Consider the following 71,192-nt stretch of genomic DNA (forward strand, 5'->3'; position numbering starts at 1 on the left):
AAGAGGCCATTCGGCCCATCGTGCCTGTGCCGGCTCTTTGAACGAGCTCTCCAGTTAGTCCCACTCCCCCCTGCTCTTTCCCCACAGCCCTGTGAATTTCTCCTTTTCAAGTATTTATCCAATTCCCTTTGAAAGTTATTGAATCTGCTCCCACCGCCCTTTCAGGCAGCGCGTTCCAGATCACAACAACTCGCTGCGTAAAAACATTCTCCTCATCTCCCCTCTGGTCCTTTTGTCAATGACCTTCAATCTGTGTCCTCTGGTTACCGACCCCCATTTATACACACACACATAAACACATGTACATGCGCATACATGAAAAACAAACACACGTTCGCACGCACACGGCTATGCATGTACACACATGCACCGGCGACAGGAATCCCCTTCCCTCACTCCCTGCTCTAGAGCAGGGGTTCTGAGGCCAACTGTTGTGGTCCCACCACCACCCGGCTGGGAACAGCCTGCTAATGAATGTATCGAGCTCTGGTATTTGTCGTCGGTTCCGGTTTAACGGAGGCTTCTCGTTTCCTGCTCCAGTTTCAACGGCACTCTGCAGTTCCTGTTCTGGACCATGTTTGGAATGGAGGAGCCCACATCAGTGGACCTCTCGGAGTTTGTGGTGGCTGAGTCTGTGGGACGCATCCTGTACGGGATTTTCACCATCATCATGGTCATAGTACTCCTCAACATGTTGGTCGCTATGATCACCAACTCTTTCCAGAAGATTGAGGTGAGTTTAAGCCAGTGTCTGGGGCTGCGAGCTTTACTCTGTATCTAACCCGTGCTGAACCTGCCCTGGGAGTGTTTGATGGGACAGTGTAGAGGGAGCTTTACTCTGTATCTAACCCGTGCTGAACCTGCCCTGGGAGTGTTTGATGGGACAGTGTAGAGAAACATAGAAGATAGGAGCAGGAGTAGGCCATTCGGCCCCTCGAGCCTGCTCCGCCATTCAATGCGATCATGGCTGATCATCCAAATTCAGTACCCGGTCCCCACTTTCTCCCCATACCCCTTGATCCCCTTAGCCTTAAGAAATATATCCAACTCCTTCTTGAATATATTTAATGAATTGGCCTCTACTGCCTTGTGTGGTAGAGAATTCCACAGGTTCACCACTCTCTGAGTGAAGAAATTCCTCCTAATTTCTGTCCTAAATGGCTTACCCCTTATCCTTAGACTGTGACCCCTGGTTCTGGACTCCCCGGCCATCGGGAACATCCTTCCTGCATCCAGTCTGTCCAGTCCTGTCAGAATTTTATAAGTTTCAATGAGATCCCCTCTCATTCTTCTAAACTCCAGTGAGTATAAGCCCAATCGACCCAATCTCTCCTCATACGTCATTCCTGCCATCCCAGGTATCAGCCTGGTGAATCTCCGCTGAACTCCTTCCATGGCAAGAACATTCTTCCTCAGATAAGGCGACCAAAACTGCACACAATACTCAAGATGTAGTCTCACCAAGGCCCTGTACAACTGCAGCAAGACATCCTTGTTCCTGTACTCAAACCCTCTCGCTATGAAGGCCAACATATCATTTGCCTTCTTAACCGCCTGCTGCACCTGCATGCTTACCTTCAGCGACTGGTGCACAAGGGCACCCAGGTCTCGTTGCACTTCCCCTTCTCCCAATCTATTGCCATTCAGATAATAATCTGCCTTCCTGTTTTTGCCACCAAAGTGGATAACCTCACATTTATCCACGTTATATTGCATCTGCCATGCTTCTGCCCAATCACCCAACCTGTCCAAATCATCCTGGAGTTTCTCGGCATCCTCCTCACAGCACACACGCCCACCCAGCTTTGTGTCGTCTGCAAATTTGGAGATATTACATCTAGTTCCCTTGTCTAGATCATTCATATATATTGTGAAGAGCTGGGGTCCTAGGACCGATCCTTGCGGTACCCCACTAGTCACTGCCTGCCACTCGGAAAAAGACCCGTTTATTCCAACTCTTTGCTTTCTGTCTGCCAACCAGTTTTCTATCCAAGTCAATACCTTGCCCCCAATCCCATGTGCCTTAACTTTACACGCTAATCTCTTATGCGGGACCTTATCAAAAGCCTTCTGAAAGTCCAAATATATCACATCCACTGGTTCTCCCTTATCTATTTCACCAGTTACATCCTCAAAAAATTCCAGTAGATTAGTCAAGCACGATTTACCTTTTGTAAATCCATGTTGACTTTGTCTGATCCTGTCATTGTTTTACAAGTGCTCTGCTATTACATCTTTTATAATGGACTCTAGCATTTTCCCCACTACCGATGTCAGGCTTACCAGTCTGTAATTCCCCGTTTTCTCTCTACCACCTTTTTTGAATAGTGGGGTAATATTAGCTACCCTCCAATCCATGGGTACTGTTCCAGATTCCATCGAATGTTGGAAGATGATTAGCAATGCATCTACTATTTCTAGGGCCACTTCCTTAAGTACCCTAGGATGTAGATTATCAGGCCCTGGGGATTTATCGGCCTTCAGTCCCATCAATTTCCTTAACACCATTTCCTTACAAATACTGATTTCTTTCAGTTCCTCCCCTTCATCAGACCCTATGTTCCCCGACATCTCTGGGAGGTTATTTGTGTCCTCCTTTGTGAAGACAGAACCAAAATATGTATTTAATTGGTCTGCCATTTCTTTGTTCCCCATTATAAATTCCCCTGATTCTGACTGCAAGGGACCTACGCTTGACTTCACCAATCTTTTTCTCTTCACATATCTATAAATCTTTTACAGTCAGTTTGTATGTTCCCTGAAAGCTTACTCTCATATTCTATTTTCCCTTTCTTAATTAATCCCTTTGTCCTCCTTTGTTGAATCCTAAACTGCTCCCAATCCTCAGGTTTACTGCTTTTTCTGGCCAATTTATATGTCCTCTCCTTGGATCTTATGCTATCCCTAATTTCCCTTGTTAGCCACGGTTGAGTCACCTTTTTTGTTTTATTTTTATGCCAAACTGGGATGAACAAATTCTGTAGTTCATCCATGTGGTTTTTGAATGTTTGCCATTGCCTATCCACCGTCAACCCTTTGAGTGACATTCCCCAATCAATCCTACCCAACTCGCGCCTCAGACCATCATAGTTTCCTTTATTTAAATTGAGGACCCTTGTCTCTGAGTCAACTACTTCATTCTCCATCTTAATGAAGAATTCGATCATATTATGATCGCTCTGACCCAAGGGACCTCGTACAACAAGATTGCTAATTAATCCTTTCTCATTACATAATACCCAGTCTAAGATGGCCTGATCTCTGGTTGGTTCCTCGACATATTGGCCAGGAAACCATCCCGTGTACACTCCAGGAATTCCTGCTCCACAGTATTGTTACTAATTTGGTTAGCCCAATCTATATGTAGATTAAAGTCACCCATGATGACTGCTGTGCCCTTATTGCATGCTTCTCTAATTTCCCTTTTAATGCCATCCCCAACCTCCACATTACTGTTCGGAGGTCGATATACCACTCCCACTAACGTTTTCTGCCCTTTGGTATTTCTCAGTTCTACCCATACAGATTCCACATCATCAGAGCTAATATCCTTCCTTACAATTGTGTTAATCCCTTCTTTAACCAGCAATGCCGCCACACCTCCCTTTCCTTTTTGCCTATCTTTCCTGAATATTGAATACCCCTGGATGTTGAGTTCCCAGCCTTGGCCACCTTATTCCGAATGCTCCTCGCATTAAGACAAGTCTTCAGGCTTGTTTTTTTAACACTCTTAGACCTATTAGAATTATTATTTACTGTGGCCATGTTTGATTTAAATCGTTGATTTCTCTGACTGCCACTTTTGTTTTTCTCCTTCCTATCTTTTGCTTTTATCCTTGTTTCCCTTTCCTCTGTCCCCATGTTCAGGTTCCCAACCCCCTGCCATTTTAGTTTAAACCCTCCCCCAGAGCACTAGCAAACACTCCGCTTACGACATCGGTCCCGGCCCTGCCCAGGAGCAAACCTTCCGGTTGGAACTGGTCTCACCTCCCCCAGAACCGGTTCCAATGTCCCAGGAATTTGAATCCCTCCCCCTTGCACCATTCTTTACTCTGTATCTAACCCCTACAGTACCTGCCCTGGGAGTGTTTGATGGGAAAGTGTAGAGGGAGCTTTACTCTGTATCTAACCCGTGCTGTACCTGCCCTGGGAGTGTTTGATGGGACAGTGTAGAGGGAGCTTTACTCTGTATCTAACCTGTGCTGTACCTGCCCTGGGAGTGTTTGATGGGAAAGTGTAGAGGGAGCTTTACTCTGTATCTAACCCGTGCTGTACCTGCCCTGGGAGTGTTTGATGGGACAGTGTAGAGGGAGCTTTACCCTGTATCAAACCGGTGCTGTACCTGCCCTGGGAGTGCTTGATGGGACAGTGTAGAGGGAGCTTTACTCTGTAGCTAACCCGTGCTGTACATGCCCTGTGAGTCATTGACGGGACAGGGTAGAGGGAGCTTTACTCTATCTAACCCGTGCTGTACCTGCCCTGGGAGTGTTTGATGGGTCAGTGTAGAGGGAGCTTTACTCTGTATCTAACCCATGCTGTCACTGCCCTGGGAGTGTTTAATGGGACAGTGTAGAGGGAGCTTTACTCTGTATCTAACCCGTGTTGTACCTGCCCTGGGAGTGTTTGATGGGCCAGTGTAGAGGGAGCTTTACTCTGCATCTAACCCGTGCTGTACCTGCCCTGGGAGTGTTTGATGGGTCAGTGTAGAGGGAGCTTTACTCTGTATCTAACCCATGCTGTCACTGCCCTGGGAGTGTTTGATGGGACAGTGTAGAGGGAGCTTTACTCTGTATCTAACCCGTGTTGTACCTGCCCTGGGAGTGTTTGATGGGCCAGTGTAGAGGGAGCTTTACTCTGTATCTAACCCGTGCTGTACCTGCGCTGGGAGTGTTTGATGGGACAGTGTAGAGGGAGCTTTACTCTGCATCTAACCCGTGCTGTACCTGCCCTGGGAGTGTTTGATGGGACAGTGTAGCAGGAGCTTTACTCTGTATCTAACCTATGCTGTACCTGCCCTGGGAGTGTTTGATGGGACAGTGTAGCGGGAGCTTTACTCTGTATCTAACCCGTGATGTACCTGCTCTGGGAGTGTTTGATGGGTCAGTGTAGACAGAGCTTTACTCTGTATCTAACCCGTGCTGTACCTGCCCTGGGAGTGGTTGATGGGACAGTGTAGAGGGAGCTTTACTCTGTATCTAACCCGTGCAGTACCTGCCCTGGGAGTGTTTGATGGGACAGTGTAGAGGGAGCTTTACTCTGTATCTAACCCGTGCAGTACCTGCCCTGGGAGTGTTTGATGGGGACAGTGCAGATGGAGCTTTATCTGTATCTAACCCCTGCAGTACCTGCCCTGGGAGTGTTTGATGGGACAGTGTAGAGGGAGCCTCATGCTGTATCTAACCCGTGCTGTACCTGCCCTGGGAGTGTTTGATGGGACAGTGTAGAGGGAGCTTTTCCCTGTATCTAACCCGTGCAGTACCTGCCCTGGCAGTCTTTGATGGGAAAGTGTAGAGGGAGCTTTACTCTGTATCTAACCAATGCTGTACCCGCCCTGGGAGTGTTTGATGGGACAGTGTAGAGGGAGCATTATCCTGTATCAAACCCATGCTGTACCTGCCCTGGGAGGATTTAATGGGCCAGTGTAGAGGGAGCTTTACTCTGTAGCTAACACGTGCTGTACCTGCCGTGTGAGTCATTGATGGGACAGTGTAGAGGGAGCTTTACACTGTATCTAACCTGTGCTGTACCTGCCCTGGGAGTGATTGATGGGACAGTGTAGAGGGAGCTTTACTCTGTAGCTAACCCATGCTGTACCTGCGCTGGGAGTGTTTGATGGGACAGTGTAGAGGGAGCTTTACTCTGTATCTAACCCGTGTTGTACCTGCCCTGGGAGGATTTAATGGGCCAGTGTAGAGGGAGCTTTACTCGATATCTAACCCGTGCTGTACCTGCCCTGGGAGTGTTTGATGGGACAGTGTAGCAGGAGCTTTACTCTGTATCTAATCTATGCTGCACCTGCCCTGGGAGTGTTTGATGGGACAGTGTAGCGGAAGCTTTACTCTGTATCTAACCCGTGATGTACCTGCTTTGGGAGTGTTTGATGGGTCAGCGTAGACAGAGCTTTACTCTGTATCTAACCCGTGCTGTACCTGCCCTGGGAGTGGTGGATGGGACAGTGTACAGGGAGCTTTACTCTGTATCTAACCCGTGCTGTACCTGCCCTGGGAGTGCTTGATGGGACAGTGTCGAAGGAGCTTTACTTTGTAGCTAACCCGTGCTGTACCTGCCCTGTGAGTCATTGACGGGACAGTGTAGAGGGAGCTTTACTCTGTATCTAACCCGTGCTGTACCTGCCCTGGGAGTGTTTGATGGGTCAGTGTAGAGGGAGCTTTACTCTGTATCTAACCCATGCTGTCACTGCCCTGGGAGTGTTTGATGGGACAGTGTAGAGGGAACATTGCTCTGTATCTAACCCGTGTTGTACCTGCCCTGGGAGTGTTTGATGGGCCAGTGTAGAGGGAACTTTACTCTGTATCTAACCCGTGCTGTACCTGCCCTGGGAGTGTTTGATGGGACAGTGTAGACAGGGCTTTACTCTGTATCTAACCCGTGCTGTACCTGCCCTGGGAGTGGTTGATGGGACAGTGTAGAGGGAGCTTTAATCTGTATCTAACCCGTGCAGTACCTGCCCTGGGAGTGTTTGATGGGACAGCGTAGAGGGAGCTTTACTCTGTATCTAATCTATGCTGCACCTGCCCTGGGAGTGTTTGATGGGACAGTGTAGCGGAAGCTTTACTCTGTATTTAACCCGTGATGTACCTGCTCTGGGAGTGTTTGATGGGTCAGTGCAGACAGAGCTTTACTCTGTATCTAACCCGTGCTGTACCTGCCCTGGGAGTGGTTGATGGGACAGTGTACAGGGAGCTTTACTCTGTATCTAACCCGTGCTGTACCTGCCCTGGGAGTGCTTGATGGGACAGTGTGGAGGGAGCTTTACTCTGTATCTAACCCATGCTGTCACTGCCCTGGGAGTGTTTGATGGGACAGTGTAGAGGGAGCTTTACTCTGTATCTAACCCGTGTTGTACCTGCCCTGGGAGGGTTTAATGGGCCAGTGTAGAGGGAGTTTTGCTTTGTATCTAACCCGTGCTGTACCTGCCCTGGGAGTGTTTGATGGGACAGTGTAGAGGGAGCTTTACTCTGTATCTAACCCGTGCTGTACCTGCCCTGGGAGTGTTTGATGGGACAGTGTAGCAGGAGCTTTACTCTGTATCTAATCTATGCTGCACCTGCCCTGGGAGTGTTTGATGGGGCAGTGTAGCGGAAGCTTTACTCTGTATTTAACCCGTGATGTACCTGCTCTGGGAGTGTTTGATGGGTCAGTGTAGACAGAGCTTTACTCTGTATCTAACCCGTGCTGTACCTGCCCTGGGAGTGGTTGATGGGACAGTGTACAGGGAGCTTTACTCTGTATCTAACCCGTGCTGTACCTGCCCTGGGAGTGCTTGATGGGACAGTGTGGAGGGAGCTTTACTCTGTATCTAACCCATGCTGTACCTGCCCTGGGAGTGTTTGATGGGACAGTGTAGACGGATCTTTACTCTGTATCTAACCCGTGTTGTACCTGCCCTGGGAGTGTTTGATGGGCCAATGTAGAGGGAGCTTTACTCTGTATCTAACCCGTGCTGTACCTGCGCTGGGAGTGTTTGATGGGACAGTGTAGAGGGAGCTTTACTCTGCATCTAACCCGTGCTGTACCTGCCCTGGGAGTGTTTGATGGGAGAGTGTAGCAGGAGCTTTACTCTGTATCTAACCTATGCTGTACCTGCCCTGGGAGTGTTTGATGGGACAGTGTAGCGGGAGCTTTACTCTGTATCTAACCCGTGATGTACCTGCTCTGGGAGTGTTTGATTGGTCAGTGTAGACAGAGCTTTACTCTGTACCTAACCCGTGCTTGACCTGCCCTGGGAGTGGTTGATGGAACAGTGTAGAGGGAGCTTTACTCTGTATCTAACCCGTGCAGTACCTGCCCTGGGAGTGTTTGATGGGACAGTGTAGAGGGAGCTTTACTCTGTATCTAACCCGTGCTGTACCTGCCTTGGGAGTGTTTGACGGGACAGTGTAGAGGGAGCTTTTCCCTGTATCTAACCCGTGCAGTACCTGCCCTGGCAGTGTTTCATGGGAAAGTGAAGCGGGAGCTTTACTCTGTATCTAACCCATGCTGTAGCTGCCCTAGGAGTGTTTGATGGGACAGTGTAGATTGAGCTTTACTCTGTATCTAACCTGTGCTGTACCTGCCCTGGGAGTGTTTGATGGGGACAGTGCAGATGGAGCTTTATCTGTATCTAACCCCTGCAATACCTGCCCTGGGAGTGTTTGATGGGACAGTGTGGAGGGAGATTTATGCTGTATCTAACCCGTGCTGTACCTGCCCTGGGAGTGTTTGATGGGACAGTGTAGAGGGAGCTTTTCCCTGTATCTAACCCGTGCAGTACCTGCCCTGGCAGTGTTTGATGGGAAAGTGTAGAGGGAGCTTTACTCTGTATCTAACCCATGCTGTAGCTGCCCTGGGAGTGTTTGATGGGACAGTGTAGAGGGAGCATTACCCTGTATCAAACCCATGCTGTACCTGCCCTGGGAGTGTTTGATGGGACAGTGTAGAGGGAGCTTTACTCTGTATCTAACCTGTGCTGTACCTGCCCCGGGAGTGTTTGATGGGACAGTGTAGAGGGAGCTTTACTCTGTATCTAACCCGTGCTGTACCTGCCCTGGGAGTGTTTGATGGGACAGTGCAGCGGAAGCTTTACTCCGTATCTAACCCGTGATGTACCTGCTCTGGGAGTTTTTGATGGGTCAAGTGTAGACAGAGCTTTACTCTGTATCTAACCCGTGCTGTATCTGCCCTGGGAGTGGTTGATGGGGCAGCGTAGAGGGAGCTTTACTCTGTATCTAACCCGTGCTGTACCTGCCCTGGGAGTGTTTGATGGGACAGTGTAGAGGGAGCTTTACTCTGCATCTAACCCGTGGTGTACCTGCCCTGGGAGTGTTTGATGGGTCAGTGTAGAGGGAGCTTTACTCTCCTATCTGACCCATTCTGTCACAGCCCTGGGAGTGTTTGATGGGACAGTGTAGAGGGATCTTTACTCTGTATCTAACCCATGTTGTACCTGCCCTGGGAGTGTTTGATGGGCCAGTGTAGAGGGAGATTTACTCTGCATCTAACCCGTGCTGTACCTGCCCTGGGAGTGTTTGATGGGACAGTGTAGCAGGAGCTTTACTCTGTATCTAACCCGTGCTGTACCTGCCCTGGGAGTGTTTGATGGGACAGTGTAGCGGGAGCTTTACTCTGTATCTAACCCGTGCTGTACCTGCCCTGGGAGTGGTTGATGGGACAGTGTAGAGGGAGATTTACTCTGTATCTAACCCGTGCAGTACCTGCCCTGGGAGTGTTTGATGGGACAGTGTAGAGGGAGCTTTAATCTGTATCTAACCCGTGCTGTACCTGCCCTGGGAGTGTTTGATGGGACAGTGTAGAGGGAGCTTTTCCCTGTATCTAACACGTGCAGTCCCTGCCCTGGCAGTGTTTGATGGGAAGGTGTAGAGGGAGCTTGACTATGTATCTAACCCATGCTGTAGCTGCCCTGGGAGTGTTTGATGGGACAGTGGAGAGGGAGCTTTACACTGTATCAAACCCATGCTGTACCTGCCCTGGGAGTGCTTGATGGGACAGCGTAGAGGGAGCTTTACTCTGTAGCTAACACGTGCTGTACCTGCCCTGTGAGTCATTGACGGGACAGTGTAGAGGGAGCTTTACTCTGCATCTAACCCGTGCTGTACCTGCCCTGGGAGTGTTTGATGGGGACAGTGCAGATGGAGCTTTATCTGTATCTAAACTCTGCAGTACCTGCCCTGGGAGTGATTGATGGGATAGTGTAGAGGGAGCTTTATGCTGTATCTAACTCGTGCTGTACCTGCCCTGGGAGTGTTTGACGGGACAGTGTAGAGGGAGCTTTACTCTGCATCCAATCCGTGCGGTACATGCTCTGGGAGTGTTTGATGGGACAGTGTAGAGGGAGCATTACTCTGTATCTAACCTATGCTGTACCTGCCCTGGGAGTGTTTGATACGACAGTGCAGAGGGAGCTTTACTCTGTATCTAACCCCGTGCTGTACCTGCTCTGGGCGTGTTTGATGGGTCAGTGCAGAGGGAGCTTTATTCTGTATCTAACCCGTGCTGTACCTGCCCTGGGAGTGTTTGATGGGACAGTGTAGAGGGAGCTTTACACTGTATGTAACCCGTGCTGTACCTGCCCTGGGAGTGTTTGATGGGACATGTAGAGGCAGCTTTACTCTGTATCTAACCCGTGCTGTATCTGCCCTGGGAGTGTTTGATGGGACAGTGTAGTGGGAGATTTACTCTGTATCTAACCCGTGCAGTACCTGCCCTGGGAGTGTTTGATGCGACAGTGTAGAGGGCGCATTACTCTGTATCAAAGCTATGCTGTACCTGCCCTGGGAGTGTTTGATGGGCAGTGTAGAGGGAGCATTACTCTGTATCTAACCTATGCTGTACCTGCCCTGGGAGTGTTTGATACGACAGTGGAGAGGGAGCTTTACTCTGTATCTAATGCGTGCTGTCCCTGCTCTGGGAGTGTTTGATGGGTCAGTGTAGAGGGAGCTTTATTCTGTATCTAACCCATCTGTACCTGCCCTGGGAGTGTTTGATGGGACAGTGTAGAGGGAGCTTTACACTGTATGTAACCCGTGCTGTACCTGCCCTGGGAGTGTTTGATGGGACAGTGCAGAGGGAGCTTTACTCTGTATCTAACCTGTGCTTTACCTGCCCTGGGAGTGTTTAATGGGACAGTGTAGAGGGAGCTTTACTCTGTAGCTAACACGTGCTGTACCTGCCCTGGGAGTGTTTGATGGGACAGTGTAGAGGGAGCTTTACTCTGTATCTAACCCATGCTGTCACTGCCCTGGGAGTGTTTGATGGGACAGTTTAGAGGGAGCTTTACTCTGTATCTAACCCGTGTTGTACCTGCCCTGGGAGGGCTTAATGGGCCAGTGTAGAGGGAGCTTTATTCTGTATCTAACCCGTGCTGTACCTGCCCTGGGAGTGTTTGATGGGACAGTGTAGAGGGAGCTTTACTCTGTATCTAACCCGTGCTGTACCTGCCCTGGGAGTGTTTGATGGGACAGTGTAGCGGAAGCTTTACTCTGTATCTAACCCGTGATGTACCTGCTCTGGGAGTGTTTGATGGGTCAGTGTAGACAGAGCTTTACTCTGTATCTAACCCGTGCTGTACCTGCCCTGGGAGTGGTTGATGGGACAGTGTAGAGGGAGCTTTACTCTGTATCTAACCCGTGCTGTCCATGCCCTGGGAGTGCTTGACGGGACAGTGTAGAGGGAGCTTTACTCTGTTTCTAACCCGTGCTGTACCTGCCCTGGGAGTGTTTGATGGGACAGTGTAGAGGGAGCTTTACTCTGTATTTAACCCATGCTGTCACTGCCCTGGGAGTGTTTGATGGGACAGTGTAGAGGGATATTTACTCTGTTTCTAAACCGTGTTGTACCTGCCCTGGGAGTGTTTGATGGGCCAGTGTAGAGGGAGCTTTACTCTGTATCTAACCCGTGCTGTACCTGCGCTGGGAGTGTTTGATGGGACAGTGTAGAGGGAGCTTTACTCTGCATCTAACCCGTGCTGTACCTGCCCTGGGAGTGTTTGATGGGACAGTGTAGCAGGAGCCTTACTCTGTATCTAACCTATGCTGTACCTGCCCTGGGAGTGTTTGATGGGACAGTGTAGCGGGAGCTTTACTCTGTATCTAACCCGTGATGTACCTGCTCTGGGAGTGTTTGATTGGTCAGTGTAGACAGAGCTTTACTCTGTATCTAACCCGTGCTGTACCTGCCCTGGGAGTGGTTGATGGGACAGTGTAGAGGGAGCTTTACTCTGCATCTAACCCGTGCGGTACCTGCTCTGGGAGTGTTGATGGGACAGTGTAGAGGGAGCATTACTCTGTATCTAACCCGTGCTGTACCTGCCCTGGGAGTGTTTGATGGGTCAGTGTAGAGGGAGGTTTATTCTGTATCTAACCTGTGCTTTACCTGCCCTGGGAGTGTTTAATGGGACAGTGTAGAGGGAGCTTTACTCTGTATCTAACCCGTGCTGTATCTGCCCTGGGAGTGTTTGATGGGACAGTGTAGTGGGAGATTTACTCTGTATCTAACCCGTGCAGTACCTGCCCTGGGAGTGTTTGATGGGACAGTGTAGAGGGAGCTTTACTCTGTATCTAACCCGTGCTGTACCTGCCCTGGGAGTGTTTGATGGGACAGTGTAGCGGGAGCTTTACTCTGTATCTAACCCGTGCTGTACCAGCCCTGGGAGTGGTTGATGGGACAGTGTGGAGGGAGATTTACTCTGTATCTAACCCGTGCAGTACCTGCCCTGGGAGTGTTTGATGGGACACTGTAGAGGGAGCTTTAATCTGTATCTAACCCGTGCTGTACCAGCCCTGGGAGTGTTTGATGGGACAGTGCAGAGGGAGCTTTTCCCTGTATCTAACACGTGCAGTACCTGCCCTGGCAGTGTTTGATGGGAAGGTGTAGAGGGAGCTTTACTCTGTATCTAACCCATGCTGTAGCTGCCCTGGGAGTGTTTGATGGGACAGTGTAGAGGGAGCTTTACCCTGTATCAAACCCATGCTGTACCTGCCCTGGGAGTGCTTGATGGGACAGTGTAGAGGGAGCTTTACTCTGTAGCTAACACGTGCTGTACCTGCCCTGTGAGTCATTGACGGGACAGTGTAGAGGGAGCTTTACTCTGCATCTAACCCGTGCTGTACCTGCCCTGGGAGTGTTTGATGGGGACAGTGCAGATGGAGCTTTATCTGTATCTAACCTCTGCAGTACCTGCCCTGGGAGTGATTGATGGGATAGTGTCGAGGGAGCTTTATGCTGTATCTAACTCGTGCTGTACCTGCCCTGGGAGTGTTTGACGGGACAGTGTAGAGGGAGCTTTACTCTGTATCGAACCAATGCTGTACCCGCCCTGGGAGTGTTTGATACGACAGTGCAGAGGGAGATTTACTCTGTATCTAACCCGTGCTGTACCTGCTTTGGGAGTGTTTGATGAGTGCAGTGTAGAGGGAGCTTTACTCTGTGTCTAACCAGTGCTGTACCTGCCCTGGGAGTGGTTGATGGGACAGTGTAGAGGGAGCTTTACTTTGTGTCTATCCCGTGCAGTACCTGCCCTGTGAGTGTTTGATGGGACAGTGTAGAGGGAGCTTTACTCTGTATCAACCCGTGCTGTACCTGCCCTGGGAGTGTTTGATGGGACAGTGTAGAGGGAGCATTACTCTGTATCTAACCTATGCTGTACCTGCCCTGGGAGTGTTTGATACGACAGTGCAGAGGGAGCTTTACTCTGTATCTAACCCGTGCTGCACCTGCTCTGGGCATGTTTGATGGGTCAGTGCAGAGGGAGCTTTATTCTGTATCTAACCCGTGCTGTACCTGCCCTGGGAGTGTTTGATGGGACAGTGTAGAGGGAGCTTTACACTGTATGTAACCCGTGCTGTACCTGCCCTGGGAGTGTTTGATGGGACAGTGTAGAGGGAGCTTTACTCTGTATCTAACCTGTGCTTTACCTGCCCTGGGAGTGTTTGAAGCGACAGTGTAGAGGGAGCATTACTCTGTATCAAAGCTATGCTGTACCTGCCCTGGGAGTGTTTGATGGGACAGTGTAGAGGGAGCATTACTCTGTATCTAACCTATGCTGTACCTGCCCGGGGAGTGTTTGATACGACAGTGCAGAGGGAGCTTTACTCTGTATCTAACCCGTGCTGTCCCTGCTCTGGGAGTGTTTGATGGGTCAGTGTAGAGGGAGCTTTATTCTGTATCTAACCCATCTGTACCTGCCCTGGGAGTGTTTGATGGGACAGTGTAGAGGGAGCTTTACACTGTATGTAACCCGTGCTGTACCTGCCCTGGGAGTGTTTGATGCGCCAGTGCAGAGCGAGCTTTACTCTGTATCTAACCTGTGCTTTACCTGCCCTGGGAGTGTTTAATGGGACAGTGTAGAGGGAGCTTTACTCTGTATCTAACCTGTGCTGTATCTGCCCCGGGAGTGTTTGATGGGACAGTGCAGAGGGAGCTTTACTCTGTAGCTAACATGTGCTGTACCTGCCCTGGGAGTGTTTGATGGGACAGTGTAGAGGGAGCTTTACTCTGTATCTAACCCATGCTGTCACTGCCCTGGGAGTGTTTGATGGGACAGTTTAGAGGGAGCTTTACTCTGTATCTAACCCGTGTTGTACCTGCCCTGGGAGGGCTTAATGGGCCAGTGTAGAGGGAGCTTCACTCTGTATCTAACCCGTGCTGTACCTGCCCTGGGAGTGTTTGATGGGACAGTGTAGCGGAAGCTTTACTTTGTATCTAACCCGTGATGTACCTGCTCTGGGAGTGTTTGATGGGTCAGTGTAGACAGAGCTTTACTCTGTATCTAACCCGTGCTGTACCTGCCCTGGGAGTGGTTGATGGGACAGTGTAGAGGGAGCTTTACTCTGTATCTAACCCGTGCTGTACCTGCCCTGGGAGTGTTTGATGGGACAGTGTAGAGGGAGCTTTACTCTGTATTTAACCCATGCTGTCACTGCCCTGGGAGTGTTTGATGGGACAGTGTAGAGGGATATTTACTCTGTTTCTAACCCGTGTTGTACCTGCCCTGGGAGTGTTTGATGGGCCAGTGTAGAGGGAGCTTTACTTTGTATCTAACCCGTGCTGTACCTGCGCTGGGAGTGTTTGATGGGACAGTGTAGAGGGAGCTTTACTCTGCATCTAACCCGTGCTGTACCTGCCCTGGGAGTGTTTGATGGGACAGTGTAGCAGGAGCCTTACTCTGTATCTAACCTATGCTGTACCTGCCCTGGGAGTGTTTGATGGGACAGTGTAGCGGGAGCTTTACTCTGTATCTAACCCGTGATGTACCTGCTCTGGGAGTGTTTGATTGGTCAGTGTAGACAGAGCTTTACTCTGTATCTAACCCGTGCTGTACCTGCCCTGGGAGTGGTTGATGGGACAGTGTAGAGGGAGCTTTACTCTGCATCTAACCCGTGCGGTACCTGCTCTGGGAGTGTTGATGGGACAGTGTAGAGGGAGCATTACTCTGCATCTAACCTATGCTGTACATGCCCTGGGAGTGTTTGATACGACAGTGCAGAGGGAGCTTTACTGTGTATCTAACCCGTGCTGTACCTGCTCTGGGAGTGTTTGATGGGTCAGTGTAGAGGAAGCTTTATTGTGTATCTAACCTGTGCTTTACCTGCCCTGGGAGTGTTTAATGGGACAGTGTAGAGGGAGCTTTACTCTGTATCTAACCCGTGCTGTATCTGCCCTGGGAGTGTTTGATGGGACAGTGTAGTGGGAGATTTACTCTGTATCTAACCCGTGCAGTACCTGCCCTGGGAGTGTTTGATGGGACAGTGTAGAGGGAGCATTACTCTGTATCAAAGCTATGCTGTACCTGCCCTGGGAGTGTTTGATAGGACAGTGCAGAGGGAGCTTCACTCTATATCTAACCCGTGCTGTACCTGCCCTGGGAGTGTTTGATACGACAGTGCAGAGGGAGCTTTACTCTGTATCCAACCCGTGATGTACCTGCTCTGGGAGTGTTTGATGGGTCAGTGTAGACAGAGCTTTACTCTGTATCTAACCCGTGCTGTACCTGCCCTGGGAGTGGTTGATGGGACAGTGTAGAGGGAGCTTTACTCTGTATCTAACCCGTGCAGTACCTGCCCTGGGAGTGTTTGATGGGACAGTGTAGAGGGAGCTTTACTCTGTATCTAACCCGTGCTGTACCTGCCCTGGGAGTTTTTGATGGGGACATTGCAGATGGAGCTTTACTCTGTATCTAACCCGTGCAGTACCTGCCCTGGGAGTGTTTGATGGGACAGTGTAGAGGGAGATTTATGCTGTATCTAACCCGTGCTGTACCTGCCCTGGGAGTGTTTGATGGGACAGTGTAGAGGGAGCTTTTCCCTGTATCTAACCCATGCTGTAGCTGCCCTGGGAGTGTTTGATGGGACAGTGTAGAGGGAGCATTACCCTGTATCAAACCCATGCTGTACCTGCCCTGGGAGTGTTTGATGGGAGAGTGTAGAGGGAGCTTTACTCTGTATCTAACCTGTGCTGTACCTGCCCCGGGAGTGTTTGATGGGACAGTGTAGAGGGAGCTTTACTCTGCAGCTGACACGTGCTGTACCTGCCCTGGGAGTGTTTGATGGGACAGTGTAGAGGGAGCTTTACTCTGTATCTAACCCATGCTGTCACTGCCCTGGGAGTGTTTGATGGGACAGTGTAGAGGGAGCTTTACTCTGTATCTAACCCGTGTTGTATCTGCCCTGGGAGTGTTTGATGGGACAGTGTAGAGGGAGCTTTACTCTGTATCTAACCCGTGCTGTACCTGCCCTGGGAGTGGTTGATGGGACAGCGTAGAGGGAGCTTTACTCTGTACCTAACCCGTGCTGCACATGCCCTGGGAGTGCTTGATGGGACAGTGTAGAGGGAGCTTTACTCTGTATCTAACCCATGCTGTCACTGCCCTGGGAGTGTTTGATGGGACAGTGTAGAGGGATCTTTACTCTGTATCTAACCCGTGTTGTACCTGCCCTGGGAGTGTTAGATGGGCCAGTGTAGAGGGAGCTTTACTCTGTATCTAACCCGTGCTGTACCTGCGCTGGGAGTGTTTGATGGGACAGTGTAGAGGCAGATTTACTCTGCATCTAACCCGTGCTGTACCTGCCCTGGGAGTGTTTGATGGGACAGTGTAGCAGGAGCTTTACTCTGTATCTAACCCGTGCTGTACCTGCCCTGGGAGTGTTTGATGGGACAGTGTAGCGGGAGCTTTACTCTGTATCTAACCCGTGCTGTACCTGCCCTGGGAGTGGTTGATGGGACAGTGTGGAGGGAGATTTACTCTGTATCTAACCCGTGCAGTACCTGCCCTGGGAGTGTTTGATGGGACAGTGTAGAGGGAGCTTTAATCTCTATCTAACCCGTGCTGTACCTGCCCTGGGAGTGTTTGATGGGACAGTGTAGAGGGAGCTTTTCCCTGTATCTAACACGTGCAGTACCTGCCCTGGCAGTGTTTGATGGGGACAGTGTAGAGGGAGCTTTACTCTGTATCTAACCCGTGCTGTGCCTGCCCTGGGAGTGCTTGATGGGACAGTGTAGAGGGAGCTTTACTCTGTATCTAACCAATGCTGTACCCGCCCTGGGAGTGTTTGATACGACAGTGCAGAGGGAGCTTTACTCTGTATCTAACCCGTGCTGTACCTGCTCTGGGAGTGTTTGATGAGTTCAGTGTAGAGGGAGCTTTACTCTGTGTCTAACCAGTGCTGTACCTGCCCTGGGAGTGGTTGATGGGACAGTGTAGAGGGAGCTTTACTTTGTGTCTATCCCGTGCAGTACCTGCCCTGTGAGTGTTTGATGGGACAGTGTAGAGGGAGCTTTACTCTGTATCAACCCGTGCTGTACCTGCCCTGGGAGTGTTTGATGGGACAGTGTAGAGGGAGCTTTACTCTGTATCTAACCCGTGCTGTACCTGCCCTGGGAGTGTTGATGGGACAGTGTAGAGGGAGCATTACTCTGTATCTAACCTATGCTGTACCTGCCCTGGGAGTGTTTGATACGACAGTGCAGAGGGAGCTTTACTCTGTATCTAACCCGTGCTGTACCTGCTCTGGGCGTGTTTGATGGGTCAGTGTAGAGGGAGCTTTATTCTGTATCTAACCCGTGCTGTACCTGCCCTGGGAGTGTTTGATGGGACAGTGTAGAGGGAGCTTTACACTGTATGTAACCCGTGCTGTACCTGCCCTGGGAGTGTTTGATGTGACAGTGTAGAGGGAGCTTTACTCTGTATCTAACCCGTGCTGTACCTGCCCTGGGAGTGTTTGATAGGACAGTGTAGAGGGAGCCCGCTAGACCCCATAATAACTGAAAAAGAGCTATTTGAAAAACTCAAGGACCTGCGACCAGGAAAAGCTTGCGGTGCAGATGGCATCCTAAGCGAGATGATTAAACACACGGACGAGAAAATGAAATTGGCTATCCTAAAACTCTTCAACTTGGTTCTGAGTGTCGGTTACTTCCCTGATATCTGGAACAAAGGACTCATAACGCCCATATACAAAAGTGGAGACAATGTTGACCCAAATAACTATCGAGGCATCTGTGTAAACAGTAACCTGGGGAAGGTATTCTGTAGTATCATAAACAAAAGACTTATAAACTTCCTTGAGGAGCACAATGTCTTGAGTAAAAGACAAATTGGATTCCTACCAAACTATAGAACATCAGATCATATCTTCACCCTACAGACCCTAATTGACAAACATGTTCATCAAAACAAAAGCAAAATTTTTGCCTGCTTTATAGATTTCCAGATGGCTTTCGATTCCATCTGGCATGACGGTCTATTCTTGAAACTTATTGAAAGTGGTGTAGGGGGAAAAACATATGATGTAATTAAATCAATGTATACAAACAATAAATGTGCAGTTAAAATTGGAGACAAACAAACAAAATACTTCCCACAGGGGTGTGGTGTGACGCAGGGCTCGCCCATCTCACCGACACTCTTTAATATTTACATAAATGAATTGGCAAAACTACTTGAACAATCTACAGCACCCGGCCTCACCCTATATGAATCCAAGGTTAAATTCCTCCTCTATGCAGATGACCTGGTTCTGCTGTCACCAACTAAGGAGGGTCTACAGCAGAACCTGGATCTGCTAGAGTCGTTCTGTCAGACCTGGGCCCTGACAATAAACCCCCAAAAACCAAAGTCCTTGTGTTCCAGCAAAGATCCAGACATCAGGGACCCAGAATAAATTTCACACTAGGAACAACTAAAATTGAGCAAAACACTAACTGCACATACTTGGGCTTAAAAATCAGTCTATGGGAAATTTTCATCTGGCTGTGAATGAACTGAAAGAGAAAGCAAGAAGGGCTTTCTATGCCGTTAAAAAATCAATCCAAATAGAAATCCCAATTAGCATTTGGCTCAAAATTTTTAAATCAGTAATTGAACCAATTGCACTCTATGGCAGTGAGGTGTGGGGACTGCTAACACAACAAGAATTTGCAAAATGGGACAAACACCCAATTGAGATCCTACATGCAGAATTCTGTAAAAGTATCCTCCGAACTCAAAGGAAAACCGTAAACAATGCATGCAGGGCAGAACTAGACCAATATCCATTAATAATTACTATCCAAAAAAGAGCCACCAAATTTTGGAAACACCTAAAAATGAGCAACCCCCACTGCTATCATTACGAAGCCCTGAAATGCCAAGAAAGGATCATAAAGAAGAATACCCTCAATCAACTAGTCCTGGGACTCAGTGAAGTAACTACTAACACTACTAACAATAACCGGTCCCAGGACAGTGACATCGTAGCACAGAGAATTCAACCCAACACAATTGTCACTAAGCAAAAGGAAAAATATCTGTCATATTGGGCAGGAACAACAAAAACCCAAAACAATCTCAATTGCTACTTGGCCCTAAACAGACAATACAACATGGCTGAATACCTGACCATGGTAAAGGATAGCAAACTGAGAAAAACCTTGACAATGTACAGACTTAGTGAACATAGCCTGGCCATCGAAAAAGGCAGACACAGGCAGACCCGGCTGCCAAGAGAGGACAGGATATGCTCTCACTGCAGTCAGGGAGTGGTGGAGACAGAGATGCACTTCCTCACAGCTTGTGGAAAATATCAGGGCATAAGGGAGAATTTCTACCCAAAGTTCACAAAAATATGCCCTGAATTCAGAAATTTGAATGATGACCAAAAACTCCCATACCTACTAGGGGAAGAGAGAAATTGCGTAACCCTAGCAGCACACTATGTTACAGCTTGCCATAAACAGAGGGACAACCATTAAATCTAAGAAAAGAGTATATACAAATTATATGAATGTATATTTATACACTCAGGGATATATCTGTTTATACACTGTATGGATAGATCTGCGTTTACGTGTTCAACCATAAATGTTTTTCGATGCTTTGGCAACATAAGATGTACCTTGTCATGCCAATAAAGCGATTTGAATTTGAATTTGAATTTCGGAGCTTTACTCTGTATCTAACTCATGCTGTACCTGCCCTGGGAGTGTTTGATGGGACAGTGTAGAGGGAGCTTTACTCTGTATCTAACCCCGTGCTGTACCTGCCCTGGGAGTGTTTGATGGGACAGTGTAGAGGGAGCTTTACTCTGTATCTAACCCATGCTGTACCTGTCCTGGGAGTGTTTGATGGGACAGTGTAGAGGGAGCTTTACTCTGTATCTAACCCATGCTGTACCTGCCCTGGGAGTGTTTGATGGGACAGTGTAGAGGGAGCTTTACTCTGTATCTAACCCCGTGCTGTACCTGCCCTGGGAGTGTTTGATGGGACAGTGTAGAGGGAGCTTTACTCTGTATCTAACCCGTGCTGTACCTGCCCTGGGGGTGTTTAATGGGACAGTGTAGAGGGAGCTTTACTCTGTATCTAACCCGTGCTGTACCTGCCCTGGGGGTGTTTAATGAGACAGTGTAGAGGGAGCTTTACTCTGTATCTAACCCGTGCTGTAGCTGCCCTGGGGGTGTATGATGGGACAGTGTAGAGGGAGCTTTACTCTGTATCTAACCCGTGCTGTACCTGCCCTGGGAGTGTTTGATGGGACAGTGTAGAGGGAGCTTTACTCTGTATCTAACCCGTGCTGTACCTGCCCTGGGAGTGTTTGATGGGACAGTGTAGAGGGAGCTTTACTCTGTATCTAACCCATGCTGTACCTGCCCTGGGAGTGTTTGATGGGACAGTGTAGAGGGAGCTTTACTCTGTATCTAACCTGTGCTGTACCTGCCCTGGGAGTGTTTGATGGGACAGTGTAGAGGGAGCTTTACTCTGCATCTAACCCGTGCTGTACCTGCCCTGGGAGTGTTTGATGGGACAGTGTAGAGGGAGCTTTACTCTGTATCTAACCCGTGCTGTACCTGCCCTGGGAGTGTTTGATGGGACAGTGTAGAGGGAGCTTTACTCTGTATCAACCCGTGCTGTACCTGCCCTGGGAGTGTTTGATGGGACAGTGTAGAGGGAGCTTTACTCTGTATCTAACCCGTGCTGTACCTGCCCTGGGAGTGTTGATGGGACAGTGTAGAGGGAGCATTACTCTGTATCTAACCTATGCTGTACCTGCCCTGGGAGTGTTTGATACGACAGTGCAGAGGGAGCTTTACTCTGTATCTAACCCGTGCTGTACCTGCTCTGGGCGTGTTTGATGGGTCAGTGTAGAGGGAGCTTTATTCTGTATCTAACCCGTGCTGTACCTGCCCTGGGAGTGTTTGATGGGACAGTGTAGAGGGAGCTTTACACTGTATGTAACCCGTGCTGTACCTGCCCTGGGAGTGTTTGATGGGACAGTGTAGAGGGAGCTTTACTCTGTATCTAACCCATGCTGTCACTGCCCTGGGAGTGTTTGATGGGACAGTTTAGAGGGAGCTTTACTGTGTATCTAACCCGTGTTGTATCTGCCCTGGGAGGGTTTAATGGGCCACTGTAGAGGGAGCTTTACTCTGTATCTAACCCGTGCTGTACCTGCCCTGGGAGTGTTTGATGGGACAGTGTAGAGGGAGCTTTACTCTGTATCTAACCCGTGCTGTACCTGCCCTGGGAGTGTTTGATGGGACAGTGTAGCGGAAGCTTTACTCTGTATCTAACCCGTGATGTACCTGCTCTGAGAGTGTTTGATGGGTCAGTGTAGACAGAGCTTTCCTCTGTATCTAACCCGTGCTGTACCTGCCCTGGGAGTGGTTGATGGGACAGTGTAGAGGGAGCTTTACTCTGTATCTAACCCGTGCTGTACATGCCCTGGGAGTGCTTGATGGGACAGTGCAGAGGGAGATTTACTCTGTATCTAACGCGTGCTGTACCTGCCCTGGGAGTGGTTGACGGGACAGTGTAGAGGGAGCTTTACTCTGTATCTAACCTGTGCAGTACCTGCCCTGGGAGTGTTTGATGGGGCAGTTTAGAGGGAGCTTTACTCTGTATCTAACCCGTGCTGTACCTGCCCTGGGAGTGTTTGATTGGACAGTGTAGAGGGAGCTTTACTCTGTATCTAACCCGTGTGTACCTGCCCTGGGAGTGTTTGATGGGACAGTGTAGAGGGAGCTTTACTCTGTGTCTAACCCCAGCTGTACCTGCCCTGGGAGTGTTTGATGGGACAGTGTAGAGGAAGCTTTACTCTATATCTGACCCGTGCTGTACCTGCCCTGGGAGTATTGATGGGACAGTGTAGCGGGAGCTTTACTCTGTATCTAACCGGTGTTTTACCTGCCCTGGGAGTGTTTGATGGGGACAGTGTAGAGGGAGCTTTACTCTGTATCTAACCCGTGCTGTACCTGCCCTGGGAGTGTTTGATGGGACAGTGTAGAGGGAGCTTTACTCTGTATCTAACCCGTGCTGTACCTGCCCTGGGAGTGTTTGATGGGACAGTGGAGAGGGAGCTTTACTCTGTATCTAACCCGTGCTGTACCTGCCCTGGGGGTGTATGATGGGACAGTGTAGAGGGAGCTTTACTCTGTATCTAACCCGTGCTGTACCTGCCCTGGGAGTGTTTGATGGGACAGTGTAGAGAGAGATTTACTCTGTATCTAACCCGTGCTGTACCTGCCCTGGGAGTGTTTCATGGGACAGTGTAGAGGGAGCTTTACTCTGTATCTAACCCGTGCTGTACCTGCCCTGGGAGTGTTTGATGGGACAGTGTAGAGGGAGCTTTACTCTGTATCTAACCCGTGCTGTACCTGCCCTGGGAGTGTTTGATGGGACAGTGTAGAGGGAGCTTTACTCTGTATCTAACCCGTGCTGTACCTGCCCTGGGAGTGTTTGATGGGACAGTGTAGAGGGAGCTTTACTCTGTATCTAACCCGTGCTGTACCTGCCCTGGGGGTGTATGATGGGACAGTGTAGAGGGAGCTTTACTCTGTATCTAACCCGTGCTGTACCTGCCCTGGGAGTGTTTGACGGGACAGTGTAGAGGGAGCTTTACTCTGTATCTAACCCGTGCTGTACCTGCCCTGGGAGTGTTTGATGGGACAGTGTAGAGGGAGCTTTACTCTGTATCTAACCCGTGCTGTACCTGCCCTGGGAGTGTTTGATGGGACAGTGTAGAGGGAGCTTTACTCTGTATCTAACCCATGCTGTACCTGCCCTGGGGGTGTTTGATGGGACAGTGTAGAGGGAGCTTTACTCTGTATCTAACCAATGCTGTACCCGCCCTGGGAGTGATTGATGGGACAGTGTAGAGGGAGCTTTTCCCTGTATCTAACACGTGCAGTACCTGCCCTGGCAGTGTTTGATGGGGACAGTGCAGATGGATCTTTATCTGTATCTAACCTCTGCAGTACCTGCCCTGGGAGTGATTGATGGGATAGTGTAGAGGGAGCTTTATGCTGTATCTAACTCGTGCTTTACCTGCCCTGGGAGTGTTTGACGGGACAGTGTAGAGGGAGCTTTACTGTGTATCTAACCCGTGCTGTGCCTGCCCTGGGAGTGCTTGATGGGACAGTGTAGAGGGAGCTTTACTCTGTATCTAACCAATGCTGTACCCGCCCTGGGAGTGTTTGAAACGACAGTGCAGAGGGAGCTTTACTCTGTATCTAACCCGTGCTGTACCTGCTCTGGGAGTGTTTGATGAGTTCAGTGTAGAGGGAGCTTTACTCTGTGTCTAACCAGTGCTGTACCTGCCCTGGAAGTGGTTGATGGGACAGTGTAGAGGGAGCTTTACTCTGTATCTAACCTGTGCAGTACCTGCCCTGGGAGTGTTTGATGGGGCAGTTTAGAGGGAGCTTTACTCTGTATCTAACCCGTGCTGTACCTGCCCTGGGAGTGTTTGATTGGACAGTGTAGAGGGAGCTTTACTCTGTATCTAACCCGTGTGTACCTGCCCTGGGAGTGTTTGATGGGACAGTGTAGAGGGAGCTTTACTCTGTGTCTAACCCCAGCTGTACCTGCCCTGGGAGTGTTTGATGGGACAGTGTAGAGGAAGCTTTACTCTATATCTGACCCGTGCTGTACCTGCCCTGGGAGTATTGATGGGACAGTGTAGCGGGAGCTTTACTCTGTATCTAACCTATGGTGTACCTGTCGTGGGAGTGCTTGATACGACAGTGCACAGGGAGCTTTACTCCGTATCTGTCCCGTGATGTACCTGCGCTGGGAGTGTTTGATGGGACAGTGTAGAGGGAGCTTTACTCTGTATCTAACCCGTGCAGGACCTGCCCTGGGAGTGTTTGATGGGACAGTGCAGAGGGAGCTTTACTCTGTATCTATCCCGTGCTGTACCTGCCCTGGGAGTGGTTGATGGGACAGTGTAGAGGGAGCTTTACTCTGTATCTAACCCGTGCAGTACCTGCCCTGGGAGTGTTTGATGGGGCAGTTTCGAGGGAGCTTTACTCTGTATCTAACCGGTGTTTTACCTGCCCTGGGAGTGTTTGATGGGGACAGTGTAGAGGGAGCTTTACTCTGTATCTAACCCGTGCTGTACCTGCCCTGGGAGTGTTTGATGGGACAGTGTAGAGGGAGCTTTACTCTGTATCTAACCCGTGCTGTACCTGCCCTGGGAGTGTTTGATGGGACAGTGGAGAGGGAGCTTTACTCTGTATCTAACCCGTGCTGTACCTGCCCTGGGGGTGTATGATGGGACAGTGTAGAGGGAGCTTTACTCTGTATCTAACCCGTGCTGTACCTGCCCTGGGAGTGTTTGATGGGACAGTGTAGAGAGAGATTTACTCTGTATCTAACCCGTGCTGTACCTGCCCTGGGAGTGTTTCATGGGACAGTGTAGAGGGAGCTTTACTCTGTATCTAACCCGTGCTGTACCTGCCCTGGGAGTGTTTGATGGGACAGTGTAGAGGGAGCTTTACTCTGTATCTAACCCGTGCTGTACCTGCCCTGGGAGTGTTTGATGGGACAGTGTAGAGGGAGCTTTACTCTGTATCTAACCCGTGCTGTACCTGCCCTGGGAGTGTTTGATGGGACAGTGTAGAGGGAGCTTTACTCTGTATCTAACCCGTGCTGTACCTGCCCTGGGGGTGTATGATGGGACAGTGTAGAGGGAGCTTTACTCTGTATCTAACCCGTGTGTACCTGCCCTGGGAGTGTTTGATGGGACAGTGTAGAGGGAGATTTACTCTGTGTCTAACCCTAGCTGTACCTGCCCTGGGAGTGTTTGATGGGACAGTGTAGAGGAAGCTTTACTCTATATCTGACCCGTGCTGTACCTGCCCTGGGAGTATTGATGGGACAGTGTAGCGGGAGCTTTACTCTGTATCTAACCTATGGTGTACCTGTCGTGGGAGTGCTTGATACGACAGTGCACAGGGAGCTTTACTCCGTATCTGTCCCGTGATGTACCTGCGCTGGGAGTGTTTGATGGGACAGTGTAGAGGGAGCTTTACTCTGTATCTAACCCGTGCAGGACCTGCCCTGGGAGTGTTTGATGGGACAGTGCAGAGGGAGCTTTACTCTGTATCTATCCCGTGCTGTACCTGCCCTGGGAGTGGTTGATGGGACAGTGTAGAGGGAGCTTTACTCTGTATCTAACCCGTGCAGTACCTGCCCTGGGAGTGTTTGATGGGGCAGTTTCGAGGGAGCTTTACTCTGTATCTAACCGGTGTTTTACCTGCCCTGGGAGTGTTTGATGGGGACAGTGTAGAGGGAGCTTTACTCTGTATCTAACCCGTGCTGTACCTGCCCTGGGAGTGTTTGATGGGACAGTGTAGAGGGAGCTTTACTCTGTATCTAACCCGTGCTGTACCTGCCCTGGGAGTGTTTGATGGGACAGTGGAGAGGGAGCTTTACTCTGTATCTAACCCGTGCTGTACCTGCCCTGGGGGTGTATGATGGGACAGTGTAGAGGGAGCTTTACTCTGTATCTAACCCGTGCTGTACCTGCCCTGGGAGTGTTTGATGGGACAGTGTAGAGAGAGATTTACTCTGTATCTAACCCGTGCTGTACCTGCCCTGGGAGTGTTTCATGGGACAGTGTAGAGGGAGCTTTACTCTGTATCTAACCCGTGCTGTACCTGCCCTGGGAGTGTTTGATGGGACAGTGTAGAGGGAGCTTTACTCTGTATCTAACCCGTGCTGTACCTGCCCTGGGAGTGTTTGATGGGACAGTGTAGAGGGAGCTTTACTCTGTATCTAACCCGTGCTGTACCTGCCCTGGGAGTGTTTGATGGGACAGTGTAGAGGGAGCTTTACTCTGTATCTAACCCGTGCTGTACCTGCCCTGGGGGTGTATGATGGGACAGTGTAGAGGGAGCTTTACTCTGTATCTAACCCGTGCTGTACCTGCCCTGGGAGTGTTTGACGGGACAGTGTAGAGGGAGCTTTACTCTGTATCTAACCCGTGCTGTACCTGCCCTGGGAGTGTTTGATGGGACAGTGTAGAGGGAGCTTTACTCTGTATCTAACCCGTGCTGTACCTGCCCTGGGAGTGTTTGATGGGACAGTGTAGAGGGAGCTTTCCTCTGTATCTAACCCATGCTGTACCTGCCCTGGGGGTGTTTGATGGGACAGTGTAGAGGGAGCTTTACTCTGTATCTAACCAATGCTGTACCCGCCCTGGGAGTGTTTGATGGGACAGTGTAGAGGGAGCTTTTCCCTGTATCTAACACGTGCAGTACCTGCCCTGGCAGTGTTTGATGGGGACAGTGCAGATGGATCTTTATCTGTATCTAACCTCTGCAGTACCTGCCCTGGGAGTGATTGATGGGATAGTGTAGAGGGAGCTTTATGCTGTATCTAACTCGTGCTTTACCTGCCCTGGGAGTGTTTGACGGGACAGTGTAGAGGGAGCTTTACTGTGTATCTAACCCGTGCTGTGCCTGCCCTGGGAGTGCTTGACGGGACAGTGTAGAGGGAGCTTTACTCTGTATCTAACCAATGCTGTACCCGCCCTGGGAGTGTTTGAAACGACAGTGCAGAGGGAGCTTTACTCTGTATCTAACCCGTGCTGTACCTGCTCTGGGAGTGTTTGATGAGTTCAGTGTAGAGGGAGCTTTACTCTGTGTCTAACCAGTGCTGTACCTGCCCTGGGAGTGTTTGATGGGACAGTGTAGAGGGAGCTTTACTCTGTATCAACCCGTGCTGTACCTGCCCTGGGAGTGTTTGATGGGACAGTGTAGAGGGAGCTTTACTCTGCATCCAATCCGTGCGGTATCTGCTCTGGGAGTGTTGATGGGACAGTGTAGAGGGAGCTTTACTCTGTATCTAACCTGTGCTGTACCTGCCCTGGGAGTGTTTGATGGGACAGTGTAGAGGGAGCTTTACTCTGCATCTAACCCGTGCTGTACCTGCCCTGGGAGTGTTTGATGGGACAGTGTAGAGGGAGCTTTACTCTGTATCTAACCCGTGCTGTACCTGCCCTGGGAGTGTTTGATGGGACAGTGTAGAGGGAGCTTTACTCTGTATCTAACCCATGCTGTACCTGCCCTGGGAGTGTTTGATGGGACAGTGGAGAGGGAGCTTTACTCTGTATCTAACCCGTGCTGTACCTGCCCTGGGGGTGTATGATGGGACAGTGTAGAGGGAGCTTTACTCTGTATCTAACCCGTGCTGTACCTGCCCTGGGAGTGTTTGATGGGACAGTGTAGAGAGAGCTTTACTCTGTATCTAACCCGTGCTGTACCTGCCCTGGGAGTGTTTCATGGGACAGTGTAGAGGGAGCTTTACTCTGTATCTAACCCGTGCTGTACCTGCCCTGGGAGTGTTTGATGGGACAGTGTAGAGGGAGCTTTACTCTGTATCTAACCCGTGCTGTACCTGCCCTGGGAGTGTTTGATGGGACAGTGTAGAGGGAGCTTTACTCTGTATCTAACCCGTGCTGTACCTGCCCTGGGAGTGTTTGATGGGACAGTGTAGAGGGAGCTTTACTCTGTATCTAACCCGTGCTGTACCTGCCCTGGGGGTGTATGATGGGACAGTGTAGAGGGAGCTTTACTCTGTATCTAACCCGTGCTGTACCTGCCCTGGGAGTGTTTGACGGGACAGTGTAGAGGGAGCTTTACTCTGTATCTAACCCGTGCTGTACCTGCCCTGGGAGTGTTTGATGGGACAGTGTAGAGGGAGCTTTACTCTGTATCTAACCCGTGCTGTACCTGCCCTGGGAGTGTTTGATGGGACAGTGTAGAGGGAGCTTTACTCTGTATCTAACCCGTGCTGTACCTGCCCTGGGGGTGTTTGATGGGACAGTGTAGAGGGAGCTTTACTCTGTATCTAACCAATGCTGTACCCGCCCTGGGAGTGTTTGATGGGACAGTGTAGAGGGAGCTTTTCCCTGTATCTAACACGTGCAGTACCTGCCCTGGCAGTGTTTGATGGGGACAGTGCAGATGGATCTTTATCTGTATCTAACCTCTGCAGTACCTGCCCTGGGAGTGATTGATGGGATAGTGTAGAGGGAGCTTTATGCTGTATCTAACTCGTGCTTTACCTGCCCTGGGAGTGTTTGACGGGACAGTGAAGAGGGAGCTTTACTGTGTATCTAACCCGTGCTGTGCCTGCCCTGGGAGTGCTTGATGGGACAGTGTAGAGGGAGCTTTACTCTGTATCTAACCAATGCTGTACCCGCCCTGGGAGTGTTTGATACGACAGTGCAGAGGGAGCTTTACTCTGTATCTAACCCGTGCTGTACCTGCTCTGGGAGTGTTTGATGAGTTCAGTGTAGAGGGAGCTTTACTCTGTGTCTAACCAGTGCTGTACCTGCCCTGGGAGTGTTTGATGGGACAGTGTAGAGGGAGCTTTACTCTGTATCAACCCGTGCTGTACCTGCCCTGGGAGTGTTTGATGGGACAGTGTAGAGGGAGCTTTACTCTGCATCCAATCCGTGCGGTATCTGCTCTGGGAGTGTTGATGGGACAGTGTAGAGGGAGCATTACTCTGTATCTAACCTATGCTGTACCTGCCCTGGGAGTGTTTGATACGACAGTGCAGAGGGAGCTTTACTCTGTATCTAACCCGTGCTGTACCTGCTCTGGGCGTGTTTGATGGGTCAGTGTAGAGGGAGCTTTATTCTGTATCTAACCCGTGCTGTACCTGCCCTGGGAGTGTTTGATGGGACAGTGTAGAGGGAGCTTTACACTGTATGTAACCCGTGCTGTACCTGCCCTGGGAGTGTTTGATGGGACAGTGTAGAGGGAGCTTTACTCTGTATCTAAACTGTGCATTACCTGCCCTGGGAGTGTTTAATGGGACAGTGTAGAGGGAGCTTTACTCTGTATCTAACCCGTGCTGTGTCTGCCCTGGGAGTGTTTGATGGGACAGTGTAGTGGGAGATTTACTCTGTATCTAACCCGTGCAGTACCTGCCCTGGGAGTGTTTGATGCGACAGTGTAGAGGGAGCATTACTCTGTATCAAAGCTATGCTGTACCTGCCCTGGGAGTGTTTGATGGGACAGTGTAGAGGGAGCATTACTCTGTATCTAACCTATGCTGCCCCTGCCCTGGGAGTGTTTGATACGACAGTGCAGAGGGAGCTTTACTCTGTATCTAACCCGTGCTGTACCTGCTCTGGGAGTGTTTGATGGGTCAGTGTAGAGGGAGCTTTATTCTGTATCTAACCCATCTGTACCTGCCCTGGGAGTGTTTGATGGGACAGTGTAGAGGGAGCTTTACACTGTATGTAACCCGTGCTGTACCTGCCCTGGGAGCGTTTGATGGGACAGTGCAGAGGGAGCTTTACTCTGTATCTAACCTGTGCTTTCCCTGCCCTGGGAGTGTTTAATGGGACAGTGCAGAGGGAGCTTTACTCTGTATCTAACCCGTGCTGTACCTGCCCCGGGAGTGTTTGATGGGACAGTGTAGAGGGAGCTTTACTCTGTAGCTAACACGTGCTGTACCTGCCCTGGGAGTGTTTGATGGGACAGTGTAGAGGGAGCTTTACTCTGTATCTAACCCATGCTGTCACTGCCCTGGGAGTGTTTGATGGGACAGTTTAGAGGGAGCTTTACTGTGTATCTAACCCGTGTTGTATCTGCCCTGGGAGGGTTTAATGGGCCACTGTAGAGGGAGCTTTACTCTGTATCTAACCCGTGCTGTACCTGCCCTGGGAGTGTTTGATGGGACAGTGTAGAGGGAGCTTTACTCTGTATCTAACCCGTGCTGTACCTGCCCTGGGAGTGTTTGATGGGACAGTGTAGCGGAAGCTTTACTCTGTATCTAACCCGTGATGTACCTGCTCTGGGAGTGTTTGATGGGTCAGTGTAGACAGAGCTTTCCTCTGTATCTAACCCGTGCTGTACCTGCCCTGGGAGTGGTTGATGGGACAGTGTAGAGGGAGCTTTACTCTGTATCCAACCCGTGCTGTACATGCCCTGGGAGTGCTTGATGGGACAGTGTAGAGGGAGCTTTACTCTGTAGCTAACCCATGCTGTATCTGCCCTGTGAGTCATTGACGGGACAGTGTAGAGGGAGCTTTACTCTGTATCTAACCCGTGCTGTAACTGCCCTGGGAGTGTTTGATGGGACAGTGTAGAGGGAGCTTTACTCTGTATCTAACCCATGCTGTCACTGCCCTGGGAGTGTTTGATGGGACAATGTAGAGGGATCTTTACTCTGTATCTAACCCGTGTTGTACCTGCCCTGGGAGTGTTTGATGGGCCAGTGTAGAGGGAGCTTTACTCTGCATCTAACCCGTGCTGTACCTGCCCTGGGAGTGTTTGATGGGACAGTGTAGCAGGAGCCTTACTCTGTATCTAACCTATGCTGTACCTGCCCTGGGAGTGTTTGATGGGACAGTGTAGCGGGAGCTTTACTCTGTATCTAACCCGTGATGTACCTGCTCTGGGAGTGTTTGATTGGTCAGTGTAGACAGAGCTTTACTCTGTATCTAACCCGTGCTGTACCTGCCCTGGGAGTGGTTGATGGGACAGTGTAGAGGGAGCTTTACTCTGCATCTAACCCGTGCGGTACCTGCTCTGGGAGTGTTGATGGGACAGTGTAGAGGGAGCTTTACTCTGTATCTAACCCGTGCTGTACCTGCTCTGGGAGTGTTTGATGGGTCAGTGTAGAGGGAGCTTTATTCTGTATCTAACCTGTGCTTTACCTGCCCTGGGAGTGTTTAATGGGACAGTGTAGAGGGAGCTTTACTCTGTATCTAACCCGTGCTGTACCTGCCCTGGGAGTGTTTGATGGGTCAGTTTAGAGGGAGCTTTACACTGTATCTAAGCTCTGCAGTACCTGCCCTGGGAGTGTTGATGGGACAGTGTAGCGGGAGCTTTACTCTGTATCTAACCTATGGTGTACCAACCCTGGGAGTGCTTGATACGACAGTGCACAGGGAGCTTTACTCCGTATCTAACCCGTGATGTACCTGCGCTGGGAGTGTTTGATGGGACAGTGTAGAGGGAGCTTTACTCTGTATCTAACCCGTGCAGTACCTACCCTGGGAGTGTTTAATGGGACAGTGTAGAGGGAGCTTTACTCTGTATCTAACCCGTGCAGGACCTGCCCTGGGAGTGTTTGATGGGACAGTGCAGAGGGAGATTTACTCTGTATCTAACGCGTGCTGTACCTGCCCTGGGAGTGGTTGATGGGACAGTGTAGAGGGAGCTTTACTCTGTATCTAACGCGTGCTGTACCTGCCCTGGGAGTGTTTGATGCGACAGTGTAGAGGGAGCATTACTCTGTATCAAAGCTATGCTGTACCTGCCCTGGGAGTGTTTGATGGGACAGTGTAGAGGGAGCATTACTCTGTATCTAACCTATGCTGCCCCTGCCCTGGGAGTGTTTGATACGACAGTGCAGAGGGAGCTTTACTCTGTATCTAACCCGTGCTGTACCTGCTCTGGGAGTGTTTGATGGGTCAGTGTAGAGGGAGCTTTATTCTGTATCTAACCCATCTGTACCTGCCCTGGGAGTGTTTGATGGGACAGTGTAGAGGGAGCTTTACACTGTATGTAACCCGTGCTGTACCTGCCCTGGGAGTGTTTGATGGGACAGTGCAGAGGGAGCTTTACTCTGTATCTAACCTGTGCTTTCCCTGCCCTGGGAGTGTTTAATGGGACAGTGCAGAGGGAGCTTTACTCTGTATCTAACCCGTGCTGTACCTGCCCCGGGAGTGTTTGATGGGACAGTGTAGAGGGAGCTTTACTCTGCAGCTAACACGTGCTGTACCTGCCCTGGGAGTGTTTGATGGGACAGTGTAGAGGGAGCTTTACTCTGTATCTAACCCATGCTGTCACTGCCCTGGGAGTGTTTGATGGGACAGTTTAGAGGGAGCTTTACTGTGTATCTAACCCGTGTTGTATCTGCCCTGGGAGGGTTTAATGGGCCACTGTAGAGGGAGCTTTACTCTGTATCTAACCCGTGCTGTACCTGCCCTGGGAGTGTTTGATGGGACAGTGTAGAGGGAGCTTTACTCTGTATCTAACCCGTGCTGTACCTGCCCTGGGAGTGTTTGATGGGACAGTGTAGCGGAAGCTTTACTCTGTATCTAACCCGTGATGTACCTGCTCTGGGAGTGTTTGATGGGTCAGTGTAGACAGAGCTTTCCTCTGTATCTAACCCGTGCTGTACCTGCCCTGGGAGTGGTTGATGGGACAGTGTAGAGGGAGCTTTACTCTGTATCCAACCCGTGCTGTACATGCCCTGGGAGTGCTTGATGGGACAGTGTAGAGGGAGCTTTACTCTGTAGCTAACCCATGCTGTATCTGCCCTGTGAGTCATTGACGGGACAGTGTAGAGGGAGCTTTACTCTGTATCTAACCCGTGCTGTAACTGCCCTGGGAGTGTTTGATGGGACAGTGTAGAGGGAGCTTTACTCTGTATCTAACCCATGCTGTCACTGCCCTGGGAGTGTTTGATGGGACAATGTAGAGGGATCTTTACTCTGTATCTAACCCGTGTTGTACCTGCCCTGGGAGTGTTTGATGGGCCAGTGTAGAGGGAGCTTTACTCTGCATCTAACCCGTGCTGTACCTGCCCTGGGAGTGTTTGATGGGACAGTGTAGCAGGAGCCTTACTCTGTATCTAACCTATGCTGTACCTGCCCTGGGAGTGTTTGATGGGACAGTGTAGCGGGAGCTTTACTCTGTATCTAACCCGTGATGTACCTGCTCTGGGAGTGTTTGATTGGTCAGTGTAGACAGAGCTTTACTCTGTATCTAACCCGTGCTGTACCTGCCCTGGGAGTGGTTGATGGGACAGTGTAGAGGGAGCTTTACTCTGCATCTAACCCGTGCGGTACCTGCTCTGGGAGTGTTGATGGGACAGTGTAGAGGGAGCTTTACTCTGTATCTAACCCGTGCTGTACCTGCTCTGGGAGTGTTTGATGGGTCAGTGTAGAGGGAGCTTTATTCTGTATCTAACCTGTGCTTTACCTGCCCTGGGAGTGTTTAATGGGACAGTGTAGAGGGAGCTTTACTCTGTATCTAACCCGTGCTGTACCTGCCCTGGGAGTGTTTGATGGGTCAGTTTAGAGGGAGCTTTACACTGTATCTAAGCTCTGCAGTACCTGCCCTGGGAGTGTTGATGGGACAGTGTAGCGGGAGCTTTACTCTGTATCTAACCTATGGTGTACCAACCCTGGGAGTGCTTGATACGACAGTGCACAGGGAGCTTTACTCCGTATCTAACCCGTGATGTACCTGCGCTGGGAGTGTTTGATGGGACAGTGTAGAGGGAGCTTTACTCTGTATCTAACCCGTGCAGTACCTACCCTGGGAGTGTTTAATGGGACAGTGTAGAGGGAGCTTTACTCTGTATCTAACCCGTGCAGGACCTGCCCTGGGAGTGTTTGATGGGACAGTGCAGAGGGAGATTTACTCTGTATCTAACGCGTGCTGTACCTGCCCTGGGAGTGGTTGATGGGACAGTGTAGAGGGAGCTTTACTCTGTATCTAACCTGTGCAGTACCTGCCCTGGGAGTGTTTGATGGGGCAGTTTAGAGGGAGCTTTACTCTGTATCTAACCCGTGCTGTACCTGCCCTGGGAGTGTTTGATTGGACAGTGTAGAGGGAGCTTTACTCTGTATCTAACCCGTGTGTACCTGCCCTGGGAGTGTTTGATGGGACAGTGTAGAGGGAGCTTTACTCTGTGTCTAACCCCAGCTGTACCTGCCTTGGGAGTGTTTGATGGGACAGTGTAGAGGAAGCTTTACTCTATATCTGACCCGTGCTGTACCTGCCCTGGGAGTATTGATGGGACAGTGTAGCGGGAGCTTTACTCTGTATCTAACCTATGGTGTACCTGTCATGGGAGTGCTTGATACGACAGTGCACAGGGAGCTTTACTCCGTATCTGTCCCGTGATGTACCTGCGCTGGGAGTGTTTGATGGGACAGTGTAGAGGGAGCTTTACTCTGTATCTAACCCGTGCAGTACCTGCCCTGGGAGTGTTTGACGGGACAGTGTAGAGGGAGCTTTACTCTGTATCTAACCCGTGCAGGACCTGCCCTGGGAGTGTTTGATGGGACAGTGCAGAGGGAGCTTTACTCTGTATCTATCCCGTGCTGTACCTGCCCTGGGAGTGGTTGATGGGACAGTGTAGAGGGAGCTTTACTCTGTATCTAACCCGTGCAGTACCTGCCCTGGGAGTGTTTGATGGGGCAGTTTCGAGGGAGCTTTACTCTGTATCTAACCGGTGTTTTACCTGCCCTGGGAGTGTTTGATGGGGACAGTGTAGAGGGAGCTTTACTCTGTATCTAACCCGTGCTGTACCTGCCCTGGGAGTGTTTGATGGGACAGTGTAGAGGGAGCTTTACTCTGTATCTAACCCGTGCTGTACCTGCCCTGGGAGTGTTTGATGGGACAGTGTAGCGGGAGCTTTACTCTGTATCTAACCCGTGCTGTACCTGCCCTGGGAGTGTTTGATGGGACAGTGTAGAGGGAGCTTTACTCTGTAAGTAACCCATGCTGTACCTGCCCTGGGAGTGTTTGATGGGCCAGTGTAGAGGGAGCTTTACCCTGTATCAAACCCGTGCTGTTCCTGCCCTGGGAGTGCTTGATGGGACAGTGTAGAGGGAGCTTTACTCTGTATCTAACCCGTGCTGTACCTGCCCTGGGAGTGTTTGTTGGTACAGTGTAGGAGGAGCTTTACTCTGTATCTAACTCATGCTGTACCTGCCCTGGGAGTGTTTGATGGGACAGTGTAGAGGGAGCTTTACTCTGTATCTAACCCGTGCTGTACCTGCCCTGGGAGTGTTTGATAGGACAGTGTAGAGGGAGCCCGCTAGACCCCATAATAACTGAAAAAGAGCTATTTGAAAAACTCAAGGACCTGCGACCAGGAAAAGCTTGCGGTGCAGATGGCATCCTAAGCGAGATGATTAAACACACGGACGAGAAAATGAAATTGGCTATCCTAAAACTCTTCAACTTGGTTCTGAGTGTCGGTTACTTCCCTGATATCTGGAACAAAGGACTCATAACGCCCATATACAAAAGTGGAGACAATGTTGACCCAAATAACTATCGAGGCATCTGTGTAAACAGTAACCTGGGGAAGGTATTCTGTAGTATCATAAACAAAAGACTTATAAACTTCCTTGAGGAGCACAATGTCTTGAGTAAAAGCCAAATTGGATTCCTACCAAACTATAGAACATCAGATCATATCTTCACCCTACAGACCCTAATTGACAAACATGTTCATCAAAACAAAAGCAAAATTTTTGCCTGCTTTATAGATTTCCAGATGGCTTTCGATTCCATCTGGCATGACGGTCTATTCTTGAAACTTATTGAAAGTGGTGTAGGGGGAAAAACATATGATGTAATTAAATCAATGTATACAAACAATAAATGTGCAGTTAAAATTGGAGACAAACAAACAAAATACTTCCCACAGGGGTGTGGTGTGACGCAGGGCTCGCCCATCTCACCGACACTCTTTAATATTTACATAAATGAATTGGCAAAACTACTTGAACAATCTACAGCACCCGGCCTCACCCTATATGAATCCAAGGTTAAATTCCTCCTCTATGCAGATGACCTGGTTCTGCTGTCACCAACTAAGGAGGGTCTACAGCAGAACCTGGATCTGCTAGAGTCATTCTGTCAGACCTGGGCCCTGACAATAAACCCCCAAAAACCAAAGTCCTTGTGTTCCAGCAAAGATCCAGACATCAGGGACCCAGAATAAATTTCACACTAGGAACAACTAAAATTGAGCAAAACACTAACTGCACATACTTGGGCTTAAAAATCAGTCTATGGGAAATTTTCATCTGGCTGTGAATGAACTGAAAGAGAAAGCAAGAAGGGCTTTCTATGCCGTTAAAAAATCAATCCAAATAGAAATCCCAATTAGCATTTGGCTCAAAATTTTTAAATCAGTAATTGAACCAATTGCACTCTATGGCAGTGAGGTGTGGGGACTGCTAACACAACAAGAATTTGCAAAATGGGACAAACACCCAATTGAGATCCTACATGCAGAATTCTGTAAAAGTATCCTCCGAACTCAAAGGAAAACCGTAAACAATGCATGCAGGGCAGAACTAGACCAATATCCATTAATAATTACTATCCAAAAAAGAGCCACCAAATTTTGGAAACACCTAAAAATGAGCAACCCCCACTGCTATCATTACGAAGCCCTGAAATGCCAAGAAAGGATCATAAAGAAGAATACCCTCAATCAACTAGTCCTGGGACTCAGTGAAGTAACTACTAACACTACTAACAATAACCGGTCCCAGGACAGTGACATCGTAGCACAGAGAATTCAACCCAACACAATTGTCACTAAGCAAAAGGAAAAATATCTGTCATATTGGGCAGAAACAACAAAAACCCAAAACAATCTCAATTGCTACTTGGCCCTAAACAGACAATACAACATGGCTGAATACCTGACCATGGTAAAGGATAGCAAACTGAGAAAAACCTTGACAATGTACAGACTTAGTGAACATAGCCTGGCCATCGAAAAAGGCAGACACAGGCAGACCCGGCTGCCAAGAGAGGACAGGATATGCTCTCACTGCAGTCAGGGAGTGGTGGAGACAGAGATGCACTTCCTCACAGCTTGTGGAAAATATCAGGGCATAAGGGAGAATTTCTACCCAAAGTTCACAAAAATATGCCCTGAATTCAGAAATTTGAATGATGACCAAAAACTCCCATACCTACTAGGGGAACAGAGAAATTGTGTAACCCTAGCAGCACACTATGTTACAGCTTGCCATAAACAGAGGGACAACCATTAAATCTAAGAAAAGAGTATATACAAATTATATGAATGTATATTTATACACTCAGGGATATATCTGTTTATACACTGTATGGATAGATCTGCGTTTACGTGTTCAACCATAAATGTTTTTCGATGCTTTGGCAACATAAGATGTACCTTGTCATGCCAATAAAGCGATTTGAATTTGAATTTGAATTTCGGAGCTTTACTCTGTATCTAACTCATGCTGTACCTGCCCTGGGAGTGTTTGATGGGACAGTGTAGAGGGAGCTTTACTCTGTATCTAACTCCGTGCTGTACCTGCCCTGGGAGTGTTTGATGGGACAGTGTAGAGGGAGCTTTACTCTGTATCTAACCCATGCTGTACCTGTCCTGGGAGTGTTTGATGGGACAGTGTAGAGGGAGCTTTACTCTGTATCTAACCCGTGCTGTACCTGCCCTGGGGGTGTTTAATGGGACAGTGTAGAGGGAGCTTTACTCTGTATCTAACCCGTGCTGTACCTGCCCTGGGGGTGTTTAATGGGACAGTGTAGAGGGAGCTTTACTCTGTATCTAACCCGTGCTGTACCTGCCCTGGGGGTGTATGATGGGACAGTGTAGAGGGAGCTTTACTCTGTATCTAACCCGTGCTGTACCTGCCCTGGGGGTGTTTAATGGGACAGTGTAGAGGGAGCTTTACTCTGTATCTAACCCGTGCTGTACCTGCCCTGGGGGTGTATGATGGGACAGTGTAGAGGGAGCTTTACTCTGTATCTAACCCATGCTGTACCTGCCCTGGGAGTGTTTGATGGGACAGTGTAGAGGGAGCTTTACTCTGTATCTAACCCCGTGCTGTACCTGCCCTGGGAGTGTTTAATGGGACAGTGTAGAGGGAGCTTTACTCTGTATCTAACCCGTGCTGTACCTGCCCTGGGTGTGTTTAATGGGACAGTGTAGAGGGAGCTTTACTCTGTATCTAACCCGTGCTGTACCTGCCCTGGGGGTGTATGATGGGACAGTGTAGAGGGAGCTTTACTCTGTATCTAACCCGTGCTGTACCTGCCCTGGGAGTGTTTGATGGGACAGTGTAGAGGGAGCTTTACTCTGTATCTAACCCGTGCTGTACCTGCCCTGGGAGTGTTTGATGGGACAGTGTAGAGGGAGCTTTACTCTGTATCTAACCCATGCTGTACCTGCCCTGGGAGTGTTTGATGGGACAGTGTAGAGGGAGCTTTACTCTGTATCTAACCTGTGCTGTACCTGCCCTGGGAGTGTTTGATGGGACAGTGTAGAGGGAGCTTTACTCTGCATCTAACCCATGCTGTACCTGCCCTGGGAGTGTTTGATGGGACAGTGTAGAGGGAGCTTTACTCTGTATCTAACCCGTGCTGTACCTGCCCTGGGAGTGTTTGATGGGACAGTGTAGAGGGAGCTTTACTCTGTATCTAACCCATGCTGTACCTGCCCTGGGAGTGTTTGATGGGACAGTGTAGAGGGAGCTTTACTCTGTATCTAACCCGTGCTGTACCTGCCCTGGGGGTGTATGATGGGACAGTGTAGAGGGAGCTTTACTCTGTATCTAACCCGTGCTGTACCTGCCCTGGGAGTGTTTGATGGGACAGTGTAGAGAGAGCTTTACTCTGTATCTAACCCGTGCTGTACCTGCCCTGGGAGTGTTTCATGGGACAGTGTAGAGGGAGCTTTACTCTGTATCTAACCCGTGCTGTACCTGCCCTGGGAGTGTTTCATGGGACAGTGTAGAGGGAGCTTTACTCTGTATCTAACCCGTGCTGTACCTGCCCTGGGAGTGTTTGATGGGACAGTGTAGAGGGAGCTTTACTCTGTATCTAACCCGTGCTGTACCTGCCCTGGGAGTGTTTGATGGGACAGTGTAGAGGGAGCTTTACTCTGTATCTAACCCGTGCTGTACCTGCCCTGGGGGTGTATGATGGGACAGTGTAGAGGGAGCTTTACTCTGTATCTAACCCGTGCTGTACCTGCCCTGGGAGTGTTTGACGGGACAGTGTAGAGGGAGCTTTACTCTGTATCTAACCCGTGCTGTACCTGCCCTGGGAGTGTTTGATGGGACAGTGTAGAGGGAGCTTTACTCTGTATCTAACCCGTGCTGTACCTGCCCTGGGAGTGTTTGATGGGACAGTGTAGAGGGAGCTTTACTCTGTATCTAACCCGTGCTGTACCTGCCCTGGGGGTGTTTGATGGGACAGTGTAGAGGGAGCTTTACTCTGTATTTAACCCGTGCTGTAGCTGGTGAGAAGGTGGGTAGGAGGTGTGGGGTATGTTGTCTATCCGGTTCTTCCTGCTCTTGAAAGTGTTTTTGAGTTTGGATATTCTTGGTCACTGATGCAGGATCTACTTAACCTGCCCAACAGCCATTTTACATCCCTATGCTTCTCCCGTTTCCAGGACGATGCGGACGTTGAATGGAAGTTCGCCCGATCAAGACTCTACCTTTGCTATTTCCGGGAGGGCCTCACGCTGCCCGTTCCCTTCAACATCATCCCAACACCCAAATCCTTCTATTATTTTGTCAAGTGAGTGACATTCAGTTTAATATCAGAAGGTGCCTCATGTTCAGGGCAATCTCCGTCTACAGTTACAACAACAACTTGTGTTTATACGGTGACTTTAACACAGTAAAACGTCCCGAGGCGCTTCACAGGAGCGATTATCAAACAAAATTTCAAACTGAGCCATATAAAGTGCTACTAGGGCAGGTGACCAAAAGCTCGGTCAAAGAGGTCGGTTTTAAGAAGCGTCTTAAAGGAGGAGAGAGAGGCGGAGAGGTTTAGGGAGGGAATTCCAGAGCTCGGGGCCCAGGCAGCTGAAGGCACGGCCACCAATGGTGGAGCGATGGAAATCGGGGATGCTCAAGAGGCCGGAATTAGAGGAGCGCAGAGTTCTCGGGGGGTTGTGGGGCTGGAGGATGTTAGAGATAGGGAGGGGCGAGGCCATGGAGGGATTTCAAAATAAGGATGAGAATTTTGAAATCGATGCTTTACTGGACCGGGAGCCGGTGTAGGTCAGCGAGCACAAAGGGTGATGGGCGAACGGGACTTGGTGCGAGTTAGGACACGGGCAGCCGAGTTTTGGATGACCTCAAGTTTACGTAGGGTGGAATGTGGGAGGCCAGCCAGGAGTGCGTTGGAATAGTCAAGTCTAGAGGTAACAAAGGCATGGATAAGGGTTTCAGCAGCGGATGAGCTGAGACAGGGCGGAGACGGGCGACGTTACGGAGGTGGAAATAGTTCTTCGTGATACTGTGGATATGTGGTCGGAAACTCATTTCCGGGTGAAATATAACACCAAGGTTGCGAACAGTGTGGTTCAGCCTCAGACAGATGTTAGGGAGAGGGATGGAGTCAGTGGCTCGGGAACGGAGTTTGTGGCAGGGACCGAAAACAATGGCTTCGGTCTTCCCAATATTTAATTGGAGAAAATTTCTGCTCATCCAGGACTGGATGTCGGACAAGCAGTCTGATAATTTAGAGACCGTGGAGGGGTCGAGAGAAGTGGTAGTGAGGTAGAGCTGGGTATCGTCAGCGTACATGTGGAAACTGACGCTGTGTTTTCAGATGATGTCACCAAGTGGCAGCATTTGGATGAGAATTAGGAGGGGGTCAATTATAGATCCTTGGGGGTCACCAGAGGTAACCAAGCCTGAGCCCCTGTACGCTCACCCCTATCACGGACTCTACCTACCCGTTTAATCTCCTCCCACAGCCCACATACACTCTCCGCTATCATCGACTCTCCCCACCCATTCAATCTCCTCCCACAGCCCCTGTACGCTCACCCCTATCACGGACTCTACCCACCCATTGAATCTCCTCCCACACCCCATGTACACTCTCCCCTATCACGGACTCTACCCACCCATTGAATCTCCTCCCACAGCCCATGTACACTCTCCCCTATCATGGACTCTACCCACCCATTCAATCTCCTCCCACAGCCCATGTACATAATAGTGTAGATTGTAACTGGGCTGTGGGAGGAGATTAAATGGCTGCTGGATAGGTGTTGAACCGTGGCTCTGTACGTCTGTTCTGATCGCTGTTAAGGGTCTCTGAGAATAGGAAGTTCTCCAAATGTCCCGGCAAGCCTTGATTAATCGATCAAAAACAGATTAACTGGTCGTTGTTGTTGGTGGAATCTTGCTGTGTGCAACATTTATGGTTTTTCTCTTCGCACTAGGTGGATTTTACGCAAGTTGTGCTGTGCCAACTTCAACAAGCAGCCTGATTATCCGCCGCTGCCAACATCCATCGTAAGTGACGGAGCAATTCTTTCCTTGGGGGCGACCTCTTTAAATGTTTTGTTTCCATCTTCTCCTCTCCTGAAGACACTGACTCTCACTGGGGTACGGGTTCCACACACACTGACTCTCACTGGGGTACAGTTCCACAGACACTGACTCTCACTGGGGTACGGGTTCCACATACACAGACTCTCACTGGGGTACGGGTTCCACAGACACTGACTCTCACTGGGGTACGGGTCCCACACACACTGACTCTCACTGGGGTACAGTTCCACAGACACTGACTCTCACTGGGGTACGGGTTCCACAGACACTGACTCTCACTGGAGTACGGGTTCCACAGACACTGACTCTCACTGGGGTACGGGTTCCACACACACTGACTCTCACTGGGGTACAGGTTCCACACACACTGACTTTCACTGGGGTACAGGTTCCACACACACTGACTCTCACTGGGGTACGGGTTCTACACACACTGACTCACTCGGGTACGGGTCCCACACAGACTGACTCTCACTGGGGTACAGGTTCCACACACACTGACTCTCACTGGGGTACGGGTTCCACACACAATGACTCTCACTGGGGTACGGGTTCCACACACACTGACTCTCACTGGGGTATGGGTTCCACACGCACTGACTCTCACTGGGAACTCAACATCCAGGGGTATTCAATATTCAGGAAAGATAGGCAAAAAGGAAAGGGAGGTGGGGTAGCATTGCTGGTTAAAGAAGGGATTAACACAATTGTAAGGAAGGATATTAGCTCTGATGATGTGGAATCTGTATGGGTAGAACTGAGAAATACCAAGGGGCAGTAAACGTTAGTGGGAGTGGTAATGCAGAGGTTGGGGATGGCATTAAAAGGGAAATTAGAGAAGCGTGCAATAAGGGCACGGCAGTCATCATGGGTGACTTTAATCTACATATAGATTGGGCCAACCAAATTAGTAACAATACTGTGGAGGAGGAATTCCTGGAGTGTTTACGGGATGGTATCCTGGACCAATATGTCGAGGAACCAACCAGAGATCAGGCCATCTTAGACTGGGTATTATGTAACGAGAAAGGATTAATTAGCAATCTTGTTTACGAGGCCCCTTGGGTCAGAGCGATCATAATATGATCGAATTCTTCATTAAGATGGAGAATGAAGTAGTTGACTCAGAGACTAGGGTCCTGAATTTAAATAAAGGAAACTACGATGGTCTGAGGCGCGAGTTGGGTAGGATTGATTGGGGAATGTCACTCAAAGGGTTGACGGTGGATAGGCAATGGCAAACATTCAAAGACCACATGGATGAACTACAGAATTTGTTCATCCCAGTTTGGCATAAAAATAAAACAAAAAATGTGACTCAACCGTGGCTAACAAGGGAAATTAGGGATAGCATAAGATCCAAGGAGAGGACATATAAATTGGCCAGAAAAAGCAGTAAACCTGAGGATTGGGAGCAGTTTAGGATTCAACAAAGGAGGACAAAGGGATTAATTAAGAAGGGGAAAATTGAATATGAGAGTAAGCTTGCAGGGAACATAAAAACTGACTGTAAAAGCTTTTATAGATATGTGAAGAGAAAAAGATTGGTGAAGTCAAGCGTAGGTCCCTTGCAGTCAGAATCAGGGGAATTTATAATGGGGAACAAAGAAATGGCTGACCAATTAAATACATATTTTGGTTCTGTCTTCACAAAGGAGGACACAAATAACCTCCCAGAGATGACGGGGAACATAGGGTCTGATGAAAGGGAGGAACTGAAAGAAATCAGTATTTGTAGGGAAATGGTGTTGGGGAAATTGATGGGATTGAAGGCCGATAAATCCCCAGGGCCTGATAATCTACATCCTACGGTATTAAGGAAGTGGCCCTAGAAATAGTAGATGCATTGCTGATCATCTTCCAACATTCAATGGAATCTGGAACAGTACCCATGGATTGGAGGGTAGCTAATGTTACCCCACTATTCAAAAAAGGTGGTAGAGAGAAAACGGGGAATTATAGACCGGTAAGCCTGACATCGGTAGTGGGGAAAATGCTAGAGTCCATTATAAAAGATGTAATAGCAGAGCACTTGGAAAACAGTGACAGGATCAGACAAAGTCAACATGGATTTACAAAAGGTAAATCGTGCTTGACTAATCTACTGGAATTTTTTGAGGATGTAACTGGTAAAATAGATAAGGGAGAACCAGTGGATGTGGTGTATTTGGACTTTCAGAAGGTTTTTGATAAGTTCCTGCATAAGAGATTAGCGTGTAAAGTTAAGGCACATGGGATTGGCGGCAAGGTATTGACTTGGATAGAGAACTGGTTGGCAGACAGAAAGCAAAGAGTTGGAATAAACGGGTCTTTTTCCGAGTGGCAGGCAGTGACTAGTGGGGTACTGCAGGGATCGGTCCTTGGACCCCAGCTATTCACCATATATATTAATGATCTAGACAAGGGAACTAGATGTAATACCTCCAAATTTGCAGACGACACAAAGCTGGGTGGGCGTGTGTGCTGTGAGGAGGATGCCGAGAAACTCCAAGATGATTTGGACAGGTTGTGTGATTGGGCAGAAGCATGGCAGATGCAATATAACGTGGATAAATGCGAGGTTATCCACTTTGGTGGCAAAAACAGGAAGGCAGATTATTATCTGATGGCAATAGATTGGGAGAAGGAGAAGTGCAACGAGACCTGGGTGTCCTTGTGCACCAGTCGCTGAAGGTAAGCATGCAGGTGCAGCAGGCAGTTAAGAAGGCAAATGGTATGTTGGCCTTCGTAGCGAGAGGGTTTGAGTACAGGAGCAAGGATGTCTTGCTACAGTTGTACAGGGCCTTGGTGAGACCACATCTTGAGTATTGTGTGCAGTTCTGGTCGCCTTATCTGAGGGAGGATGTTCTTGCCATGGAAGGAGTTCAGCGAAGATTCACCAGGCTGATACCTGGGATGGCAGGAATGACGTATGAGGAGAGATTGGGACGATTGGGCTTGTACTCGCTGGAGTTTAGAAGAATGAGGGGATCTCATTGAAACTTATAAAATTCTGACAGGACTGGACAGACTAGATGCAGGAAGGATGTTCCCGATGGTCAGGGAATCCAGAACCAGGGGTCACAGTCTAAGGATAAGGGGTAAGCCATTTAGGACAGAAATGTGGAGGAATTTCTTCACCCAGAGAGTGGTGAACCTGTGGAATTCTCTATCACAGAAGGCAGTAGAGGCCAATTCATTAAATATATTCAAGAAGGAGTTGGATATACTTCTTAAGGCTAAAGGAATCGAGGGGTATGGGGAGAAAGCAGGGACCGGGTACTGAAATTGGATGATCAGCCATGATCGCATTGAATGGCGGAGCAGGCTCGAGGGGCCGAATGGCCTACTCCTGCTCCTATCTTCTATGTTTCTATGTTTCCACAGACACTGACTCACACTGGGGTATGGGTTACATAGAAACATAGAAATATAGAAACATAGAAGATAGGAGCAGGAGTAGGCCATTCGGCCCCTTGAGCCTGCTCCGCCATTCAATGCGATCGTGGCTGATCATCCAAACTCAGTACCCTGTCCCTGCTTTCTCCCCATATCCCTTGATCTATTTAGCCTTAAGAAATATATCCAACTCCTTCTTGAATATATTTAATGAATTGGCCTCTACTGCCTTCTGTGGTAGAGAATTCCACAGGTTCACCACTCTCTGGGTGAAGAAATTCCTCCTCATCTCTGTCCTAAATGGCTTACCCCTTATCCTTAGACATACCATACAAAGATGGGAGGGAAAGCAGTGAGTGAGGATGACATAAAAAACCTGCAAAAGGACATAGACAGGCTAAGTGAGTGGGCAGAGATTTGGCAGATGCAATATAATGTTGAAAAGTGTGAGGTTATGCACTTTGGCAGAAAAAATCAAAGAGCAAGTTATTATCTAAATGGAGAGAAACTGCAAAGTGCTAGAGTACAAAGGGATCTGGGGGTCCTGGTGCATGAAACACAAAAAGTTAGTATGCAGGTGCAGCAGGTGATCAGGAAGGCCAATGGAATCTTGGCTTTTATTGCAAGGGGGATGGAGTATAAAAACAGGGAAGTCTTGCTGCAGTTATACAGGGTATTGGTGAGGCCACACCTGGAATACTGCGTGCAGTTTTGGTTTCCATATTTAAGAAAAGATATACTTGTTCTCGAGGCGGTTCAGAGAAGGTTCACTCGGTTGATTCCGGAGATGAGGGGGTTGACGTATGAGGAAAGGTTGAGTAGGTTGGGACTTTACTCATTGGAGTTCAGAAGAATGAGAGGCGATCTTATCGAAACATATAAGATTGTGAGGGGGCTTGATCGGGTGGATGTGGGGAGGATGTTTCCACTGATGGGTGAGACTAGAACTAGGGGGCATAATCTAAGAATAAGGGGCTGCCCTTTCAAAACTGAGATGAGGAGAAACTTCTTCACTCAGAGGGTAGTAAATCTATGGAATTTGCTACCCCAGAGAGCTGTGGAAGCTGCGACATTAAATAAATTTAAAATGGAGATAGACAGTTTCCTAGCAGATAAGGGAATTAGGGGTTACGGGGAGAGGGCAGGGAAGTGGACGTGAGTCTAGATTCGGATCAGCCATGATCCTATTGAATGGCAGAGCAGGCCCGAGGGGCCGTGTGGCCTACTCCTGCTCCTACTTCTTATGTTTATGTTAGACTGTGACCCCTGGTTCTGGACTCCCCGACCATCGGGAACATCCTTCCTGCATCTAGTCTGTCTAGTCCTGTTAGAATTTTATAAGTTTCAATGAGATCCCCTCTCATTCTTCTAAACTCCAGCGAGTACAAGCCCAATTGACCCAATCTCTCCTCATACGTCATTCCTGCCATTCTAGGTATCAGCCTGGTGAATCTTCGCTGCACTCCATCCATGGCAAGAACATCCTTCCTCAGATAAGGCGACCAAAACTGCACACAATACTCAAGATGTGGTCTCACCAAGGCCCTGTACAACTGCAGCAAGACATCCTTGTTCCTGTACTCAAACCCTCTCGCTACAAAGGCCTACATACCATTTGCCTTCTTAACCGCCTGCTGCACCTGCATGCTTACCTTCAGCGACTGGTGCACAAGGACACCCAGGTCTTGTTGCACTTCCCCTTCTCCCAATCTATTGCCATTCAGATAATAATCTGTCTTCCTGTTTTTGCCACCAAAGTGGATAACCTCGCATTTATCCACATTATACTCTATCTGCCATGCATCTGCCCAATCGCCCAACCTGTCCAAATCATACTGGAGTTTCTCGGCATCCTCCTCCACAGACACTGACTCTCACTGGGGTACGGGTCCCACACATACTAACTCTCACTGGGGTACATGTTCCACAGGCACTGACTCCCACTGGGGTACGGGTTCCACAGACACTGACTCTTACTGGGGTACGGGTTCCACAGACGCTGACTCTCACTGGGATACTGGTTCCAGAGACACTGACTCTCACTGGGGTATGGGTTCCACACACACTTACTCTCACTGGGATACAGGTTCCAGAGACACTGACTCTCACTGGGGTACGGGTTCCACAGACACTGACTCTTACTGGGGTACGGGTTCCACACACACTGACTCTCACTGGGGTACGGGTTCCACAGACACTGACTCTCACTGGGGTATGGGTTCCACACACACTGACTCTCACTGGGATACAGGTTCCAGAGACACTGACTCTCACTGGGGTACGGGTTCCACACACACTGACTCTCACTGGGCTATAGGTTCCAGAGACACTGACTCTCACTGGGGTACGGGTTCCACACACACTGACTCTCACTGGGCTACAGGTTCCAGAGACACTGACTCTCACTGGGGTACGGGTTCCACACACACTGACTCTCACTGGGCTACAGGTTCCAGAGACACTGACTCTCACTGGGGTACGGGTTCCACACACACTGGCCTAGAAATTCAGTGGGCTGCGCCACCAGTTAGCGCCTTAAGAGGGCGCTAAGTGGGTCGGAAGCCACTGGCCACGCCTTCCGCTAAATTCAGCGGGACGCTAATGGCGGCGCTAGCCGTTAGCGCTGCGCCGCTACCGATGACGTCATCGGTGTGCGCAGCGCCCCGCTAACGCCCCGATCGCGATATTTAGATGCGCCCCCTGCTTTAACGCCGGACGCTATGTGCGACCGGTTCAGGGGGGCCTACCTGCGGCGGTAGAGGCGCTAATTAAAGGAGAGGTGCGGGGCGGCCATTTTTGTTGCTGGCCACCTGCCAGCACCTCTCCGCGCTGCCGTCCCCGGCCTCCTGAGCGCCCCCCCCCCCCGCCCCCCGCGGAGTGCCGACTGCGCTCCAAGAGCCCGGCACTTCTCCTCGGTGCCGGGCTCTTTTGCCGGCACTCGCGATCCTCGATCGCGCTGCACAAGGCCCCTCCCCTTTAAGAAGGGGAGGAAGGCCTGCAGTACCGCAGCGCGCCGTGCCGCAGCGTGTGGCGCTGCGGCACGTTGCGCAGCGATATTCAGCTGCAGCGCCCCAAGAGGGATGCGGGGCGCCTCCAGTAGCGCCGCGCTTCCCTCTGGGGCGCGCCAACTGAATTTCCGGCGGGCGGCCGCGACTGCTTCCGGGGCGCTACTTTTAGCGCCCTGGCGAGGCTGGCGCCCCAAACGGGGCTGTAGTGAATTTCTAGGCCTGTGACTCTAACCTCCTTCAGCCCCACAACTCCCCGAGATCTGGAATTCCCTCCCTAAACCTCTCCGCCTCCACCTCTCTCTCCTCCTTTAAGACGCTACTTAAAACCGACCTCTTTGACCAAGCTTTTGGTCACCTGTCCTAATCTCTCCTTTTGTGGCTCGGTGTCAAATGTTGTTTTAATAATTGCTCCTGTGAAGGGACTTGGGATGTTAAAGGCGCTATACAAAGGCACATTGTTGTTGCTGTTGTCTTCTCAGGCCAACACAGCGTTGAACAGTGATGGCTGCCAAATTGGGACCCGGGAATCCTATCGGCTACAGGTCATAAAAACCCTGGTCCAGAGGTACATAGAGACATCACGGCAGGAGTTTGCAGAGAAACAGAGGAAAGGTGAGTGAGCGACACAGGGATTCCACGGGGTTCACAGAGAGAGACCGGATTTGAACTCACGTCCTCTGTTTTGCTAGTCCACCACCATTCGGCCCATCGTGCCTGTGCCAGCTCTTTGAAAGAGCTCCAATTAGTCCCACTTACCCCCTGCTCTTTCCCCACAGCCCTGCAAATTTTTCCCCTTCAAGTATTTATCCAATTCCCTTTTGAAAGTTACTATTGAATCTGCTTCCACCGTCCTTTCAGATCATAACAACTCGCCGCAACGCTTCCCCAGTGAGTGACTGAAGAATCCCATGTGTGAGACCAGCATTATGATCTGTCCTGGGGCAGAGTACAATGGACGGACTGTTGCCACTTCTCCTCTGAATTTCCCGTCTTTGTTCCTCCTAAAGTCTGCGGGCTTTTAAAGAACATAAGATCATAAGAATTAGGAGCAGGAGTCGGCCATTCGGCCCCTCGAGCCTGCTCCGCCATTCAATGAGATCATGGCTGATCTTCGACCTCAACTCCACTTTCCCGCCCGATCTCCATATCCCTCGATTCCCCTGGAGTACAAAAATCTAGCAACCTCTGTCTTGAATATACTCAATGACTGAGCATCCACAGCCCTCTGAGGCAGAGAATTCCAAAGATTCACCGCCCTCCGAGTGAAGAAATTCCTCCTCATCTCAGCTCAAAAAAACCTCAAGCTTAAACTCAAGCTTGTTGTCATCCAAGCACGACTCCTCAATGAACCTTGTCTTCTCTCGTCTTTACAATCTTGGTCACTGCACATAATGGAGACACATCGTGATTCTCCTCATCCCAACTCCATCCAAACACATTGGGCTGGATTTTCCTTGAGGAGTCGGGTAGGAGGCGGGACTACAACTTTTGGGGTTGTAGTCCCGCCTCCATCGAGTTGTAGCCAATCCACGCGATTTTGACTTGATTGACCTTGTTGAGTCCGCCCAGCGGGCTCAGCAGGCCAATTAAGGGCCACCCGGCAACAGGTGACGTCACAGATTGATATTTCATCTGTCAAGACCTTTTGACAGATGAAATATCAGCATTTCACAGCTGTTTGAAGCTGTCAAACACTGACAATCTGTACTCCAAGTTAATTCCTTCCTCTCAGGATGATTTAGAGATCTCCCCGGAACAGAAAGCAGAGGCTGCAGATTTTGACAGCTCGCGGCCATTCTGCTTTCTGTGCCGGTGAGATGAGGGACTCCCGAGACCTGAAGGAAGGAAGGCTGTAAAGGTAAGTAAAAGTTAGTAGAACTTCTTTAAACACTTTAGACACACCAAACACACTTACCTCTGCACTCATGCACCCATCACTCACCTGAACACCGGACATCTCGAATCCTCCAAGACCTTCATCCCGACGGCCCGCCTCGCTAACTTGGCGTGGTTTGGAGCCGTCGGGAATCCACACTTCAACCTTAAAAATAGGGATTAGGCTAAAAACTACCTGTTAACTACCTGTTAATTGGCACTAATCCCCTTCCCGCCTCGGGGAGGCGGGTCCCAGTGCGGGGCGGGTACCCGCCTCCTTTGAAACTGGCATGGAGGCGGGTTGGAGGCGGGATGGGTTTGTGCCCCCCAATTTTGGGATTTTAACCCCCACACGCCTCCAATCCCGCCTCCATGGCCCAATGAAAAGCCTGCCCAGTGTGTCGCTCTGATATTTCAGTGTTTTAATACAAAGTCAAGCCTTACAATAGGAGGGTTTGTTTACTGTTGCTCTCGTTCCCCCTAAACTCCAAGTCAAGATTGTCATCATGCAGGCATCAATCCTTGAGTCTCATTTTCTCTCTAGTCTTTTCAGTCTTGGTGTCCGGCACTGTGGGCTTTGGCCCTTCACGTCAGACTTTGTGAATGTTAATTGAACATCAATTGTCATTTATCAGTGGGTAGCACTCCAACCACAGAGTCAGAAAATCATGGGTTCACTCCACTCCAGAGACTTGAGCACAAAATCCAGGGTGACACACCAGTGCAGTACTGAGGGAGCGCCGCACTGTCAGAGGGGCAGTACTGAGGGAACGCCGCACTGTCTGAGGGGCAGTACTGAGGGAGCGCTGTACTGTCTGAGGGGCAGTACTGAGGGAACGCCGCACTGTCTATGGGGCAGTACTGAGGGAGCACCGCACTGTCAGAGGGGCAGTACTGAGGGAGCGCCGCACTGTCGGAGGGGCAGTACTGAGGGAGCGCCGCACTGTCGGAGGGGCAGTACTGAGGGAGCGCCGCACTGTCGGAGGGCAGTACTGAGGGAGTGCCGCACTGTCGGAGGGGCAGTACTGAGGGAGTGCTGCACTGTTGGAGGGGCAGTACGGAGGGAGCGCTGCACTGTTGGGGGGCGGTACTGAGGGAGCGCCGCACTGTTGGGGGGCAGTACTGAGGGAGTGCTGCACTGTCGGGGGGGCAGTACTGAGGGAGCGCCGCACTGTCGGAGGGGCAGTACTGAGGGAGTGCCGCACTGTCGGAGGGGCAGTACTGAGGGAGCGCTGCACTGTCGGAAGGGCAGTACTGAGGGAGCGCTGCACTGTCGGAGGGTCAGTACTGAGGGAGCGCCGCACTGTCGGAGGGGCAGTACTGAGGGAGCGCTGCACTGTCGGAAGGGCAGTACTGAGGGAGCGCTGCACTGTCGGAGGTGCCATCTTTCAGATGAGACGTTAAACCGAGGCCCCGTCTGCCCTCTCAGGTGGGTGAAAAAGATCCCATGGCCACTATTCGAAGAAGAGCAGGGGGGAGTTCTCCCCGGTGTCCTGGGGCCAATATTTATCCCTCAACCAACATCACTAAAACAGATGATCTGGTCATTTATCGTATTGCTGTTTGTGGGAGCTTGCTGTGCGCAAATTGGCTGCCGCGCGACTGCACTTCAAAAAGTACTTCATTGGTTGTAAAGTGCTCTGGGATGTCTGGAGGTGGTGAAAGCTGTAAGTTATTTCTCTCTGTTACAGATCTCGGGAATCGCATCACGGATTTGAGTAAGTTTGTGGGCCGGCTGCAGTCGGAGATTAAGCGGTTGAGGTACGGCATGGGCGCGGCCGGCAGCACCACCAAATCCGGCGAAGCCTCCGCCGTCATCGGCAAATACATCCTCGGGGCGCGGAATCGCTTCATGGAGGCCGACCAGGAATCCATGGCTAATTCGGACACCGGCTCCCCTAAGTCTTCCTTCAAGGTGACCGTCCACCAGGACTCGGAGGACAGGATCGAGCCTCCCGCAGCCGTCAAGGTGGCGCAGCCAGAGGCAGAGGAGGAGGCTGACAGGTGCCCCCCGTACCCCAGCGACGGAGCTGGGGCCAGCGCTCCCGCTGACCCCCAGGAGGGACTGGAAGAGGGGGAGGGCTCCTCGACGGAGAAGAACGAAGGTGATCCAGACGAGGCAAAAGAGGAGAAAGACTGAAAGGAGGAAATAATAATCGCCGTCAAAAGGAGGACTTGAATGTCCCCAGTGTATCTGTTGGATTCAAAAGGCAAAACACTTAGCATACTATCGGCAGCAACATCATTGCAGTATAACTCTACCCTCGCTAAGCTCATCGCTGTTACCTAGCATTAACAAGGCAGCAAATTATCTTTAAGTAAATGGTAGGACTGTAACTGAATTAAACTCTTACTTTTTATATCTAGTTTTCTGGAGGTATTGAATCATTAGAAGGAATTGAGTGTAAAGATGTAATATATTTGGATTTTCTCTAGGCCTTCGATAAGGCTGTGGACCCATGACTACGGTCAGAGCAGGCGGAGTCAGGCGGACAAGTAGCAGAACGGAGGGCAAGCTGGCTTCACAACAGAGAGACGGGGGGAAGGGCAGTTCCTCAGAACGGCAGAAGGTGGGTGGTGGTGTTCCCCGGGGATCGGTGCTGGGACCACTGCAGTTCACAATTTACATAAACTACTTGGACTCGGGAATCGGAACGACAATTTCAAAATTTGCGGATGACACCAAATTGGGGGGGATAGTCAATGCTGGGAAGGACCATGACAAAATACAGGAAGACGTTTAATAAACTTGCAGAATGGGCGTGTAATTGGCAAATTAATTTCAATATAGTTAAGTGTGAGGTGGTACTTTTTGGTCAGAAGAATAAGGAGGCTACACACTGCGTGCAAAATAAAACTCTAAATGGGGTCGAGGAGCAGAGGGATCTGGGGGCACGGATACACAAATCACTCAAAGTAGCCACACAGGTTAACAAGGCCATTATAAAGCAAACCAAGTACTGGGGTTCATTTCTGGAGAGATTGAATTGAGAAGCAGAGAGGTTATGTTAAACTTGTATCGAACCTTGGTTAGACCACACTGGGAGCGCCGTGCACAGTCCTAAAAAGGATCTAGAGGCAGTGGAATAAAGGTGCAAAAAGGACTCACAAGGATGATAGCAGAACTGAGCGGTTATAACTATCAGGAAAGATTGAACAGGCTGGGGCTGTTTTCTGTAGCAAAGGGAAATCTGAGGGGCAACCTGACGTCTTTAAGATTATGAAAGGTTTTGATAGGTTAAACGTAGAGAAAATGTTTCCAAAACTACAGGTCGTAAATATAAGATAGTCACTAATAAATCCAATAGGGAATTCAGGAGAAACTTCTTTACCCAGAGAGTGGTGAGAATGTGGAACTCGCTGCCACAGGGAGTGGTTGAAGCGAATAGTATCGATGGATTTAAGGGGAGGCTGGACAAGCATCTGAGGGAGAAAGGAATGGAAGGATAAGTTGATGGGGTGAGATGAAGAGGGGTGGGAGGAGGCTCGAGTGGAGCAGAAACACAGCACGGACCAGTTGGGCCGAATGGCCTGTTTCCGTGCTGTAGACTCGATGTAATCGATGAAAAGGGGAATTGGATTGGACAGTGGGATTGACACCAGCCTTTGATCTCTGGGACCTGACATTCCAATCCAGCCCAGGGGGAGGCGATGAATGCCTCTACTGATGATTCTGTGAGATGAGTTTGGGACATTCTCAATCCAGCTTCGAGCAAAATCAGCCCAGCATTCCAAACCCTCTCTAATCTGGCACCAAATTTGCAAATTCGCTCAGAGAAAGAAGCCATGTATTGGGTCAATGTAGAGGGAGCTTTACTCTGTATCTAACCCGTGCTGTACCTGCCCTGGGAGTGTTTGATGGGACAGTGTAGAGGGAGCTTTACTCTGTATCTAACCACGTGTTGCACCTGCCCCGGGAGTGTTTGATGGGACAGTGTAGAGGGAGCTTTACTCTGTATCTAACCCGTGCAGTACCTGCCCTGGGAGTGTTTGATGGGACAGTGTAGAGGGAGCTTTACTCTGTATCTAACCCCTGCTGTACCTGCCCTGGGAGTGTTTGATGGGACAGTGTAGAGGGAGCTTTACTCTGTATCTAACCCGTGCTGTACCTGCCCTGGGAGTGTTTGATGGGACAGTGTCGAAGGAGCTTTACTCTGTATCTAACCCGTGCTGTACCTGCCCTGGGAGTGTTTGATGGGACAGTGTCGAAGGAGCTTTACTCTGTATCTAACCCGTGCTGTACCTGCCCTGGGAGTGTTTGATGGGACAGTGTAGAGGGAGCTTTACTCTGTATCTAACCACGTGTTGCACCTGCCCCGGGAGTGTTTGATGGGACAGTGTAGAGGGAGCTTTACTCTGTATCTAACCCGTGCTGTACCTGCCCTGGGAGTGTTTGATGGGACAGTGTAGAGGGAGCTTTACTCTGTATCTAACCCGTGCTGCACCTGCCCTGGGCGTGTTTGATGGGACAGTGTAGAGGGAGCTTTACTCTGTATCTGTGTTTGATGCTGGGATTGGGTGCTTGAAATGGAACGTGTTCTGGTTCTCTGCACTAACATCCCTCAACTCGAGCACAAAGCTGCTATAAAGCGGGAGTTGGGAGGGACGCCTCGCACAGGGAGTCCTGACCTCACAATCTCCTTCGCTGTTTTGTGTGATTCCTGCTCTCTCTCCGCTCCCCTCTCGGTGGGTGTGAATGGGAGGGGTCAGTGGAGACACTGCTGGTCACTGGCTGGACAGCATGCCTGTGCGCAGAGTCTGAGCTCGGAGTGAAAGGGACTCTGAACGGTGGAAACACTGAGGTGGAGGTAGAGCAGGAGGAGCGGAGCTGGCCGTATTAAACTCTGAACACGACGGAGATTGGACCTTGCTGGACTGTGTAACAGGATTGCGGCTAATTGAAAGAGCAGTTGAATTAAAGAGGGAGTCTCATTGTAAAATCCCATTTTATGTGTCCCGTGTGCAATTTGTTCCTCACCTCTCGCTGTGGTCTCGCACCTTCTGGGTGAGTTACATTCTCCAGTGCCCCGGTGTATGTTTCCCAGTGCTGACCGTGGCTCAGTGGGCAGCACTCTCGTCTCTCAGTCAGAATGTCGTGGGTTCAAGTCCCACTCCAGAGACTTGAGCACAAAATCTAGGCTGACACTCCCAGTGCGGTACTGAGGGAGCAGCGCACTGTGGGAGGGGCAGTACTGAGGGAGCGGCGCACTGTCGGAGGGTCAGTACTGAGGGAGCGGCGCACTGTCGGAGGGGCAGTACTGAGGGAGCGCCGCACTGTCGGAGGGGCAGTACTGAGGGAGCGGCGCACTGTCGGAGGGGCAGTACTGAGGGAGCGCCGCACTGTCGGAGGGGCAGTACTGAGGGAGCGTCGCACTGTCGGAGGGGCAGTACTGAGGGAGCGGCGCACTGTCGGAGGGGCAGTACTGAGGGAGCGCCGCACTGTCGGAGGGGCAGTACTGAGGGAGCGTCGCACTGTCGGAGGGGCAGTACTGAGGGAGCGCTGCACTGTGGGAGGGGCAGTACTGAGGGAGCGGCGCACTGTCGGAGGGGCAGTACTGAGGGAGCGCCGCACTGTGGGAGGGGCAGTACTGAGGGAGCGGCGCACTGTCGGAGGGGCAGTACTGAGGGAGCGCCGCACTGTCGGAGGGGCAGTACTGAGGGAGCGTCGCACTGTCGGAGGGGCAGTACTGAGGGAGCGGCGCACTGTCGGAGGGGCAGTACTGAGGGAGCGCCGCACTGTCGGAGGGGCAGTACTGAGGGAGCGTCGCACTGTTGGAGGGGCAGTACTGAGGGAGCGCTGCACTGTCGGAGGGGCAGTACTGAGGGGGCGCTGCACTGTCGGAGGGGCAGTACTGAGGGGGCGCTGCACTGTCGGAGGGGCTGTACTGAGGGAGCGCCGCACTGTCGGAGGGGCAGTACTGAGGGAGCTCATTTCAGGATCAAATACAACACCAAGGTTGTGAACAGTGTGGTTCAGCCTCAGACAGATGTTAGGGAGAGGGATGGAGTCAGTGGCTCGGGAACGGAGTTTGTGGCGGGGACTGAAAACAATAGCTTCGGTCTTCCCAATATTCAGTTGGAGGAAATTTGTGCTGTCGGACAAGCAGTGTGTCAATTTAGAGGCGGTGGAGGGGTTGAGAGAAGAGGTAGTGAGGTCGAGCTGGGTGTCGTCAGCGTACATGTGGAGACTGACGCTGTGTTTTCGGATGTTGAGCAACAGGAGCAGTGCACCTCAAAGTGATTGATTGGATGCGAAGGGCTTCGAGGTGTTACAGGAGGAGGTGACCTGGCAACACGTGAGACTCGGTACCGGAAATTCACACATACAGCCTTACTGAAATTCTAGTCACAGAATCTTCTAACTTGAAACCTAGAAGTAAGAACTCGTGGGAAATAGCAGTGGTGGGAGACCATCGAAGGGGTGTCAAGAGAGATTAACACCATCTGACAAACAGGATGAGCCATATTTCAAATGTGTGGTGAATGTATTTATAATGAGCTAGCGTCACGGTCTCGGTGGGGTGGGGGGGGAACAGTGGTAGTCCAATTGACAGACCGAGACACGCCAGTCATAGCTTGTTTATCGCGGTCCATTCCCACTGGAGAATCCAACTAGATGAGCTGTAAGACATTGGCTGCTCTCTGAGACACGCCTCTCCTGCACCTGAGCCCAGACACCGAGCTAGAAACACGCACACAAAGACCGCTTGCACCAGAAAAATAACCCGATTCAACAACAACTTGCATTTATACAGCGCCTTTCACGTCATAAAACGACCCAAGGCGCGTCACGGGAGTGATTATCAAACAAAATTTGACACCAAGCCAAATAAGGAGATATTAGGACAGGTGACCAAAAGCTGGGTTAAAGAGGTCGGTTTTAAGGAGCGTCTTAAAGGAGGAGAGAGAGGCGGAGAGGTTTAGGGAGGGAATTCCAGAGCTTAGGGCCCTGGGGGTTGAAGGCACGGCCGCCAATGGTGGAGAGATGGAAATCGGGGGATGCGCAAGAGGCCAGAATTGGAGGAGCGCAGAGATCTCGGAGGATTGTGGGGCTGGAGGAGGTTACAGAGATAGGGAGGGGCGAGGCTATGGAGGGATTTGAAAACAAGGATGAGAATTTTGAAATCGATGCGTTGCCGGATCGGGAGCCAATGTAGGTCAGTGAGCACAGGGGGTGATGGGTGAACGGGACTGGGTGTGAGTTAGGACACGGGGCAGTGAGCACAGCGGGTGATGGGTGAACGGGACTGGGTGTGAGTTAGGACACGGGGCAGTGAGCACGGGGTGATGGGTGAACGGGACTGGGTGTGAGTTCGGACACGGGGCAGTGAGCACAGGGGGTGATGGGTGAACGGGACTGGGTGTGAGTTAGGACACGGGGCAGTGAGCACAGGGGGTGATGGGTGAACGGGACTGGGTGTGAGTTAGGACACGGGGCAGTGAGCACAGCGGGTGATGGGTGAACGGGACTGGGTGTGAGTTAGGACACGGGGCAGTGAGCACAGGGGGTGATGGGTGAACAGGACTCGGTGTGAGTTAGGACACGGGGCAGTGAGCACAGGGGTTGATGGGTGAACAGGACTCAGTGCGGGTTAGGACACGGGGCAGCGAGCACAGGGGGTGATGGGTGAACGGGACTGGGTGCGAGTTAGGACACGGGGCAGTGAGCACAGGGGGTGATGGGTGAACGGGACTGGGTGCGAGTTAGGACACGGGGCAGTGAGCACAGGGGGTGATGGGTGAACGGGACTGGGTGCGAGTTAGGACACGGGGCAGTGAGCACAGGGGGTGATGGGAGAACGGGACTGGGTGCGAGTTAGGACACGGGGCAGTGAGCACGGGGTGATGGGTGAACGGGACTGGGTGTGAGTTAGGACACGGGGCAGTGAGCACAGGGGGTGATGGGTGAACGGGACTGGGTGTGAGTTAGGACACGGGGCAGTGAGCACAGGGGGTGATGGGTGAACGGGACTGGGTGTGAGTTAGGACACGGGGCAGTGAGCACAGGGGGTGATGGGTGAACGGGACTGGGTGTGAGTTAGGACACGGGGCAGTGAGCACAGGGGGTGATGGGTGAACGGGACTGGGTGTGAGTTAGGACACGGGCAGTGAGCACGGGGGTGATGGGTGAACGGGACTGGGTGTGAGTTAGGACATGGGGCAGGGAGCACAGGGGGTGATGGGTGAACGGGACTGGGTGCGAGTTAGGACACGGGGCAGTGAGCACAGGGGGTGATGGGTGAACGGGACTGGGTGCGAGTTAGGACACGGGGCAGTGAACACAGGGGGTGATGGGTGAACGGGACTGGGTGTGAGTTAGGACACGGGGCAGTGAGCACAGGGGGTGATGGGTGAACGGGACTGGGTGCGAGTTAGGACACGGGGCAGTGAGCACAAGGGGCGATGGGTGAACGGGACTGGGTGTGAGTTAGGACACGGGGCAGTGAGCACAGGGGGTGATGGGTGAACGGGACTGGGTGTGAGTTAGGACACGGGGCAGTGAGCACAGGGGGTGATGGGTGAACGGGACTGGGTGTGAGTTAGGACACGGGGCAGTGAGCACAGTGGGTGATGGGTGAACGGGACTGGGTGTGAGTTAGGACACGGGGCAGTGAGCACAGGGGGTGAGGGGTGAACGGGACTTGGTGCGAGTTAGGACACAGACAGCAGAGGTTTGGATGAGTTCATGGAGCAAACTGCATCCAATTAGCTCACCTTCCACCACAGTAAACATTACAACAGTGACTGCACTTCACAAATTACTTCATTTTCTGTGAAGCATTTTGGGATGTCCTGAGGGGGTGAAAGGTATAAATGAAAGGTCCCTCCTTCTTTAATGCCAAGTGCCGAAGAAAACGTAATTAAAATAAGAGGCATAAAATATTACAAACAGACTCCACCATAAAAAGAGCAACACAGACGTTAGGCGCGGACTGCCTAATATTTGCCAATCCATAAACGATTTAATTGGTGTGCTAAGGTGGACGAACCCCAGGTTAATGATTGTTCCGGTCCCCTCGGTTCGCAGCTGGTGTTGTGCTGCTCTCTCCGCACACTGACTCCGACATCCGAAAGAAGGAAAGAAAGATTTGCATTTCACAACCTCAGGACGTCCCAAAGCGCTTCACAGCCAATGAAGTACTTTTTGAAGTGTAGTCGCTGTTGTAATGTAGGAAACGCAGCAGCCAATTTGCGCACAGCAAGCTCCCACAAACAGCAATGTGATAATGACCAGATCATCTGTTTTAGTGATGTTGGTTGAGGGATAAATATTGGCCCCAGGACACCGGGGAGAACTCCCCTGCTCTCCTTCAAAATAGTGCCATGGGATCATTTACTTCCACCTGAGAGCGCAGAAGGGCCCTTGGTTTGAACGTTTCATCCGAAAGATGGCACCTCCGACAGTACTGCCCCTCCGACAGTGCGGCGTTCCCTCAGTACTGCCCCTCCGACAGTGCAGCGTTCCCTCAGTCCTGCCCCTCCGGCAGTGCGGCGTTCCCTCGGTACTGCCCCTCCGACAGTGCGGCGCTCCCTCAGTACTGCCCCTCCGACAGTGCGGCGCTCCCTCAGTACTGCCCCTCCGACAGTGCGGCGCTCCCTCAGTACTGTCCGTCCGACAGTGCGGCGCCCCCTCAGTACCGCCCCTCCGACAGTGCGGCGCTCCCTCAGTACTGCCCCCCCGACAGTGCGGCGCTCCCTCAGTACCGTCCCTCCGACAGTGCGGCGCTCCCTCAGTACTGCCCCCCCGACAGTGTGGCGCTCCCTCAGTACTGTCCCTCTGACAGTGCGGCGCTCCCTCAGTACTGCCCCTCCGACAGTGCAACGCTCCCTCAGTACTGTCCCTCTGACAGTGCGGCGCTCCCTCAGTACTCTCCGACAGTGCGGCGCCCCCTCAGTACTGCCCCTCCGACAGTGCGGCGGTCCCTCAGTACTGCCCCTCCGACAGTGCAGCGCTCCCTCAGCACTGCCCCTCCGACAGTGCAGCACTCCCTCAGTACTGCCCCTCCGACAGTACGGTGCTCCCTCAGTACTGTCCCTCCGACAGTGCAGCGCTCCCTCAGCACTGCCCCTCCGACAGTGCAGCACTCCCTCAGTACTGCCCCCCCGACAGTACGGCGCTCCCTCAGTACTGCCCCTCCGACAGTGCGGCGCTCCCTCAGTACTGCCCCTCCGACAGTGCGGCGCTCCCTCAGTACTGCCCCTCCGACAGTGCGGCGCTCCCTCAGTACTGCCCCTCCGACAGTGCGGCGCTCCCTCAGTACTGCCCCTCCGACAGTACAGCGCTCCCTCAGTACTGCCCCTCCGACAGTGCGGCGCTCCCTCAGTACTGCCCCTCCGACAGTGCGGCGCTCCCTCAGTACTGCCCCTCCGACAGTGCGGCGCTCCCTCAGTACTGCCCCTCCGACAGTGCGGCGCTCCCTCAGTACTGCCCCTCCGACAGTGCGGCGCTCCCTCAGTACTGCCCCTCCGACAGTGCGGCGCTCCCTCAGTACTGCCCCTCCGACAGTGCGGGGCTCCCTCAGTGCTGCCCCTCCGACAGTGCGGCGCTCCCTCAGTGCTGCCCCTCCGACAGCCTGGATTTCGTGCTCAAGTCTCTGGAGTGGGACTTGAACCCACAACCTGCTGACTCAGAGGCGAGAGTGCTGCCCACTGAGCCATGGCTGCCTCTCACTGACACCCATGACTGGATGAGCAGAAATTTGCTCCACCTAAATATTGGGAGGACAGAAGCCCATGTCTTTGGTCCCCATCACAAACTCCGTTCCCTGACCACCATTTCCATGGAGCCAATGTCGGTCAGTGAGCACAGGGTGATGGGTGAACGGGACTGGGTGTGAGTTAGGACACGGGGCAGTGAGCACAGGGGGCGATGGGTGAACGGGACTGGGTGTGAGTTAGGACACGGGGCAGTGAGCACAGGGGGTGATGGGTGAACGGGACTGGGTGTGAGTTAGGACACGGGGCAGTGAGCACAGGGGGTGATGGGTGAACGGGACTGGGTGTGAGTTAGGACACGGGGCAGTGAGCACAGGGGGTGATGGGTGAACGGGACTGGGTGTGAGTTAGGACACGGGGCAGTGAGCACAGGGGGTGATGGGTGAACGGGACTGGGTGTGAGTTAGGACACGGGGCAGTGAGCACGGGGTGATGGGTGAACGGGACTGGGTGTGAGTTAGGACACGGGGCAGTGAGCACGGGGTGATGGGTGAACGGGACTGGGTGTGAGTTAGGACACGGGGCAGTGAGCACAGGGTGATGGGTGAACGGGACTGGGTGTGAGTTAGGACACGGGGCAGTGAGCACAGGGGGTGATGGGTGAACGGGACTGGGTGTGAGTTAGGACACGGGGCAGTGAGCACAGGGTGATGGGTGAACAGGACTGGGTGTGAGTTAGGACACGGGGCAGTGAGCACAGGGTGATGGGTGAACGGGACTGGGTGTGAGTTAGGACACGGGGCAGTGAGCACAGGGGGTGATGGGTGAACGGGATTGGGTGTGAGTTAGGACACGGGTCAGCGAGCACAGGGTGATGGGTGAACGGGACTGGGTGTGAGTTAGGACACGGGGCAGTGAGCACAGGGGGTGATGGGTGAATGGGACTGGGTGTGAGTTAGGACACGGGGCAGTGAGCACAGGGGGTGATGGGTGAACGGGACTGGGTGTGAGTTAGGACACGGGGCAGTGAGCACAGGGTGATGGGTGAACGGGACTGGGTGTGAGTTAGGACACGGGGCAGTGAGCACAGGGGGTGATGGGTGAACGGGACTGGGTGTGAGTTAGGACACGGGGCAGTGAGCACAGGGGGTGATGGGTGAACGGGACTGGGTGTGAGTTAGGACACGGGGCAGTGAGCACAGGGGGTGATGGGTGAACGGGACTGGGTGTAAGTTAGGACACGGGGCAGTGAGCACAGGGGGTGATGGGTGAACGGGACTGGGTGTGAGTTAGGACACGGGGCAGTGAGCACAGGGTGATGGGTGAACGGGACTGGGTGTGAGTTAGGACACGGGGCAGTGAGCACGGGGTGATGGGTGAACGGGACTGGGTGTGAGTTAGGACACGGGGCAGTGAGCACAGGGGGTGATGGGTGAACGGGGCTGGGTGTGAGTTAGGACACGGGGCAGTGAGCACAGGGGGTGATGGGTGAACGGGACTGGGTGTGAGTTAGGACACGGGGCAGTGAGCACAGGGGGTGATGGGTGAACGGGACTGGGTGTGAGTTAGGACACGGGGCAGTGAGCACAGGGGGTGATGGGTGAACGGGACTGGGTGTGAGTTAGGACACGGGGCAGTGAGCACAGGGGGTGATGGGTGAACGGGACTGGGTGTGAGTTAGGACACGGGGCAGTGAGCACAGGGGGTGATGGGTGAACGGGACTGGGTGTGAGTTAGGACACGGGGCAGTGAGCACGGGGTGATGGGTGAACGGGACTGGGTGTGAGTTAGGACACGGGGCAGTGAGCACAGGGTGATGGGTGAACAGGACTGGGTGTGAGTTAGGACACGGGGCAGTGAGCACAGGGGGTGATGGGTGAACGGGACTGGGTGTGAGTTAGGACACGGGGCAGTGAGCACGGGTGATGGGTGAACGGGACTGGGTGCGAGTTAGGACACGGGGCAGTGAGCACAGGGTGATGGGTGAACGGGACTGGGTGTGAGTTAGGACACGGGGCAGTGAGCACAGGGGGTGATGGGTGAACGGGACTGGGTGTGAGTTAGGACACGGGGCAGTGAGCACAGGGGGTGATGGGTGAACGGGATTGGGTGTGAGTTAGGACACGGGTCAGCGAGCACAGGGTGATGGGTGAACGGGACTGGGTGTGAGTTAGGACACGGGGCAGTGAGCACAGGGGGTGATGGGTGAATGGGACTGGGTGTGAGTTAGGACACGGGGGCAGTGAGCACAGGGTGATGGGTGAACGGGACTGGGTGTGAGTTAGGACACGGGGCAGTGAGCACAGGGGGTGATGGGTGAACGGGACTGGGTGTGAGTTAGGACACGGGGCAGTGAGCACAGGGGGTGATGGGTGAACGGGACTGGGTGTGAGTTAGGACACGGGGCAGTGAGCACAGGGTGATGGGTGAACGGGACTGGGTGTGAGTTAGGACACGGGGCAGTGAGCACAGGGGGTGATGGGTGAACGGGACTGGGTGTGAGTTGGGACACGGGGCAGTGAGCACAGGGGGTGATGGGTGAACGGGACTGGGTGTGAGTTAGGACACGGGGCAGTGAGCACAGGGTGATGGGTGAACGGGACTGGGTGTGAGTTAGGACACGGGGCAGTGAGCACAGGGGGTGATGGGTGAACGGGACTGGGTGTGAGTTAGGACACGGGGCAGTGAGCACAGGGGGTGATGGGTGAACGGGACTGGGTGTGAGTTAGGACACGGGGCAGTGAGCACAGGGGGTGATGGGTGAACGGGACTGGGTGTAAGTTAGGACACGGGGCAGTGAGCACAGGGGGTGATGGGTGAACGGGACTGGGTGTGAGTTAGGACACGGGGCAGTGAGCACAGGGTGATGGGTGAACGGGACTGGGTGTGAGTTAGGACACGGGGCAGTGAGCACGGGGTGATGGGTGAACGGGACTGGGTGTGAGTTAGGACACGGGGCAGTGAGCACAGGGGGTGATGGGTGAACGGGGCTGGGTGTGAGTTAGGACACGGGGCAGTGAGCACAGGGGGTGATGGGTGAACGGGACTGGGTGTGAGTTAGGACACGGGGCAGTGAGCACAGGGGGTGATGGGTGAACGGGACTGGGTGTGAGTTAGGACACGGGGCAGTGAGCACAGGGGGTGATGGGTGAACGGGACTGGGTGTGAGTTAGGACACGGGGCAGTGAGCACAGGGGGTGATGGGTGAACGGGACTGGGTGTGAGTTAGGACACGGGGCAGTGAGCACAGGGGGTGATGGGTGAACGGGGCTGGGTGTGAGTTAGGACACGGGGCAGTGAGCACAGGGGGCGATGGGTGAACGGGACTTGGTGTGAGTTAGGACACGGGGCAGAGAGCACAGGGGGTGATGGGTGAACGGGGCTGGGTGTGAGTTAGGTCACGGGGCAGTGAGCACAGGGGGCGATGGGTGAACGGGACTGGGTGGGAGTTAGGACACGGGGCAGTGAGCACGGGGTGATGTGTGAACGGGACTGGGTGTGAGTTAGGACACGGGGCAGTGAGCACAGGGGGTGATGGGTGAAAGGAACTGGGTGTGAGTTAGGACACGGGGCAGTGAGCACAGTGGGTGATGGGTGAACGGGACTGGGTGTGAGTTAGGACACGGGGCAGTGAGCACGGGGTGATGGGTGAACGGGACTGGGTGTGAGTTAGGACACGGGGCAGTGAGCACAGGGGGTGATGGGTGAACGGGACTGGGTGTGAGTTAGGACACGGGGCAGTGAGCACAGCGGGTGATGGGTGAACGGGACTGGGTGTGAGTTAGGACACGGGGCAGTGAGCACAGGGGGTGATGGGTGAACAGGACTTGGTGCGAGTTAGGACACGGGGCAGTGAGCACAGGGGGTGATGGGTGAACGGGACTGGGTGTGAGTTAGGACATGGGGCAGAGAGCACAGGGGGTGATGGGTGAACGGGACTGGGTGTGAGTTAGGACACGGGGCAGTGAGCACAGGGGGTGATGGGTGAACGGGACTGGGTGCGAGTTAGGACACGGGGCAGTGAGCACTGAGTAATGGGTGAACGGGACTGGGTGTGCGTTAGGACACGGGGCAGTGAGCACAGGGGGTGATGGGTGAACGGGACTGGGTGCGAGTTAGGACACGGGGCAGAGAGCACAGGGGGTGATGGGTGAACGGGACTGGGTGTGAGTTAGGACACGGGGCAGAGAGCACAGGGGGTGATGGGTGAACGGGACTGGGTGTGAGTTCGGACACGGGGCAGTGAGCACAGGGTGATGGGTGAACGGGACTGGGTGTGAGTTAGGACACGGGGCAGTGAGCACAGGGGGTGATGGGTGAACGGGACTGGGTGTGAGTTAGGACACGGGGCAGTGAGCACAGGGGGTGATGGGTGAACGGGACTGGGTGTGAGTTAGGACACGGGGCAGTGAGCACGGGGTGATGGGTGAACGGGACTGGGTGTGAGTTAGGACACGGGGCAGTGAGCACAGGGTGATGGGTGAACAGGACTGGGTGTGAGTTAGGACACGGGGCAGTGAGCACAGGGTGATGGGTGAACGGGACTGGGTGTGAGTTAGGACACGGGGCAGTGAGCACAGGGGGTGATGGGTGAACGGGACTGGGTGTGAGTTAGGACACGGGGCAGTGAGCACAGGGGGTGATGGGTGAACGGGATTGGGTGTGAGTTAGGACACGGGTCAGCGAGCACAGGGTGATGGGTGAACGGGACTGGGTGTGAGTTAGGACACGGGGCAGTGAGCACCGGGGGTGATGGGTGAATGGGACTGGGTGTGAGTTAGGACACGGGGGCAGTGAGCACAGGGTGATGGGTGAACGGGACTGGGTGTGAGTTAGGACACGGGGCAGTGAGCACAGGGGGTGATGGGTGAACGGGACTGGGTGTGAGTTAGGACACGGGGCAGTGAGCACAGGGGGTGATGGGTGAACGGGACTGGGTGTGAGTTAGGACACGGGGCAGTGAGCACAGGGTGATGGGTGAACGGGACTGGGTGTGAGTTAGGACACGGGGCAGTGAGCACAGGGGGTGATGGGTGAACGGGACTGGGTGTGAGTTGGGACACGGGGCAGTGAGCACAGGGGGTGATGGGTGAACGGGACTGGGTGTGAGTTAGGACACGGGGCAGTGAGCACAGGGTGATGGGTGAACGGGACTGGGTGTGAGTTAGGACACGGGGCAGTGAGCACAGGGGGTGATGGGTGAACGGGACTGGGTGTGAGTTGGGACACGGGGCAGTGAGCACAGGGGGTGATGGGTGAACGGGACTGGGTGTGAGTTAGGACACGGGGCAGTGAGCACAGGGTGATGGGTGAACGGGACTGGGTGTGAGTTAGGACACGGGGCAGTGAGCACAGGGGGTGATGGGTGAACGGGACTGGGTGTGAGTTAGGACACGGGGCAGTGAGCACAGGGGGTGATGGGTGAACGGGACTGGGTGTGAGTTAGGACACGGGGCAGTGAGCACAGGGGGTGATGGGTGAACGGGACTGGGTGTAAGTTAGGACACGGGGCAGTGAGCACAGGGGGTGATGGGTGAACGGGACTGGGTGTGAGTTAGGACACGGGGCAGTGAGCACAGGGTGATGGGTGAACGGGACTGGGTGTGAGTTAGGACACGGGGCAGTGAGCACGGGGTGATGGGTGAACGGGACTGGGTGTGAGTTAGGACACGGGGCAGTGAGCACAGGGGGTGATGGGTGAACGGGGCTGGGTGTGAGTTAGGACACGGGGCAGTGAGCACAGGGGGTGATGGGTGAACGGGACTGGGTGTGAGTTAGGACACGGGGCAGTGAGCACAGGGGGTGATGGGTGAACGGGACTGGGTGTGAGTTAGGACACGGGGCAGTGAGCACAGGGGGTGATGGGTGAACGGGACTGGGTGTGAGTTAGGACACGGGGCAGTGAGCACAGGGGGTGATGGGTGAACGGGACTGGGTGTGAGTTAGGACACGGGGCAGTGAGCACAGGGGGTGATGGGTGAACGGGGCTGGGTGTGAGTTAGGACACGGGGCAGTGAGCACAGGGGGCGATGGGTGAACGGGACTTGGTGTGAGTTAGGACACGGGGCAGAGAGCACAGGGGGTGATGGGTGAACGGGGCTGGGTGTGAGTTAGGTCACGGGGCAGTGAGCACAGGGGGCGATGGGTGAACGGGACTGGGTGGGAGTTAGGACACGGGGCAGTGAGCACGGGGTGATGTGTGAACGGGACTGGGTGTGAGTTAGGACACGGGGCAGTGAGCACAGGGGGTGATGGGTGAAAGGAACTGGGTGTGAGTTAGGACACGGGGCAGTGAGCACAGTGGGTGATGGGTGAACGGGACTGGGTGTGAGTTAGGACACGGGGCAGTGAGCACGGGGTGATGGGTGAACGGGACTGGGTGTGAGTTAGGACACGGGGCAGTGAGCACAGGGGGTGATGGGTGAACGGGACTGGGTGTGAGTTAGGACACGGGGCAGTGAGCACAGCGGGTGATGGGTGAACGGGACTGGGTGTGAGTTAGGACACGGGGCAGTGAGCACAGGGGGTGATGGGTGAACGGGACTGGGTGCGAGTTAGGACACGGGGCAGAGAGCACAGGGGGTGATGGGTGAACGGGACTGGGTGTGAGTTAGGACACGGGGCAGAGAGCACAGGGGGTGATGGGTGAACGGGACTGGGTGTGAGTTAGGACACGGGGCAGTGAGCACAGGGGGTGATGGGTGAACGGGACTGGGTGCGAGTTAGGACACGGGGCAGTGAGCACTGAGTGATGGGTGAACGGGACTGGGTGTGCGTTAGGACACGGGGCAGTGAGCACAGGGGGTGATGGGTGAACGGGACTGGGTGCGAGTTAGGACACGGGGCAGAGAGCACAGGGGGTGATGGGTGAACGGGACTGGGTGTGAGTTAGGACACGGGGCAGAGAGCACAGGGGGTGATGGGTGAACGGGACTGGGTGGGAGTTAGGACACGGGGCAGTGAGCACAGGGGGTGATGGGTGAACGGGACTGGGTGTGAGTTAGGACACGGGGCAGTGAGCACAGGGGGTGATGGGTGAACGGGACTGGGTGTGAGTTAGGACACGGGGCAGTGAGAACAGGGGGTGATGGGTGATGGGTGAACGGGACTGGATGCGAGTTAGGACACGGGGCAGTGAGCACAGGGGGTGATGGGTGAACGTGACTGGGGGTGAGTTAGGACAGGGGGCAGTGAGCACAGGGGGTGATGGGTGAACGGGACTGGGTGTGAGGACACGGGGCAGTGAGCACAGGGGGCGATGGGTGAACGGGTCTGGGTGTGAGTTAGGACACGGGGCAGTGAGCTCAGGGGGTGATGGGTGAATGGGACTGGGTGTGAGTTAGGACACGGGGCAGTGAGCACAGGGGGTGATGGGTGAACGGGACTGGGTGTGAGTTAGGACACGGGGCAGTGAGCACAGGGGGCGATGGGTGAACGGGACTGGGTGTGAGTTAGGACACGGGGCAGTGAGCACAGGGGGTGATGGGTGAACGGGACTGGGTGTGAGTTAGGACACGGGGCAGTGAGCACGGGGTGATGGGTGAACGGGACTGGGTGTGAGTTAGGACACGGGGCAGTGAGCACAGGGTGTGATGGGTGAACGGGACTCGGTGTGAGTTAGGACATGGGGCAGTGAGCACAGGGGGTGATGGGTGAACGGGACTGGGTGTGAGTTAGGACATGGTGCAGTGAGCACAGGGGGTGATGGCTGAGCGGGACTGAGTGTGAGTTAGGACATGGGGGAGTGAGCACAGGGGGTGATGGGTGAACGGGACTCGGTGTGAGTTAGGACACGGGGCAGTGAGCACAGGGGGTGATGGGTGAGCCGGACTTGGTGCGAGTTAGGACACGGGGCAGTTAGCACAGGGGGTGATGGGTGAACAGGACTGGGTGCGAGTTAGGACACGGGGCAGTGAGCACAGGGGGTGATGGGTGAACGGGACTCGGTGTGAGTTAGGACACGGGGCAGTGAGCACAGGGGGTGATGGGTGAACGGGACTGGGTGTGAGTTAGGACACGGGGCAGTGAGCACAGGGGGTGATGGGTGAGCCGGACTTGGTGCGAGTTAGGACACGGGGCAGTGAGCACAGGGGGTGATGGGTGAACAGGACTGGGTGTGAGTTAGGACACGGGGCAGTGAGCACAGGGGGTGATGGGTGAACAGGACTGGGTGTGAGTTAGGACACGGGGCAGTGAGCACAGGGGGTGATGGGTGAACAGGACTGGGTGTGAGTTAGGACACGGGGCAGTGAGCACAGGGGGTGCGGGGTGAATGGGACTGGGTGTGAGTTAGGACACGGGGTAGTGAGCACAGGGGGTGCGGGGTGAACAGGACTGGGTGCGAGTTAGGACACGGGGCAGTGAGCACAGGGGGTGATGGGTGAACGGGACTGGGTGTGAGTTAGGACACGGGGCAGTGAGCACAGGGGGTGATGGGTGAACGGGACTGGGTGTGAGTTAGGACACGGGGCAGTGAGCACAGGGGGTGATGGGTGAACAGGACTGGGTGTGAGTTAGGACACGGGGCAGTGAGCACAGTGGGTGATGGGTGAACGGGACTGGGTGTGAGTTAGGACACGGGGCAGTGAGCACAGGGGGTGCGGGGTGAACGGGACTGGGTGTGAGTTAGGACACGGGGCAGTGAGCACAGTGGGTGATGGGTGAACGGGACTGGGTGTGAGTTAGGACACGGGGCAGTGAGCACAGGGGGTGCGGGGTGAACGGGACTGGGTGTGAGTTTGGACACGGGGTAGTGAGCACAGGGGGTGATGGGTGAACAGGACTGGGTGCGAGTTAAGACATGGGCAGCAGAGTTTTGGATGAGCTGGAGGCTGGAAGATGGGAGGGCAGCCAGGAAAGCGTTGGAATGGTCAAATCCAGAGGTCACAAGGACGTCACTTCGAGTTGGATGTGGCCAGGTATGGGAGGATGCTGTGAATATTACATCAGCTGCCACAAACAGGGTGGAACATTCCGGAAATCCTGCAGATAGAACAGATGTCGCGACCTTCGCCCTCAAACAGTGGAGCGATATAAAAGGAGCGGCCCTCCCACTGCCGAGATACCGGAGCTCCAGCCAGTCAACCTCTCACAGGTATTATCCCACTCAGTTCAGTACTTTGTGTAATAATCGTGCGCAGCGTTCGAGAGACGTCAAGCTTGGGTTTCAGAAGCCTATGGATCGCAGGCAGACTGGGGGAGGCGAGGAGCTTCACAGACTGGAGGTCCTGTGAAAGATGGAGTTAGTGTCGGAGACGGTCAGAGGAGGAGGAAGTGTGTGTCGGGCGGGGGGATTGCGTGCTCTCCGTGCGTGGCTGGACCTGCCTCATAATGCAACAGACACAAGGCAAAAAGTATCCCGGATATCATTCATTTCAGCTCCGAGGAAATGTTAAGGGATTTCAGTGATGTGGAGAGACTGGAGAAGCTGGGGTTGTTCTCCTGAGAGCAGAGAAGGTTAAGAGGAGATTTAATAGAGGCGTTCAAAATTATCTCGGGTTTTGACAGAGTAAATAAGGAGAAACTGTTTCCAGTGGCAGGAGGGTCGGTGACCAGAGGACACAGATTGAAGATAATCGGCCAAAGAACCAGAGGGGAGATGAGGAGAATTGTTTTTTACACAGCGAGTTGTTGTGATCTGGAACGTGCTGCCTGAAAGGGCGGTGGAAGCAGATTCAATAGTAACTTTCAAAAGGGAATTGGATAAATACTTGAGGGGGAGAAATGTGCAGGGCTGTGGGGAAAGAGCAGGGGGGAGTGGGACTAATTGGGGAGCTCGTTCAAAGAGCCGGCACAGGCACGATGGGCCGAATGGGCTCCTCTTGTGCTGTGTGATTCTATGATTCGATGAAGTCGGGATTTTCGAGTCAACTTCAAGGTGAGCTGGCTGAAGATTTCTAGGTTCTGTTGGGAAATTACAGCCTCTGGTGAGGATACAAATCACAGGGGGCACAGGTGAAAAAGGAGGGTCTCAGGGGTGAGAACAGAAATCAAGGGGATCTTTAGACTCAATGTTCTCAGGGAGGGACATTGAATCAAAGTGTCAGTGGGGTCTGGAGATAATTAGATAAGAAGGGATTGGGGGATATGGGGAGAAGGTGGGTAGGTGGGGTTGGGGGATATGGGGAGAAGGTGGGTGAGTGGGGTGGGGGGATATGGGGAGAAGGTGGGTGGGTGGGGTTGGGGATATGGGGAGAAGGTGGGTAGGTGGGGTTGGGGAGAAGGTGGGTGGGTGGGGTGGGGGGATATGGGGAGAAGGTGGGTAGGTGGGGTTGGGGATATGGGGAGAAGGTGGGTGAGTGGGGTGGGGGGATATGGGGAGAAGGTGGGTAGGTGGGGTTGGGGGATATGGGGAGAAGGTGGGTAGGTGGGGTTGGGGATATGGGGAGAAGGTGGGTGGTTGGGGGATATGGGGAGAAGGTGGGTAGGTGGGGTTGGGGGATATGGGGAGAAGGTGGGTAGGTGGGGTTGGGGATATGGGGAGAAGGTGGGTGAGTGGGGTGGGGGATATGGGGAGAAGGTGGGTAGGTGGGGTTGGGGGATATGGGGAGAAGGTGGGTAGGTGGGGTTGGGGGATATGGGGAGAAGGTGGGTAGGTGGGGTTGGGGATATGGGGAGAAGGTGGGTAGGTGGGGTTGGGGGATATGGGGAGAAGGTGGGTAGGTGGGGTTGGGGGATATGGGGAGAAGGTGGGTAGGTGGGGTTGGGG

General features: G+C 52.3%; 2 protein-coding genes across 3 annotated transcripts in view; both read left to right on the forward strand.

Annotated features, from left to right (window-relative positions):
* Window positions 1-521: 521 nt before the first annotated feature.
* On the forward strand, window positions 522-52,194 carry LOC147112178 (short transient receptor potential channel 2 homolog). The gene is made up of 5 exons (XM_085999803.1): window positions 522-733; window positions 39,665-39,792; window positions 41,456-41,528; window positions 48,433-48,565; window positions 51,520-52,194. The coding sequence occupies exons 1-5, from the start codon at window positions 575-577 to the stop codon at window positions 51,966-51,968; spliced, it is 942 nt and encodes a 313-aa protein (XP_085855929.1). The 5' UTR covers window positions 522-574; the 3' UTR covers window positions 51,969-52,194.
* Window positions 52,195-69,515: 17,321 nt separating this feature from the next.
* The window catches only part of LOC147112179 (uncharacterized), a 15,961-nt gene continuing 14,284 nt past the window's right edge, over window positions 69,516-71,192 (forward strand). The window contains exon 1 of one of the 2 annotated variants that reach the window (XM_085999804.1): window positions 69,516-69,578. The gene's annotated coding sequence lies outside the window, so the exon portion shown is untranslated. Of the gene's footprint in view, window positions 69,579-69,613; window positions 70,362-71,192 lie in introns of those variants that run through there. The other variant, XM_085999805.1, reaches the window with a different exon arrangement.

Source organism: Somniosus microcephalus, chromosome 10 (assembly GCF_052327205.1).
Source record: "Somniosus microcephalus isolate GS21.2 chromosome 10, FLI_Smic_1.0, whole genome shotgun sequence".
Lineage (NCBI taxonomy): Eukaryota > Metazoa > Chordata > Chondrichthyes > Squaliformes > Somniosidae > Somniosus > Somniosus microcephalus.

Coding starts and splice junctions, on each gene's coding strand:
- LOC147112178 (XM_085999803.1), top strand. CDS start 575: ATGTTTGGAATGGAGGAGCCCACATCAGTGGACCTCTCGGAGTTTGTG. Junction 39,793..41,455: donor TCCTTCTATTATTTTGTCAA/GTGAGTGACATT, acceptor TCTTCGCACTAG/GTGGATTTTACGCAAGTTGT. Junction 48,566..51,519: donor TGCAGAGAAACAGAGGAAAG/GTGAGTGAGCGA, acceptor TCTCTGTTACAG/ATCTCGGGAATCGCATCACG.